Source organism: Elephas maximus, chromosome 25 (assembly GCF_024166365.1).
Source record: "Elephas maximus indicus isolate mEleMax1 chromosome 25, mEleMax1 primary haplotype, whole genome shotgun sequence".
Taxonomy (NCBI): Eukaryota; Metazoa; Chordata; class Mammalia; order Proboscidea; family Elephantidae; genus Elephas; species Elephas maximus.
This window is the reverse complement of record NC_064843.1, coordinates 24,170,072-24,242,160: the sequence shown is the minus strand read 5'-3', so window position 1 is coordinate 24,242,160 and position 72,089 is coordinate 24,170,072. Positions and strand designations below refer to the sequence as shown.

The window sequence follows — 72,089 nt, the reverse complement described above, 5'->3', positions numbered from 1 at the left end:
TCTAGTTATAGGTCTAGAAGCAAAAATGGGTGGTGGGGATGTGCTCTGAGAACATTCAGCAATGTCTTGTAAGGCATCTGCCTCAGGTGATGCTTCAGGCAGTGACTCAGATACTTCCCAAGTCGATGACTCAGATGCTGCCCCAGGGCATATATCAGACAAATGCTCTTCGGACACAGCTGGATTTATCTTATCAGTTGGGGGTGAGGGGCTAATGGTTTTACTTGGGAGGGTGGCATAACAGACATAGATGGGATAATCTCTTCAAATGGGAGCGTGAGGGCTGGTTCTGTTGGCAGGAGTGATTCAATGGAATTTAGGGGTTCAGTCCCCAGCTTCCTGATCATCTGCCCATATGTACCCATACCAAGTTTCAGGATCCCATTTTGTCCCAATCAATGCCCTCACTTTAACTTCAGACACCATTCGAGGTTAGGAATTCAGCTGGCATTGTAATTCAGCCACTCTTTGATAAGACTCTGTGTTGGTTTTCAACAATATCAGCTCTGTTACTACAAGAACTAAGGCTTTCTTTCAGGGAACAAGTGGCAATTTTGAGGTCATCTCTTTCTTTCGCCACTTTGTACTGCAAAGGTAGAACCAACCAACCAGCTTCTTCATACTTCTAATTCTGACAAAATTGTAGAAAACTACCAAACATTCAATCACCCACAGCCTTGCCCCTCACCAATACTTGATCTATTGGTAGTGATATTTTTGCATATTTCTATTGCCACCTCATGCTATGGATTAGCAATGTCCTCTTTACTACTGGAAGCAGAGCCATTTTAGTCTTTAAGACTAACCAGACTTGAGAACCAATTTAGAAAACTCATCCTTACAATTTTGTTTCTCTAGGACCACTCTCAGTACCAGGTGTCTTAGGCCGGGTTCTCTAGAGAAGCAAAACCAGTGAAGCATTCAACTGTGTGGATCACAACAAATTATGGTTAACATTAGGAAGAATGGGAATTCCAGAACACATTGTGATCATGCAGAATTGCGTGGGCTGCTTTTCGTTCATTGCTCAGGGCACTTTGTGGGCGCTTACAAGTTCTAGGAAATTACATATATTATTTCTTTGATAATGTCTCTCCATATATTTTCTGTCTTCTCTTCTTCTGTAAATTCTTTTGTATAGATATTGAACCTCTGGGACTGAATCTTATTATTTTTTTTTCTGTCGTATTTTCCACCTTTCTTTTTTTTTCCTTCTTTTTTTATTAAATTTCTTCAATTATTTTCCAGTCCTTCTACACCCACTCCTCACTTACCAACTATTTTGTTTTCCAACATTTTACACTTACGACAGTAGTAAAAAACCTACTATCTGACTATTTTGCATACTGATGACGTACGTCTGGCAGTAACAAACACTGATGTGTGAGGCAAAAGTAACATTGGCTGTGATGGTTAAGGTTATGTGTCAACTTGGCAGGGCCATGATTCTGTGATTTTACAATTATGTAATGATGTAATTGGGGGATCATGTAATGATGTAGTTATCCTCTGTTTTGTGGTCATCTGATATGGTCATCCTCCATCTTCCCATAATGCCTATTTTTGCATAATGACCTGGTCTTTGTGACCTGTGTTGATAAATTAGAAATGAGTGTATTATATTTTTATTTTATGCCATCTTTTTTTTTTTAATTTCCTAAAAACTTTCTTGTTCTTTTACAATACTGTTATGCTAATGAATGCAGTATTTATTCAAGGAGTATTTACTGAGCATGCATTTTTGTAGTTACCCAGGATATCCAAACAGTGGACAAAACAGAAAAAAAAAAAAATCCTTACCTTTTTGACCCTGCATTCTAATGGGTTGAAAGAGACAATGAACAACTCTATGAGTAAAATATATAGGATGACAGATGGCGTTAAGTGTAATGGAGAATGAATCAGGTAAAGGAGATTAAGGAATACCACAAGGGCTTTTGTCCTATTGACTTCCTTCTCTTTTCCCTCTGATAATATTAATTATAAACCAAAACCAAACCCAGTGCCTTTGAGTCAATTCTGACTCATAGCGACCCTATAGGACAGAGTAGAACTGCCGCATAGAGTTTCCAAGGAGCGCCTGGCAGATTTGAACTGCCGACCCTTTGGTTCACAGCCATAGCACTTAACCACTATGCCACCAGGGTTTCCTTATATTAAGTATAGTTTTTTAAAAAAAGTTATCTTCTGTTTCTTGTATTGACTCTGTTTTTTATAATATACTTTTTTTCTATTTGTTTTGGTTTATATCTTTCATTTACACTGTGTGCATGTATGTGCATGAACAAACCAAATAAAGAAACAAATACAGTGGTAAAGTCATTTATTGCATAAATGAAAATATCTGGTATACATTTAATGAAATACTACTATCTCCTACAAAAACATGTTTCATGATTCTAAGTAATTCTTTAAATCCTAGAGATTAAAAGGCTGCATTGTAAGTGCTAAAGGTAATCTGGTTACCTTTAATCAAAATCTGGTTACCTTTAATCAAAAAAGCATTTTGATATGATGAGAGTTGTTTCTTTACAATTAAAAAAAATTACAGAAATAAAAGTAGTTTGTTCTTTAAGTTATAGAGCAAGAATGTGGTTAAAACTAGTCTTAGAAGAATCTTAATTAAGCTGATTAATGCAACTATGAAAATCTTTTTTTTTTAATTTGAATTTTCTGATCATCTCAAGTAAGACCTTTCACAGCATACAGTCTGTACAAAGAATCTATACATCCGGTGATTTGGTCTCATTTATGTGCGGGATTCTTGGTCAGAATTGTGCCCTTTGTAATCAAGGCTAGGAAAAAGGAGTCATATTAAGTTTTATTGTGCATATGCACAAGCGTGTGCACGTACACATATATTTCGTGTCAGTTGCTAAATTTTCCTTAACATCTATGTTTTCCTATAGGTGACTTTGAAAGAAAAGAACCCATTTAGAATCTTTTAAATGGAGTTTTGGGAGGGAGAAGAGGTAAACGTACATTCAAAAAGTCACGTTGAATGAGAAGTCTCTTTTTCATTTTATAAAATTCTACTTTTTTGAATTTAACTTTTTGAATATCTGATACATTCACATATCCCCAAAGCAGATTCCGATTAAAGATGATGAGTAGAACACATACATTTGCAACACCCTCTGCCAACTCCTGAAGGAGCCCTGGTGGCACAGTGGTTAACTGCTCATCTGCTAACCGAAAGGTTGGTGGTTTGCACCGAACCAGTGGCTCCGAGGAACAGAGACCTGGTAGTCTGCTCCTGTAAAGATTGCAGCCTGGGAAACCCTATGGGACGGTTCTGCTCTGTCACATGGGGTCGCTGGGAGTTGGAATCGATGTAACGGCAGCTAACAACCACAGCAGAGAAGATGGTACGCAACTCTTGCTTGTTATCTAGCACTTACACCAATCAGTGATTCTTACTAACCCTATGTCAAAAAAAAAAAAATCCAAACTCTTTACCGTCAAGTCAGTTCCAACTCATGGCGGCCCTATAGGACAGTGGAGCTGCCCCATAGGATCTCCAAGGAGTGGCTGGTGGATTCGAACTTCCAGCCTTTTGGTTAGCAGCCAAACGCTTAACCACTGCAACACCAGAGCTTCCCCTCTATGTCAAGCATTCTCAACTTGGCATTGAGGGAAGCACTGGGCAGGAATTGATCTTACCTCCACACAGCTAGGTGGCTTTCTGGAGTCCTTGGGTAGTACAAAAGGAGCCCTGGCAGCACAGTAGTTAAGTGTTCAGCTACTAACTGAAACGTCAGAGGTTTAAACCCACCAGCTGTTCCATGGGAGAAAGATGGGGCAATCTGCTTGTGTAAAGATTTATAGCCTTGGAAACCCTATGGGGCAGTTCTGTTCTGTCCTGTAGGGTTGCTTTGAGTTGGAATCAACTCAACAGCAGTGGGTTTAGTTTTGGGTTTGGGTGGTGCAAATGGTTAAGCGCCCAACTGCTAACTGAAAGGTTAGTGGTTGAACACGCCTGGTGGCTCCTTGGGAGAAAAGACTCAGTGATCTGCTTCCATAAAGATTCCAGCCTAGGTAACACTATGGGATGGTTGTACCCTGTCATGTGGGGTTGCTATGAGTCGGAATCCGCTCTACAGCATCTAACTACCAACCACCACCACCCCTCCTGAAACCCAACTAAAATGACAGTAGAGGAATTGTCTTAGTTATCTAGTGCTGCTATAACAGAAATACAAGCGGATGGCTTTAACAAAGAGAAATTTATTCTCTCACAGTTTAGGAGGTTAGAAATCTGAATTCAGGGTGCCAGCTCTAGGGGAAGGTTTTCTCTCTCTCTCTCTCTCTCTGTTGGCTCTGGGGGTAAGTACTTGTCATCAATCGTCCCCTGGTTTAGGAGCTTCTCAGCACAGGGACCCCAGATCTGAAGGACTTGCTCTGCTTATGGTACTCGTTTCTTGGTGGTATGAGGTCCCTCGCTTCTCTGCTTAATTCTGTCTTTTATATTCTCAAAAAAGATTGACTCAAGATACAACCTAATCCTGTAGATTGTATCTTTCCTCATTAGCATAACTGCCTCTAATCCTGCCTCATTAACATCATAGAAGTTAGGATTTACAACACATAGGATAATCACATCAGATCACAAAATGGTGGACAACCCAGCCATATTTTGAGTGCCTTCCAACCTGAGGGGCTCACCTTCTGGCACTGTACCAGACATTGTTCCAATGTTATTCCTGAGGCTTTAACTGGCCTATTTTTCAGAAGTAGACCTCCAAGTCCTCCTTCTTCCTAGTTTGTCTTAGTCTGGAAGCTCTGCTGAAACCTGTCTTACCATGAGTGACCCTGCTGGTATTTGAAATACTGGTAGCATAGCTTCCAGCATCACAGTAGCATTCAAGCCACCACAGTATGACAACCTGACAGACGCATGGGGTGTTCATGTATGGGAAGATTTAATGTTAAGAACATAGCAGTTTACTTCACATTTATTCAGTTCTAAAGAAGAGCCCAATAGGTGTGTTTGTGTGAGTGTGCATGCTCTGTGTGTGTGTAACTTGACAAGGTAATTTTAAAATGAAGAGGAAGAATGGAAGACAATGCTAGAGCACACATTACACTCACTGGGAAAAGGAAGGGCTGTTCAACAAATACAGCTGGAAAGTTCTGTTACTCATATGAAATAAATTAAAATGGATTCCTACTTTGCACCATCTACAGTAGTCACTTCAGATGATTTAATGATCTAAATGTCCAGAGTAAAACTTTATATGTTTTAGAGCAAAATTTGTTTGCATGTATTTCTGATCTCGGGATGGAGAAGGATATCTTAATAAAATTATCAAGTATAAAATAATTTTATTACATTATGATTGAGATCTCCTGTTCATCAAAAGACATAGAACATGAAAAGGCAAGTTACAAACTTGGGTAAGATATATGCAACACAAATAACCGAGAAAGGATCAGTATCAAGAATTAAAAAAAAAAAAAACCTCCTACAGTGTTTTAAGAAAGACAGTCCAATGTGACAATAAAATACCACTTGTTATTTTCCTTTTTAAAAATAAATTATAGCCATCCTCATGAGTCTGAAGTGATATTTCATTTGTATATTTTCTTTGGAGAAATGTCTATTCTCGTCCTTTGCCCATTTTTAAATTGGATTGTTTGCCTTTTTGTAGTTGAGTTGTAAGAGTTCTTTAGCTATTCTAGATACTAAACCCTTGTTGGAGCCATAGTTGCTCACTGGTTAAGAGCTTGGCTGCTAACCAAAGTCGGCAGTTTGAATCCACCAGCTGCTCCTCGGAGACCCTGTGGGGCAGGTCTCCTCTGTCCTGTGGGGTCGCTGTAAGTTGGAATCGACTTGATGGCAACAGGTTTTAGGTTTTAAACCCTGTGAGTCCCTGGATGGCACAAATGGTTAAGTGCTTGGCTACCACCTAAAAGGCTGATAGTTCAAATCCCCCCAGAGGGGCCTTAGAAGAAAGGCCTGCCGGTCTGCTTCTGAAAGATCACAGCCGCTGTTACCCTACGGAGCACAGTTCTGCCCTGACACACATGCGGTCATCGTGAGTCGGAATCAACTTGATGGCAACTGGTTTGAGTTTTTTTAGTTCAAACTCTTACCAGATATATAATTTACAAATATTTTCTTCCATTCTGTCGATTGTCTTTTCACTTTCTTGGTGGTGCCCTTTGAAGTACAAATTTATAATTTTTTTTAAATAATTTTTATAGTGCTTTAAGTGAAAGTTTACAAATCAAGTCAGTCTCTCACGCAAAAACCCATATACACCTTGCTACACACTCCCAATTACTCTTCCCCTAATGAGACAGCCTGCTCTCTGCCTCCACTCTCTCTTTTCATGTCCATTTCACCAGCTTCTAACCCCCTCCACCCTCTCACCTCCCCTCCAGGACGGAGATGCCAACATAGTCTCAAGTGTCCACCTGATCCAAGAAGCTCACTCCTCACCAGCATCCCTCTCCAACCCATTGTCCAGTCCAATCCCTGCCTGAAGAGTTATCTTCAGGAATGGTTCCTGTCCTGGGCCAACAGAAGGTCTGGGGGCCATGACCACCGGGGTCCTTCCAGTCTCAGTCAGACCATTAAGTCTGGTCTTATGAGAATTTGGGGTCTGCATCTCACTGCTCTTATGCTCCCTCAGGGGTTCTCTGTTGTGTCCCCTGTCAGGTCAGTCATCGGTTGTAGCCAGGCACCATCTAGTTCTTCTGGTCTCAGGATGATGTAGTCTCTGGTTCATGTGGCCCTTTCTGTCTCTTGGGCTCGTAATCACCTTGTGTCCTTGGTGTTCTTCATTCTCCTTTGATCCAGGTGGGTTGAGACCAATTGATGCATCTTAGATGGCTGCTTGCTAGCGTTTAAGACCCCAGACGCCACTCTTCAAAGTGGGATGCAGAATGTTTTGTTAATAGATTTTATTATGCCAGTTGACTTAGATGTTCCCTGAAACCATGGTCCCCAGACCCCTGCCCCTGCTACGCTAACCTTCAAGGCATTCAGTTTATTCAGGAAGCTTCTTTGCTTTTGGTTTAGTCCAATTGTGCTGACCTCCCCTGTACTGTGTGCTGTCCTTCCCTTCACCTAAAGTAGTTCTTATCTACTATCTAATTAGTGGATACCCCTCTCCCACCCTCCCTCCCTTCCCCCTCTCATAAACACAAAAGAATGTTTTCTCAGTTTCAACTATTTCTCAAGTTCTTATCATAGTGGTCTTATACAATATTTGTCCTTTTGCAACTAATTTCACTCAGCATAATGCCTTCCAGGTTCCTCCATGTTATGAAATGTTTCACAGATTCCTCACTGTTCTTTATTGATGTGTAGTATTCCATTGTCAAATTTTTAATTTTGATGAAGCTTATGCTGTTTTAAATATCTTTGACTCAAAGCAATTATATATAAAGCAATCGGCAAGCTTACTCTTTTTTCCAACTTTTCTCCTTCTTTTATTCCCTTTTGATGAAAGTTTGAATTTCTGCATTTTCACAGCATATCATTTTTACATACTGTTCTTTATTCTTTCACACCTTTATTTTAGACCTAGTTCCACAGTTAAAAATGTTCAGTACGCAACATTAGTCATTTTGCTAGTTTCCCTAAGCGTTTCTCGGTTAAATAAACCTTTTCCCTTATAAACGCCTTAGAAAAACTCTTGGAAACAATATTCCTGGAATTCTTGCATGTTCAGAATGGCTTGCTCATAGTCTTCCTACCTGATGGACAAATTAGTTGGACAGAAAATCCTTAGTGCAAACTTTCCTTAACGTCTTTACACGTTGCCCTATTTTCTGGCATTGAGAGTTACTTTTGTACAAGCCTATTTTTCTTAGACCTTTTGTTTGTTCAAGAAGAAGTTGGCTTCCAGCCTTCTCTTTTTATTTTTAAAGTCCAAAAATTTTACTTGGATACATCTTGTGTGCCAATCGAACCATTTCTGTTCCCTTTCCCCAAGTACATGATGTAAACTTTCAACATGTAGATTCAAGCCTTCTTTTATTTCAGAAAAACTTCCCTGAATTATAGTTTTAAATATTCTTTTATGTTGTTGTTTTTGTTTTCTTCTTTGTGGGACTTGATTTATACATATGCTGGAAGCTCCATGGACCTCTTTAAAATTTGAAACATTCTCTCTAATCATTCGTAGCTCTCTTTTTTTGGTTTGTTTCATTTTCTTTGCTTTTCTCATTTTTTCCCTTTTTGTTCCTGTCTTTGCTCTTAGTCTAAATATTTCTGAAGTGTTTTTGTCCGTTTCTTCAATTTCTGTTGGTTTTCGTTTGACATCTTGTTATCTTGCCGTATCTTCTTTGAGTTTTGGTAGTTCTTTATTGTGGTCCTTCATAACTACAGTTGCTTCAAAAATTTTTAAGCATTCATTTCAGAATATTTGTTTTCTCAGCTTTGTGTCACCATTTTACTGGGGATTTAAAAAATCTGCTGTTTGGCTTTGCGACTCATTTCTGTTTTTTCTAAATAGTATTTTTGTATGGATTCTGTTATTTATTATTTTTTTAATCAGTTGGATTTTTGTGGACCTGATATTAGTGGTAATATCCAACTGAAGTGGGAAGGATGAGAAATTAAGAGTAGGTTTCCCAGTTACTTAAGGAGCCATGGTAGTGCAGTGGTTAAGTGCTCAGCTGCCAACCAAAAGGTCAGCAGTTTGAACCCACCAGTTGCTCTGCAGGAGAAAGATGAGGTAGTCTGCTTCTGTAAGGATTACAGCCTTGGAAACCCAATGGGGCAGTTCTCTGTCCTATAGGGTCACTATGAGTTGGAATTGACTTGAAGGCAATGATTCCCCCCTCCCCCCAGTTTCTTAGCTCAAGGGCTCCCTCTTCTGTTGTTATAATAATGGGCAATTTCCTATATTCACCTTGTTGGCCAGGCTGGCCAGGCTTTCTCTGATTCTTAGATCCTATTCTGATTCACAGGAACCCTGGTGGCACAGTGGTTAAAGCGCTCAACTGCTAACTAAAAGGTCGGCGGTTTGAACCCACCACCTGCTCCATGGGACAAAGATGTAGCAGTTTGCTTCTGTGATCTGTGGCCTTGGAAACTCTATGGGGCAGTCCTGTTCTGTACTATAGGGTTGCTATGAGTTGGAATCGATTTGAGGGCAGTGGGTTTGGTTTTTGGTTTTATTCTGATTCAGGGCTCTTACCCCTCCCAGCATTTGTGTTCTACCTCCCTTATTCTCAGACAAGCTCACATCAGCTCCCATTCAAGGTGGCTCCTTTTCCTACCCTCTCAGTCTGTGAATATTTGCTGATGTTTGGAAATGTAAGTATGGGAAGGAGCGTGTGTATGAATATTGAAAAGAAAAAAGAATGAATCGTGGCATAGTCTGGGCACTGTCTTAACATCCATTTCAAGTGTTCCCAGAGTATCTTCCTCAGAGGTTGGAAATCAGGTGATTGTCTTCTCCAGACTCTTCACAGCTAGGATTTCAGATTTGTGATCCAGCTACTCACAATTGGATGCACTCGTACAAGAGTAAACTTATCAGAGTGACTTCTGTTGTCTGCATCTGAACCTTACCTGACATATGTGTGTGTGTGTGTTTTTCCTACATCGTGACACTTAAATTTTAAGGATCCCTTCTTAACACTTGCATTAATGGCCACGTGCATATAGTCATCTATTTAGATGCAACTGTCAGTTATACTGTTTTCTTCACTTGCCTCATTTCTTGAGTTCTTTATTCTTCTTTACTATTTATTTTGATTTTGTTTATCTGATATTTTCAGATCACAATAGTAATGGCTTTTTGTTGTGAAGGTTAAAAAAAAAAAAAAACAACTTGTGTAAAGGAAATACTACCCGTCAGCCTTTGTCCTGTCCTCCTTTAATTCCGCCCACCCTGTTACAACTATTGTCAGCAGCCTAGTTATGCACCTTCTCACACCTTTCTCCTTTTCCTTACATTAACTTATATATATATGAGAGTTTTATTTGTGTGCTTTTACTGAGATATTGCCAAAACATACACATTACTCTCCTATTTTGTTTTTTCTGTTGGTAAGATGTCGTGGACATTGGCATAAGTCAGTAGATAAAGATCTAGTGATGGTTGTTTATTTTCTAATATATTTACACACAAAATAGAGATCATACCATCCATGTCTCAGTTTCCTAGAGGTGCCATAACAAAATACCACAAAGAACAGAAACTTATTCTCTCATAGTTCTGGAGGCTAGAAATCTGAATTCAGGGCATTGGCAGGGCCGTGGTCTCTCTGGAAGCTCTAAGGAAGATCCTCCTTTGTCTCTTCCAGCTTCTGGTAGCTCCAAGTGGAGTTTCTTGAAATTCCTTGTCTTTAGATGCATCTTCACAAGATGTCTGTCTTTCCCCTATGTGACTCTGTCTCCATGTTTGTTCTCCCTTTTTATAAAATACCAGTCAGCAAGGATGGCGAGACTACGTCTTACATACTTTGGACATATTGTCAGGAGGGACCAGTCCCTGGAGAAGGACATCATGCTTGGTAAAGTACAGGGTCAACGGAAAAGAGGAAGACCCTCAACGAGGTGGATTGACACAGTGGCTGCAACAATGGGCTCAAGTATAACAATGACTGTGAGCATGGCACAGGACCGGGCAGTGTTTCATTCTGTGATACATAGGATCACTATGAGTCGGAACCGACTCAACGGCACCTAACAACAACACTCAGCACGGGATTACAACTCACCCTACTGTCATGTAACCTCCTTAACTTAACTGATAACATCTTCAAAGAAAAGCCTTACTTCTAAACAAGGTCACATTCACAGGTACAGGGTTTAGGACTTCAACATATGTTTTGGGGGATATAATTAAATCCGTAATAATACATGATGAGTTTGGTTTTTTGGGGGGAGGTGAAATAATCTTTATTTATATTTGCCTTCTCTCTCCCTCTCTCCTACCTTCTTAAGTTTCATCCTCTCCTCAACCACTCAGATAACCCATATTAATATCATTGTGTGCGTCCTTCAGTATTTTTCTTAATATAACCATGTTGTTGTTGTTGTTAGGTGCTGTCGAATTGATTTTGACTCATAGTGACCTCATGTGACAGAGTAGAACTGCCCCATTGGATTTCCTAGGCTGTAATCTTTATAAAAGCAGATCACCAGGTCTTTTCTCCCATGGAGCCACTGGGTAGATTCGAACCACAAACCTTTCAGTTAGCAGCCAAGCATTTAAACACTGCACCACCAAACCAAAACCATTGCAATCAAGTGGATTCTGACTCATAGCTCCTTAGTATAACCATCTTTCTTTAATATATCATATTAAAAACATACATTCACTATGTGCAATTATCTCTTTTTGGGTTTTCCGTTTTATTCGTATATCTATCTCTGTTCCAATACCACATTATGTTAATTATTGTAGCTTTAAAATAAACCTTGACATCAGGTGTATCAAGTCCTATTAACTTGTTCTTCTTAAAGAGTGTCTTGGCTGTTTTTGCCTTTTGCAGTTTTTGTATGCATCTTAGAATCATATTGCTAAGTCTTTAATTTCCCTGAGGGTTTGATTGGGATTGCATTGAATACAGCATTGAAGAGAATTGACATCTTTATGGAATTGAGTCTCCCAATACATGAGCATGTATACTTTTCTAATTCTGGCATCTTTAAAAATGTCCCTCACTAACATTTTATAATTTTCTCCATAGTGATCCTGCAAAGAATCTATTACATTTACTTACAAGCTCTTCACATTTTAGTATATGATTATAAAAATCATTAAAATATCATTTACTAATTGTGTGTTGCTGTGTATAGAATACAACTGACTTAGCATATTCCCACTGTATTAATTTAACATCATAAACTTTTTTGATTTTAATAATTTACCTGTAGTTTCTTTTTTTGAATTTTATAAACAATTATATCATCCATGAATATTGACAGTTTTGTTCTTTCTTTCCAATACTTGTACCTTTTATTTCTTTGTCTTACCTGGCTGCGTAGGCTAGGATCTCCTGTATAACAACAGAATTGGGGATAGGGTAGCCACGTTCCTGCTTTATCAAGGAGAAGATTAAACGTTGCACATTCATGGAGGATGTTTTCTGTGAGGCAATTTTATCATCTTAAAAAAAGTCATTCTTCATTCCTAATTTGCTATTTTAGTATTGTAATTGCATGTTGAATTTTATTCACTCCCTTTTTTGAGTTTTACTACATATGTCAATATATTTCTTAGTTTTCCTTGCTTTTGAGCTTTATAACAGCATACAATTCTAAATATTGTCTTCTGCGACTCATTTCATTCAACATTGTATTAATTATGGTCATATTGTACATGACTATTTCATCTATTATCACAACTGAATATTCTGATAATATGCTGTAACATGTTTATCTAGTATTACTGGTGATATGGGTTGTTTCCAGTATTTTGTTATTGCGAACAGCATTTTTGCAAACATTCTTGTATGTATCTCGTGGTAAATATGTGGATATTTATCTTAGGCATGAACGTAGGAATGTAATTGCTGGATCATAGGATGTGTACATGTTGGATTTTACTAGCTGATGCCAAAATGTTTTTCAAATGAGTTACACCAGTATACAGTCTCACTAGTAATCTCTGAGAGTTTTTTTTTCCTACAGATCAGTAAGGAAATGACAGACAAGCCAATTAAAAATGGGCAAGATACTTGAAGCACTTCACAAAAGATAATTTCTAAATGGCCAAGAAAAATGTGAAAAAGGGCTTAACTTCACTAGTCATTAGGGAAATGCAAATTAAAATCACAAGGAAATATCACTACCTGCCCACCAGAATGGGTAAAGGAAAGGCAGATATTACCAAGTGTTGGTGAAGTTGTGGAACGAGTGGAACTAGCGCACATTGCTGGTGGAAGTGCATATTGGAACGATGATATTGGAAAACTGCCTGCAATGTTTCTAGCAGTTGAACGTGTCCCTACTCTTTAACCTGTACTCTGTGATCCAGTAGTTCCATTCCTAATTATATACCCAACAGACTTGAGTACTTATGTTCTCCAAAAGATATGTACAAGAATATTCATGGCAACACTATTTACTATGTCAAAACAAGAAATACCCAATGTATTGGATAAACCCATTTTTTGGTATTTTCATATAATAAAATACTGTACAGCAATTAAAATGTATGAATGAAAGGTGTAGGCTTCAAAGTGGATGAATCTCAAAAGTAGAACATTGAGCTAAATAAGACATGAAAATGCTATTATATAATTCTATTTACATAAATTTTTAAAATATGCAAAATAAAATATGTAGTTCAGAATACAGATAGAGATAGTTTAACTATAAAGGAAAAAAAAAAAACAAACCCAGGGCCGTCGAGTCCATTCTGACTCATAGTGACCCTATAGGACTGAGTAGAACTGCCCCATAGAGTTTCCAAGGAGTGCCTGGTGGATTCGAACTGCCGACCCTTTGGTTAGCAGCCCTAGCCTAACCACTACGCCACCAGGGTTTCCATAAAGGAAAACAAGGGCTAATTAACCAAAAATCCAGGAAAGTGATTATTTCTGGGGAGGAGGAAGGGTAATGCAATTGGGGAGGGGCATAGGGCATAAGTACAGGAAACGTTCTTCTTTACCTGGCTGGTGAGTACATGGCTGTTCATGTTAATGCTATTCTTTAAATCATATAGGTGTATTCTACACACTTTTTTGTTTGGGTGACTTATTTTGCGGTGAAGTTTTTCTTAAAGGTAGCCAACAGACTCCAATATCCTGACATTTATTTAAAAGTTCTAGGTTTGGTGGGCATGTGGTCTGAGTCCAAAGAGTCAAGGAGTGGGAATTTAACCTACTGATTTCTATTTAATAATTAGTCTACTTTCTTCTCTGCCTCAACCCTCACCTCAACTCAGTCAGTTTCAGACTTCAGGTTCTGTTCCTGGCAACACCCAGCTTCTGGGTATTAATTTCTATTACTCAGAACTTTTGGTAGCAATGACAGAATACCAGCTCAGATTAGCATAGGCAGAAGGCCAATTTATTCACTTGGAACCCAACCATTGGAAGAGTGTGAAAAGGGCTGTTCTCAAGGTAGTGGAGAATGTAGTCTGGTGCCCTTGTAATCTTTTCTTGCTATCTGTTCTCTGCTTCTCTTGGTGTGTTGTTTTTTCTCTGGCAGTTGGTCTAGATATGGCTCTGGAGTTTCCAGACCCATATCTGCCAACTTTACCAAAAGGGAAAACTTCACTTCCCCTAGTGCTCATTCAAATAAAGGACTTCAGTAGACCTGGTCACACACACACACACACACCCTTACTTGTGGCTAGGATCAGGCTTCCATGATGAGCAGTCCCCATTAGTGACATATGTCGATAGTACAAAGAAACAACAGTTCTCTAGAAGAAAAGAGTATTCTTCTAAGAAGGAGGAAGGGACTCTGGCCATATAAATGGTAGATGTCCACCTTATAGATGATTTCTGTTTTCTTCCTTTTATTTTTGTGAATGTTTTCTCCCTGTCCACTGTGATTTCAAAGGCACCATCCCCTTCCAAAATTAGAATTTCACCTTCCCTATTACTTTCTTGGTGTATCTCAAAGGCCACCTGCAAAAAGGCAAAGTGCAAAGATTTGTCATTAGACCTTCAAGGCAAATTTGCCTTATAGGTTCTTTCTCAGGGTTGGAGAGAATGAAGAACAATCCTAGTTTGAATCCTACAAAGGGTAAAAAGATAGGGTAGGTCTGGGTGGGGCTGGCAGAAACAGGGTGTAATGAGGGAACACCTTGGTTTTGAAATCAGAAGACTGGACCTACCACTGGCTGGCTGAATGAACTTGGATGATTCCTTTCTTCTCTGAGCCGCATGTTCTTTCAAAATATGAAAGATTTGATCATGATGATGCCTCAGGGCAGGCCGATACTGCTACTCCATGAGAGTGCGGCATTGTTCTTGGGACCATTAGAAGTGATATGACAGAGTGTCTGCTATTTTTCCCTGTGAATAATCCTTGGGGAAAATCCCAAGTTCCCCCTAGGATAAAAAGATAGGGGTGGTTATTTCCTGGCATTGCTGAAGGAATACAGTCCTTATCCCTTGTTAGAGCATAGACCCGCCCCTCATGACAGGCCAAGCTGGAGCTGTATAAAGCCAGCCTCGGCCTCAGCTCTTAGCTACATACCTTTCTGACAACATGAGGTCCAGCAGCCTCTTGGTTCTGACGGTGTTCCTCGTCCTTGGGACGCTGGTGGTAGAGGCAGCTGTTGTAGGAGGTAAGTAGACAGATGGCCTGGGTGGGGCTGGGTTGAGCTGAGAAGAGGCTCTGAGGGGCCTCCGGGGTCCTGACAGGGAGTACTTCTGGAGCAGTAGGCAGGGATGGAGCCCCACAGTCTGTGGCCGCTTTTGTTGTATCCAGAGAAAGCAGGGAGTTGTCCAGTGGACTCCCTGTGGTTTCTACCCCAGTGTCTCAGGAAGGAGAAGTGTTGTTATGTGGCTATGGCCTGGGTTGTTGATACCTGTGCAGAACATGCAACAAAGCGAGGAGCCTCAGGACTCTGGACCCTGAGTGTGAACTCTATCTGCTGCCTCTCTCTGCCCCATAAAAGCACTCGAGTGATCAGTCCTCCAAGAGGAGGTTAAGAGCCAAGAGGGCCTCAGAAATCATGTAGTTTGAAAACTTCCATTTTACTGAGGAGAAAACTGCCTCCTTTCCCATTGCTGTCAAGTCAATTCTGGCTCATGGGTGATCTCATGTGTGTCAGAGTAGAACTGTATTCCATAGGGTTTTCAATGGCTGTAATCTTATGGAATTAAATTGCCATGCCTTTCCTCTGCTGTGCTCCTGGGTGGATTCAACCTGCCAACCTTTTGGTTAGTAAAGGAGCGCAAACTGTGCCATACAGGGATTGAGACCTAGAGAGGAGTGAGTGAGTGTCAAGGCCAATGCCAGAGCTGGCATGGAGCCCAAGCCTCCTGGCACTTAACTCAGGGCTCATTTCCTTCCACTCAGTTTCCTTATAAATGGCAATGGTTGTCACTTCTGCCCAGTATCTGCCCCTGAGAGCACCAAGACTTGGAATAGAGGGAGGAGGAAGATGAACATTAAAGGGAACCATGATTCTGTAGACCAGAAAAGGGAACAGCCTTCCAAGAGCCAGACCACATCTCAGGCCATGGCTTGGGGGACCTAGGAGAAAGAACGGTAACTGCAGCAGGGACAGTGGGTCTAAATGTTGGTACACTCCTTCTTTTAACAGTTCCAGCCAAAGGTCAAGACTCTGTCAAAGGTCATGTCTTGGTCAAAGGACAAGATTCGGTTAAAGGACAAGTTCCAGTTAAAGGTCAAGATCCAATCCAAGGGTACAAAGGTCCATTATTCCAAAAGGATGGCACCTGCCCTGAAATATTGATCCGGTGTGCCATGTTAAATCCCCCTAACCGCTGTGGGAGCGACACTGACTGCCCAGGGAACAAGAAGTGCTGTGTTGGCTCTTGTGGGATGGCCTGTATGAACCCCCAGTGAGGTAAGGACTGGGTAGAGGAAGAGGGCTTTCTGAGGGCACAGAAGAAGGCTGAGTGGTGGGGAATGATCTCAGACTAGCGGGGAAGAGGTTATGGGGAGGTGGTGGAGAAACTACAGGGCCTCAGAGGCCATAACTGGGGTGCTGGGAGGGGAGAGATACACGGAGTTGATCCTGCCTCCTCACTGCCTTTGACCTGCTGAGAGACATCCCTGAATTTCTTCTCTCTCACTAGGTGGAACCTCTCCTCACTGCAACTGTGAAGTCTTCAGGACTACAGTCCACTATCTGGTCTTGGAGCCCCATAGCACTATCCCCTCCCACAATGCCATTCTTCTTCTCATTCAGGATGCCCAAGCGTGGGGCTGCCTTTCTCATCAACTTTCCAATAAAAAGACCCCTTTTTGCTGCATTTGTTTCTGGGTGCTATGATTTGTGAGCCCCTGGAAGCTCTGGGGAGTCGGGTGTACAGTTGGGACTCCCTCTTCCCAATGCCGAAGGGAGAGGGACCCACGAGACCTGTTCCCTGCATGTGAAGGAGATCAGGGACAAGAACAAGAGGCTTCTTCTTAGACTTAATATTAGAAATCCAATAGTCAACTGAAGTACTGCGGTCTCCGTTTCACCAGGAAACGGAAATCTGGAAATTTTGCTTTTGGCCTAGGACCAGGAAAAACAACAAAAACTTTGCATAAACTGCCAGCAGATCCTTTCTTTTGCAATCTACCTGGCTACTGTTATCCCTGCTAGTGTGACCACCTACTTTTGTGGCCGATCCTAGAGCTCTCTTTTCTTTCATGTTTCCCTGGGATCTATACACTCCCAAGAAGACATAAAAAGAATGATATAGATAACTGGGAAATCTCTGCTCATTAAGAATTTCATCTATTTGTGCCTGAGATTCCTCTGTTAGTACTTCATTCCTTGAGGTTAAGATTTCTATTTTAAGATGCGAATGAGGAGGCAGGACACACTAAGGCCTTAATACATTAGTGTGAGTGAGTGGGTGGGTGAATAGTGTCCTCTGGAGACATACAAGTTGGAGGCAGGGCAGACTCAGGCAGTGAAGTTAAAGGTGGGCTTATGTTGGGCAAACTTGAATGAGCTCATGGCTCTGCTGTTGTTCTACCTGCCTGGTTACCCTTATGCAAAGAAGTTCTCAGGGAAGACCAAAGCCTCAGCAGGAAGAACCAGTTTCTGAAACAATCAGCTCTTCTAACAAGGTTAAAGCCAACTCTTTCTGTGTTGGGCTCTTGCTATGTGTGAAAGTGGGAGCAGAGGCTTGGGATGGAAGAACAGGGAGTACTGTGCTACTCCTTGCTTTTTCCGGTAGCAGTCCTTTATTCTCATTTTTATCTGAAGGGAGCTTTATCCACGCCCTTCCCATTTGCTATTGACCCCATAAATTCACCTTTTGGCCAAAGCTAGGCTCTGTTGGGCTCTGTCCTTGGAAACCAAGAGTCCTGGGTCATCCTAAAACTAGCACTTGGAAGTGGGTTGTTGCTAGGAGTAGCACCGAAAGTGTGGAAGTGTCTGAGGTGAGGTCAGGTGGGGTGTGGGGAGAGAAGGATCCCTCTAACCTAGGAAATAGGAAATTAGATATCCTAGGGAATGTTATTGGATGATGAACTAGTGAGTGAAACTCACTTATACTCTGGACTCAGACCACATGCCCAAAAGGCTGCAACTTCTAGGGAAGTTGGTAGACAAATATCAGGACGTTCATTCCATTGGCTTCCCAAGTTGTTTTTGTTTTTGTTTTTTTTAAATAATTTTTATTGTACTTTAAGTGAAAGTTTACAAGTCAAGTCAGTCTCTCACTTATAAACTTATATACACCTTACTAAAACCCACTGCTGTCTTACTACATACTCCCAATTACTCTCCCCCTAATGAGACAGCCCGCTCCCTCCTTCCAGTCTCTCTTTTCATGACCATTTTGCCAGCTTCTAACCCCCTCTACCCTCCCATCTCCCCTCCAGACAGGAGATGCCAACAGAGTCTCAAGTGTCCACCTGACACAAGTAGCTTACTCCTCATCAGCATCTTTCTCCAACCCATTGTCCAGTCCAATCCATGTCTGATGAGTTGTCTTCGGGAATGTTTCCTGTCCTGGGCCTACAGAAGTTTTGGGGTCCATGACTGCCAGGGTCCTTCTAGTCTCAGTCAGACCATTAAGACTGGTCTTTTTATGAGAATATGGGGTCTTTCACTGGGTTTTTTCTGGGATGGGGTCTGCATCCCACTGTTCTCCTGCTCCCTCAGGTGTTCTCTGTTGTGTTCCCTGTCGGGGCAGTCATCGGTTGTGGCTGGGCACCACCTAGTTCTTCTGGTCTCAGGATGATGTAGTCTCTGGTGCATGTGGCCCTTTCTGTCTCTTGGGCTCGTAATTACCTTGTGTCCTTGGTGTTCTTCATTCTCCTTTGATCCAGGTGGGTTGAGACTCATTGATGCATCTTAGATGGCCACTTGCTAGCATTTAAGACCCCAGACACCACACTTCAAAGTGGGATGCAGAATGTTTTCTTTATAGATTTTATTTTGCCAATTACTTAGATGTCCCCTGAAACCATGGCCCCCAAACCCCTGCCCCTGCTTCGCTGACCTTCAAAGCATTCAGTTTATTCAGGAAACTTCTTTGCCCAAGTTGCTTTTTAATTTTGAAATAAATCATATGTACAGAAGAGTTTATGAATGATACCTATAATTTGAAGCATTATAGTAAAACAAACACCTGTGAATCCATCTACCAGATTAGGAAATAGGACATTAATAGTGTCTTAGAAGCTCCCTGTGTCCCCTTCACTGATCACATCCTGCTGTCATGAACCTGATATTCATTCTCTTATGTTCGTTTGTAGTCTTATCACATTGTAGTTGAAAGTAATATATTGTTTAGGTTTCTCTAAGCAATATATTTAGTTTTGAATATTTTAAATAAAAATGGATGATACTCTATGTGTTCTTCTTCAAGTTACTTATTTCATACAGTTTTTTAAATAACCATCCCTATACGTGGGTACAGCTCTAGCTCATCCTACTGTGTATGAATATCCCACAATTTACTTGTCTGTGCCAGGATTGATGGACATTTGAGTTGTTTCCAGTTACTCATATTATAAATAATGTTGCTATAAATATTTTTGAACATGTATTTTAGCGAACATATATGTGTGTTTCTGTTGGATATATAATTATATTTCCTAATTATATTAAATACAATTAGGAGTGAAAATGCTGGATCACGGAGTGTGTGATGTTCAGCTTTAGAGCTGCTGTCAGAGAGTTTTCTAGTTTTACCAGTTCACACTATCATCTGCATGAATAAGAATTCCAGTTGCTTCATATCTTTGAACATTTCTTTTTCATGTTAGTCACTCTGATGGTTGTACGGTAATACTGTGTTGTGGTTTTCATTTGCATTTCCTTGATGAGTAATCAATTGAGTGCCTTTTCACACATTTATTGGCCAATTGGATAGCCTCCTTTGTGAAATGTCTGTCCAGATATTTTGCCGGTATTTCCTATTGGGTTGTTTGTTCCTTACTGATTTGTTGAAGTCATTTATATATCCCGGATGAGCCCTCTTTTGGATATATGTATATTATAAATATCTTCTCTCATTCCATGGGTTGCATTTTCATTCTATTGATGTATGTTTTGAAGAACAAGTTATTAATTTTAACATAGTTCCACTTATCAATTATCTCCCTCTACAGTTAGCGTTTTTGTGTTGTCCTTATTTTTACCAGGTTTTCTTTTAAAGGCTTCATTACTTTACATTTGACACTTTGATTTTTTTTGCATGGTATGAAGCAGGGGTTAAGATTCATTTCTTTTTCCATATGGATAATCAGTTGACCCACAGGATTTATTGAAAAGATATACTTTCCCCACAGCACTGCAGTGATACCTTTGTCATAAATCAGGTGATTGTATATGTGTGGATTTGTGTTTGGACTCTATTCTGTTCCATTGGTCTGTTTGGCTCTCCTTGCTCTAATACCACAGTGTCTCAATTATTATAGCTTTATGTTAAGTCTTGATATTAGTTATAGTTGTCATTGTTTTTGTTTCTTCTTTTTCCTTCTTTTCTCTTCCTTCTTCTTCTTTAAGATTCTTTTGTCTATACTTGGCCCATTTGCATTTCCATATAAAGTTCAGATTCACTCTGATGAATTCCACAGGAAAATCTACTAAGATTTTGATTGGGATTATATTAAACCTATTTAAGTTCAATTTTTTCAAGGGGTGATGGTGGTGGAAATTGACATCTATAAAATATAGTCTTCCCTTAACATAGTAAAAATGTCTATTCTACCAAAAGCCATCTATATATACAATGCACTTCCGATCCAAATTCCAATGACATTTTTTAATGTGATGGAGAAACAAATCACCAACTTCATAAGGAAAGGAAAGAAGCCCCGGATAAGTAAAGCATTACTGAAAAAGAAGGAAGTAGGAGGCCTCACTCTACCTGATTTTAGAACATATTATATAGCCACAGTAGTCAAAACACCCTGGTACTGGTATAACAACAGGCGCCTAGACCAATGGAACAGAATTGAGAACCCAGATATAAATCCATCCACATATGAGCTGCTGATATTTGACAAAGGCCCAGTGTCAGTTAATTGGGGAAAAGATAGTCTTTTTAACAAATGGTGCTGGCATAACTGGATATCCATTTGCAAAAAAATGAAACAGGACCCATACCTCACACCAAGCACAAAAACTAACTCCAAGTGAATCAAAGACCTAAACATACAGACTAAAACGATAAAGATCATGGAAGAAAAAATAGGGACAACGTTAGGAGCCCTAATACAAGGCATAAGCAGAATACAAAACATTACCAAAAATGACAAAGAGAAACCAGATAACTGGGAGCTCCTAAAAATCAAATACCTATGCTCATCTAAAGACTTCACCAAAAGAGTAAAAAGACCACCTACAGACTGGGAAAAAATTTTCAGCTATGACATCTCTGACCAGCGCCTGATCTCTAAAATCTATATGATTCTGTTAAAACTCAACCACAAAAAGACAAACAACCCAATCAAAAAGTGGGCAAAGGATATGAACACGCACTTCACTAAAGAAGATATTCAGGCAGCTGACAGATACATGAGAAAATGCTCTCGATCATTAGCCATTAGAGAAATGCAAATTAAAACCACGATGAGATTCCATTTCACTCCAAAAAACACAAAATAATAAATGTTGGAGAGGCTGCGGAGAGATTGGAACTCTTATACACTGCTGGTGGGAATGTAAAATGGTACAACCACTTTGGAAATCTATCTGGCGATATCTTAAACAGTTAGAAATAGAACTACCATACAACCCAGAAATCCCACTCCTCGGAATATACCCTAGAGAAATAAGAGCCTTTACACAAGCAGATATATTCACACCCATGTTTATTGCAGCACTGTTTACAATAGCAAAAAGCTGGAAGCAACCAAGGTGTCCATCAAGGATGAATGGTTAAATAAATTATGGTCTATTCACACAGTGGAATACTACGTATCGATAAAGAACAGTGACGAATCTGTGAAACATTTCATAACATGGAGGAACCTGGAAGGCATTATGCTGAGCGAAATTAGTCAGATGCAAAAGGACAAATATTGTATAAGACCACTATTATAAGATCTTGAGAAATAGTATAAACTGAGAAGAACACATACTTCTGTGGTTCCGAGGCGGGGAGGGAGGGAGGCTGGGAGAGGGTTTTTTACTAATTAATTAGTAGGTAAGAACTGCTTTAGGTGAAGGGATGGACAATACTCAATACATGGAAGGTCAGCTCAACTGGACTGGACCAAAAGCAAAGAAGTTTCCGGGATAAACTGAAGGCTTCAAAGGTCAGCGGAGCAATGGCGGGGGTTTGGGGACCATGGTTTAAGGGGACTTCTAAGTCAATTGGCAAAATAATTCTATTATGAAAACATTCTGCATCCCACTTTGAAATGTGGCGCCTGGGGTCTTAAATGCTAACAAGCGGCCATCTAAGATGCATCAATTGGTCTCAACCCACCTGGAGCAAAGGAGAATGAAGAACACCAAGGTCACACGATAACTAAGAGCCCAAGAGACAGAAAGGGCCACATGAACCAGAGACCTACATCATCCTGAGACCAGAAGAACTAGTTGGTGCCTGGCCACAATCGATGACTGCCCTGACAGGGAGCGCAACAGAGAACCCCTGAGGGAGCAAGAGATCAGTGGGATGCAGACCCCAAATTCTCATAAAAAGACCAGACTTAATGGTCTGACTGAGACTAGAGGAATCCTGGCGGTCATGGTCCCCAAACCTTCTGTTGACACAGAACAGGAACCATCCCCGAAGACAACTCATCAGACATGAAAGGGACTGGACAGTGGGTAGGAGAGAGATGCTGATGAAGAGTGAGCTAATGATATCAGGTGGACACTTGAGACTGTGTTGGCATCTCCTATGTGGAGGGGGGATGGGAGGATAGAGTGAGTTGGAAGCTGGCAAAATTGTCACGAAAGGAGAGACTGGAAGGGCTGACTCATTAGGGGAAGAGCAAGTGGGAGTATGGAGTAAGGTATATATAAGCTTATATGTGACAGACTGACTTGATTTGTAAACTTTCACTTAAAGCACAATAAAAATTACTAAAAAAAAAAATTCTTCCAAACCACAAACATGGTATATATTTATTTAGATATTTTTTAAATTTCTGTCAATATAGTTTTATTGTTTTCAGTGTAGGATCTTGCATGTATTTCTTTACATTTATTTCCAGTTACTTGATAGTATTATAAACTCTTAATTTTAATATTTAAATTGATCAGTATTTTTCCTCATGGCTGGTGTATTTTACCTTTTAGTTAAGAAATTCTTCCTAGTCCCAAGATAGACCCTAAAGATATTCTTTTATATTGCCTTTTAAAAGTTTCATAACTTTTTCCTTTTATGTTTAAGCTTTTAATCCATTCAGTTGATTTTTGTCTATGGCATGAGATAAGGATTCAATTTCAGTTTTTTTCTCTATGTATAAACAATTTTTCTTAGCACCATTTATTGAATAGACCATCCTTTCCGCATTAATTACTTCCTCTCACTCGATGGCACTGGGTCTGGGTTGGGTTATCATAAACTAGGTTTACATGTGTAAATATTTGTGGATTTGTTTCCGTTCTATTTGTCTATACATGTACCTGTGCTAGTATACCTTAATTAGTATGGCTTTTAAAATAGGTCTTGTGATGTGGTAGAACAAGCCCACCCTTACGTTTTATACCTCAGGATTCTAGGGCAGCCCTCTTGGGTGAATTCTCTCTGTTGTGTTTCCTCAAGAATGCATTGACTATTCGTAGCCCTTTGCATTTCCTTTTTTTTTTTTTTAAACTGGTAAAGAAAAAAATACCTTCATTGTCTATAGTTAAAATACATGATTTTTTTTTTGTTTAAATTTTTTATAATGTTACTTTTGCACATTTTTTTTTATTATGGTAAAATACACATAACATAAAATATATGACTTTAACCAATTTAAAGTGTACAATCCACTGGCATCAAGTGCATTCACAATGCCGTGCAACCATGACCCCTGTCTAGTTCCAGAACATTTTCGTCACTCCGTATGGAAACTCCATACCCATTAAGTAGTCCGTCCCCATCACTTTCTTCCCCCAGCCCCTGGAAATTGCTGATCTGCTTTCTGTCTCAATGGATTTACCTATTTTATATAAGTGGAGTCATACAATATGTGGTCTTTGTGTTTGGTGTCTTTCACTTAGCATCATGTTTTCAAGGCTCATGCATGTTGTAGCATGTATAAATACTTTATTCCTTTTTATGGGTAAATAGTATTCCATTGGATGAATTATAACACATTTTGTTTTTCCATTTCTGCCAGGTGCTCCTTGGAAACTCTATGGGGCAGTTCTACTCTGTCCTATAGGGTCGCTATGAGTCGGAATCGACTCGATGGCACTGGGTTGGTTTGGTTTGGTATCAGTTGATAGACATTTGGATTGTTTCCATCGTTTGGCTATTATAATTAGTGCTGCTATGAACATGTGTGTACAACTTTTTATTGAACACGTATTTTCAGCTCTTTTGAATGTACACCTAGCAGTCGAATTGTTAGTGCTATGTTTAAATTATTGAGACACCACCAAACTATTTTCCAGGGTGGCTGCACCATCTTACATTCCCACCAGCAACGTACAAGAGTTCTAATTTCTTCACATTCCACCCCACGCTTATTATTTTCCCTTTAAAAATATATATTTTAATAATGGCCATCCTATAAGGGTGTGAAGTGGTATCTCATTATAATTTGAATTTGCATTTCCCTGATGACTGATGATGCTGAGCGTCTTTTCAAGTGCTTGTTGTCCATTTGCATATCTTCGTTGGAGAAAAATTTATTCAAATCCTTTGTTCATTTTTTAGATGGGATTTTATGTTTGTTTTGTTTTGGTTGATGAGTTTTAAGGGTTCTTTATATATTGTGGATACCAGACCCTTATCAGATGTATGATTTGCAAGTATCTTCTCTTATTCTGTGGGTTATTTTTTTACTTTTTAAATAGTCCTTTAATGCACAAAAGTTTAAAGTTTTTATGAAGTTCAGTGTACCTATTTTTCTTTTTGTTACTTGTACTTTTGTGTCATACCTAAGGAACCATTGCCAAATCCAAGTAAATGAAGGTTTACTCCTATGTTTTCTTCTAATAGTTTTAGCTCCTATATTTAAGTTTTTGATCCATTTTGAGTTATTTTTTGCATATGGTGTGAGATGAGGGTCCAGCTTCATTTTTTTGCATGTGGATATCCAGTTGTCCCAGCACCATTTGTTGACCAGACTATTTTTTCCTTATTGAATGGTCTAGGAACTCTTGTTGAAAATCAACTGACCACAGATGTATGAGTTTATTTCTGGGCTCTCAGTTCTAGTTCTATCACATTTGTTTCTATGTCTGTGCTTATGCTAGTACCACACTGTCTTGATTACTGTAACATTGTAGTAAGTTTTGAAATCAGGAAGTGTGAGTACTCCTACTTTGTTTTCTTTTTCAAGATTATTTTGGCTATTCTGGGTTTCTTGCAATTTCATATGAATTTTAAGGTCAGTTTTAAGGTTTCTAGAAAAAAGGACATTGAGATTTTGATAGGAATTGCACTGAATCTGTAGATCATTTTGGAGAGTATTTCCATCTCAGCAATATTAAAAATTCTAATCCATGAACATGGGATGTCTTTTTATTTATTTAGGTCTTCTTTAATTTTTTTCAACAGTGTTTCATAGTTTTTAGTGTACAAGACTTGCACCTCCTTGCTTCAGTTTATTCTTAAGTTACTTTATTCTTTTTGATGCTATTGTAAATGGAATTGTTTTCTTAATTTCTTTTCCAGATTGTTGCTTGTGTATAGAAATACAGTGGATTTTTGTGTGATTGTATCTTGAAACTTTGCTGAGTTCATTAGCTCTGAAAGTTTTTGTGAATTCTTTCCAGTTTTCTATATATAAAATTATGTCATCTAGGAATAGAGATAATTTTGCCTCTTTCTTTCCAATTGTATGCCTTTTATTTCCCTTTCTTGTCTAATTCCTCCAGATAGAACTTCCAGTACAGTGTTGGATAAAAAAGTGTTGGATAGCAGTGGTAAAAGTGGGCATCCTTGTCTTGTTCCTGATCTTAGGTGGAAAGTTTTCAGTCTTTCTCTATTGATTTGTTGTTGTGTGCCATCAAGTCGATTCTGACTTATTGTGACCCTATAGGACAGAGTAGAACTTCCCCCATAGGGTTTCCTAGGCTGTAATCTTTACAGAAGCAGATCACCAGGTCTTTTCTCCCAAGGGGCCACTGTTGGATTCAAACCACTGACCTTTCAGTTAGCAGCAGGGCACTTGACCATTGCGTCACCAGGGCTTCTTGATGTGATGTTAGCTATGGATTTTTCATAAATGCTGTCTATCATATTGAAGAATTTATTTTCTATCCCTAGTTTGTTGACTATTTTTAATCATAAAATGGTATCGAATTTCGTCAAACTTTTTTCTGCAGTAATTGAGATGATTTTTTTCCTTCATTTTTTTAATGTGGTGTATTACATTGATTTATATGTTGAACCATTCATGAATTCCTGGGATAAATCCCACTTGGTCATAGTGTATAATCCTTTTATTATACTTCTAGGATCAGTTTGCTAGCATTGTGTTGAGGAATTTTGCCTCTATATTTTGCTCTGGTCTTCCCAGTTACTGTTTTTAGAACTTTAAGGTTTAGAGTTGACTTAATCTTTCTGGTGACCATTCTGACTCTCCCTCAGGCCCCTTCACTAGTATTCCTCCTCTGTCTCCCCAGCAGTTTCTTTGGTCTGATTTTGCAAAGCTTTGTACTTCACGGAGACCCTGGTGGTGTAGTGGTTGAGTGCTACGGCTGCTAACCAAGAGGTTGGCAGTTCAGATCCGCCAGGCGCTCCTTGGAAACTCTATGGGGTGGTTCTACTCTGTCCTATAGGGTCGCTATGAGTCAGAACCGACTCGACGGCAGTGGGTTTTTTGGTTTGTACTTCACAGTGGGGCAAGGAAGAATGGGAGCGTGTGAGACCCCAGTGCTGGAATTTGTTGCTTTCCCTTTTTTCAGACACAGTTATTTTTCAGTTTTGACATTCTCTGTCAACAAGTAATGTTGAGATTATGGTTTTGCATAGAAATTTTGTAGTTATAGGGTTATTGCATATCACTTAGGGATGAGATTTGGGAAGTTGCTCACCATCCAACCCCCCAAATCCACTTGTCTTCAGCAACCTAGAAGTCTTCTGGGAGCCACTCTCTGAAATGACTTAGAGAAAAATCCTCAGTGCTCTCAAAAGGCATCAAAGTAGAAATAAAAAGAAAGCACCTAAACTGTGATGTATTGGAAAAGTTGAAAGAGAAGCTATTTTTCTTGCTTCTACAACATTCCTTTCCTATGAAATAGTTCTGAACAAGATCCACACAGTGGAGCTTATCCTCCAGACACAAACAAGATTTCAAATGCAGTTATGGGGTCCTGGTTCTCCCAACTACTCAAGCAATGGGAGGATGTAACTAAGACAGCTAGGTTTGTCTGAGGAGTGCTGGAACCAGGCAAGGGCTAGGAGATTCAGGTCTTACAAAAGAAGTGTGAGACCCATTTTCACTTTGCTGGCCCCTGCACAGGCACGTGATAAACACAACAATCCTTGAAGGGGATATATGGCAACAAAATGGCTATGGAGAGACATAGTTCCCCCCTTTCTTTATCCTGATGGTACAGGCCCGTTAACTGGGGAAATGCCTTTGTCAACTTCACACGGCAAGTCAGGGCTAGACCAGAACTGGAGTCCAGGTTTCCTGACTCGCAGGCCAGGGTTCATTCCACCGTTCCATGGAACTGGCTTGCTTGATCAGATTTTTCAGATGTAAATTTCTGTGATTCCAATCATGTCTAACCACTTGTCTTTGATATCTGGAGCCTCCCAGTATTTTCCAATCATTTATAACTTCAAAGGAAATTAATTCGAAGAAATAAAGTGTTCACAGCGTGATGAGGGACCCGTTTTGGGAGATATGACTTAGGACCAAACATCCCTTGATTTCAGGCTCCCATGTGGGGTTGGTCCTGCTTACTTGGGAGACTGCCTTCTTGCATAGGGAAGAATCTTCTCGTCCCTGTTTAGATATCCAGCTTTATATTCCTTCCATGTAACCTCCAATCTCTAATTCCCTTCTCAATTTTAGAAACAGGCAATGTTTTGCCATCCCCCAGACCTAAGTTCTGTTCCTAACTGACTTGGATAAGTTCCTTCCCCTATCAGAGCCTCAGTAACACCATCTGTAAAAGAGGAAGGCAAGAGCAAGTGAAGTTTTCTAATTGTGATGTCATTGAAACTCCAAATGTCCTAGAGCTTTATAAGGGTATGCCTGACTGAGTGGTAATTTGGGGGAGGAAGTCAGGAGGGAGAATGAGTGGATTTGAGAGCTACCTGGGCCTATTAAGGTCACCTAAAATGTCGTTGGTAGTACTCACAGTGGCTTGGTGGGTACAGCAGACAGCCAGCATTTAGTAATGAGAGAAGACTCATCTCCCTGTAGCAAGCATTTCTTAACAGGGGGAAGACTCATCTCCCTGTTGTTTCCCCACCTGGGATTCAGCATCCACCAGGACCCCACGCTCCTCTTTGAAGCAGGGGCCCTCTGTCCATCTCTGATTCTCGTGTTCATCCCTGAGGCAGAACAATAGAGCAGTCACTCGTTAGTTTAGGGCAAACTCTGGACACTCCTTTTGTCCTATCTGGAACTGGGCAGGGGACATTCTCTTCCAGTCGGTGATGTGTGTCAGCTCTGTCAGAAGTAGGCAGGCTCCAGCCGTAGGAGGTAAAAGCAGGCTATCAGCTCTTGACATTTTCCCTGGTCACACAGCCTTCCATTTCATCTAGAGCAGGAGGTACACTTTAAGGTTATGATGAACCACCTCCTGATCAAAGATGAGAAAACTGAGGCCAAAAGAGAAGCCAAAAGTCACAGAGTGCTCCATGATAATGTTGAGCCTAGAACTGGCATCTCAGTAAGGTCACGTTGAGGGATTTCCTTGATCTGAACCACACAGGTAGTCCGTAGGGTTGAGATAGGCTTTCCAGAGTGATGGAACAGCACACGGTAACATGTCAAAACAAAAGTGAATTTGATACGTTGCTGCAGATGAAAGCAATTTGACAAATTTGCAAATCAGCTATTCTCAGTGGGGTCCGTAACACTTCTTCATTCTCCATTTTAAATTGTCTCGAATCCCTGCATTTCTACCTCACAACTTTCAGAACAATGGTTTTGATAGAATCTTTGAGGCTCTTTCCTTATAGAAGGGTCTGAAGGGGCCCTTAGAGACAATCTCTCCAGCGCTCTCATTTTTTTACATTTGATAGAACTGGGGCCCAAAGAAGGGAAAGAATTTGCCTGAAGTTGTTAGTGAATCCAATGTGGTACAGAAAAATGGAATGGCAATGCAATGGTGTTTCGCCCGTGTTTATTTAATAATCAGGAAGATGGTACATCTTTTCATATTCATTCAGGCATTAACACTCCCCCCGCGCCCCCCCCCCCCAGGAATTACCTTTTGAGGCCCTTTGCTCCCATTTGTATTAGGCTGTTGAGATTGTTTTAATTGATTTCTGGGAACTTTTTTATATAAAGAAAATTGACTGCTTTCATATTTTATGAATATTTTTCTGGTTAGTGGTTAACTATTGTTTTACTTTATTTATGCAATATTTTGTCAGGCAAATCTTTTCAATTTTTAAGAAGTTAAATTTCTGTTTTTCTTAGAAAAGTATTCCCACGTTGAATATTTAAAAAAAAAAAAGTTCACCAGACTTCCAGGGTAGCTGGGGTCATAGTGTCCGTGTAAATCTAAATCTCTCAATACGTTCTTGAAAAATTATATAATTCAACAAAAAGAACAATAAAGTCATGCAAACCCTATGCCTTCAAAATACTCAGAAGTCAGAGAATATTAAGACCTTCAAATTACTGTATGGAAAAAAAAATTTTTTTTTTCAATGGAGAGCTCTCTTGAACTCTTGCTTCTGTCTTTTCAGAAAGAAAACTGAGGTCCATAAATAAATGTGTACAAAAAAGAAGAGAAGAATGGCGAGTCTAGGATTGCAATAAAATCATTCCCGGAAAGAGCAAGTCCATCTTAAGTGTGAAAATACCAAAAGAGTCCTGGAAAATTTGACGATGGATATTGGCGATGGTTGTACAACATGACTGATGTGCTTGGTTTTATTGAATTGTACACGTGAAAAATGCTGAATGGGCAAATATGTTATCTGTATTTTTACTGCAATTTAAAAAAAGGAAGAATGTACATCTTAAATATTTGCAATACTAAATATTACAATTCTAATTGTTAATTTTCAGAGAAAATGCAATGTACGTACAAAATACACTTTGTATTTTGTATTTTCTTAGTAGCATGTTAATATTTACATGAGCCAGAATATAAATTTTTGTTGTCATTAGGTGCGGCGGTCTTGGTTCTGACTCACAGCGACCACATGTACAACAGAACAAAACACTCTCTGATCCTGCACCATCCGCGTGATTGCTCTTATGCTCGAGCCTATTGTTGCAGCCACTGTGTTAATCCATTTTGTTGAGGGTCTTCCTAGCTTTAGATGACCCTGCACCTTACCGAGCATGATGTCCTTCGCCAGAGACTGATCCTTCCTGATAACATGTCCAAAGTACATGAGACAGGTCTCAATATCCTTGCTTCTAAGCAGCATTCTGGCTTAACTTCTTCCAAGGCAGATTTGTTTGTTCTTCTGGAAGTCTGTCTTAGGCTGGGTTCTCTAGAGAAGCAAAACCAGTAAATCGTATAAATATAAATATAGAGAGTTTATATCAAGGAAACGGCTCATGCGAGTGTAGAGGCTGGGGCATCCCAAGTCTGTGGATCGGGATAGAGACTTCTCTAGATTCACTTAGCCACAGGGGCTGGCGAACCCAAGATCGGCGGGTTGGAGAGCAGAGCTTCCACTCTCAGGCTATGAAGATCAGCAAATCCCAAGATCTGCAGATAAGCTGATAGCTCAAGTCTCAAGAGCCAGATGAAGAGGGGGCAGCCACAGGGTCCAGGGTGAGCAAAAAGCCAGAACGCTTACTTATATTCAGATGCAGGTCACACCCCCAAGGAACGATCTTCCTCAGTAAGTGCTTCAAGCCCTCTTAACTTTCAGCAAGCAAGGTTGTGTCATCTGCATAATGCAGGTCGTTAATGGAGTCTTCCTCCAATCCTGATGCCACATTCTTCTCCCTATAGTCCAGCTTCTCAGATTATTTGCTCAGCATACAGATCGAATAAATGTGGTGAAAGATACAACCCTGCTTCACACCTTTCCTGACTTTAAATCACGCAGAGTCCCCTTGTTCTGCTAGAATGACTGCCTCTTGATCTATGTACAGGTTCCTCATGAGCACAATTAAGTGTTCTGGAATTCCCATTCTTCGCAGTGTTATCCATAGTTTGTTATGATCCACACAGTTGAATGCCTTTGCATAGTCAACAAAATACAGGTAAACATCTTTCTGGTATTCTCTTCTTTCAGCCTGGATCCACCTGACATCAGCAGTGATATCCCTGGTTCCACGTCCTCTCCTGAATCCAGCCTGAATTTCTGGCCGTTCCCTATTGATGTACTGCTGTAGCTGCTTTTGAATGATCTTCAGCAAAAGTTTACTTAAGTGTGATATTAATGGTATTGTTTGATAATTTCCACATTCTGTTGGATCACCTTTCTCGGAATGGGCACAAATATGGATCTCTTCCAGATGTTTGGCCAGGTAGCCGTCTTCCAAATTTCTTAGCATACACGACTGAGCATCACCAGCACTGCATTAGTTTGTTGAAACATCTCAATTGGTATTCCGTCAATTCCTGAAGCCTTGTTTTTTACCAATGTCTGCAATGCACGTTGGACTTCTTCCTTCAGCACCGTTGGTTCTTGACCATATGCTACCTCCTGAAATGGTTGGTACGGTGACTCTGTATATTCCTTCCATCTTCTTTTGATGGTTCCTGCATCATTTAATATTTTCCCCCATAGAACCCTTCAATACTGCAACTTGAGGCTTGAATTTTTTCTTCAGTTCTTTCAGCTTGATGAATGCAGGCATGTTCCTTCCTTTTGGTTTTCTAACTCCAGGTCTTTGTACGTTTCATTATAATACTTTACTTTGTCTTCTCGAGCTATCCTTTGAAATCTCCTGTTCAGCTCTTTTCTTGCATCACCTCTTCTGTTTGCTTTAGCTACTCCACGTTCAAGAGCGAATTTCAGAGTTTCTTCTGACATCCAACTTGGTCTTTTCTTTCTTTCTGTCCTTTTTAATGACCTCTTCATTTCTCCATGTTTGATGTCATTCTACAACTCATCTGGTTTTCAGTCATCAGTGTTCAATGCATCAAATCTATTCTTGGGATGGTCTTTAAATTCAGATGGGATATACTCAAGGTAGTACTTTGGCTCTTGTGGACTTGTTCTAATTTTCTTTTGCTTCAACTAGAACTTGCATATGTGCAATTGATTGTCTGTTCTGAAGTCAGCCCTTGGCCTTGTTCTGACTGCTGATTTGAGTTTTTCCATCGCCTCTTTCCTCAGATGTAGTTGTTTTGATTCCTGTGTATTTCATCTGGTGAAGTCCACGTGTATAGTTGCCGTTTATGTTGTTGAAAAAAGGTATTTGCAATGAGTAAGTCGTTGGTCTTGCAAAATTCTATCTTGTGATCTCCAGCATCGTTTCCGTCACCAAGGCCGTATTTTCCAACTACTGATCTTCTTTGTTTCCAGCTTTTGAATTCCAATCACCAGTAATTATCAATGCATGTTGATTGCATGTTTGATATTAAGAGCTCACTTGCTAACCAAAAGTTTGGCAGTTCAAATCCTTGGAAACCCTATGGGTGGTTGTACTCTGTCTTATAGGGTCGCTATGAGTTGGAATTGACTCAACAGCAACAGGTTTGGTTGGTTTATCCATGAGCACACGATGGCTTTCCATTTTTGTAGGTCTCTTTTAGTCTCTTATAGAAATATTTTATAATTCTTATTTTATAAGTCTTTTATGTTCCTGGTTAGGTTAATCCCTAGGTATTTTATTGATTTGGGGGCTATTGTAAATGGAATTGTTTTCGTGATTTCTCTTTTGGAGTAGTCTTTATTAGTGTAGAGGAACCCAACTGATTTTTGTGTGTTGATCTTGTATGTTGCAACATTGCTAACTTCTATTAGTTCCAGCACTTTTCTTATGGAATCTTTAGGGTCTTCTATATACATTCTATCATGTCATCTGCAAATAGTGATAATATTACTTCTTCTTTCCCAATTCTCTTTCTTGTCTTATTGCTCTGGCTAGAACTTCCAGTACAATGTTGAATAAGAGTGATGATAATGGGCATCTTTGTCTCATTCCTGTTGTCAGAGGGAAGGTTCTCAGCCTTTCTTCATTGAGTATAATGTTGCCTGTTGGTTTCCGTATATGCCCTTAATTTTGTTGAGGAATTTTCCTCTATTTCTATTTTGCTGAGACTCTTTATCAGGAAAAGGTGTTGAATTTTATTGAATACCTTTTCTGCATTGATTGATAGATCATGTGGTCCTTTTCCTTTTTTTAAATTTATGTGGGGGATTACATTGATTGATTTTCTTTTTTATTTTTTTCAATTTATTTTATTATTTTTTAAATTTTGCTTTAGGTGAAAATTTAAAGCTCAAGTTAATTTCTTATTCAAAAATTTATACACATACTGTCTTGTGACATTGGTTACAATCCCCACAATGTGACAGCGCACTCCCCCTTTCCACCCCAGGCTCCCTGTGCCCATTCATCCAGTTCCTGACCCTTCCTGCCTTCTCATCCTGCTTTTGGACAGGAGCTGCCCATTTGGTCTCATATATTTGATTGAACTAAGAAGCACATGCCCCACATGTGGTTTTTGTTTTATAGGCCTGTCTAATCTAGCGCTGCTATAACAAAAATACCACAAGTGGATGGCTTTAGCAAAGAGAAGTTTATTTTCTCACAGTAAAGTAGGCTAAAAGTCTAAATTTAGGGCATGAGCTCCAGGGGAATGCTTTTTCTCTTTGTTGGCTCTGGAGGAAGGTCCTTGTCCTCAATCTTCCTCTGGTCAAGGGGTTTCTCAGGCACGGAGACCCCGTGTCCAAAGGATGTGCTCTGCTCCTGGTGCTGTTTTCTTAGTGGTATGAGGTCCCCAACTCTCTGCGTGCTTCCCTGTCCTTTTATCTCTTGAGGGCTAAAAGGTGGTACAGGCCCCACCTCAGGAAAACTCCCTTTACCTTGGATCAGGGAGGTGACCTGAGTAAGGGTGGTGTCACAATCCAATCTTAATCCCCTCAACATAAAATTACAATCACAAAATGAAGGACAACCACACAATACTGGGAATCATGGCCTAACCAAATTGACACTTTTTTGCAGGGGACACAATTCAATCCATGGCATTCGCCAAAAATCACATCTTTGTAACATGCAAAATATATTCACCCCATCTTAAAAAAAAAAAAAAAAAAAATCACAGCAAAAATTCTTAACTCCAAGTCCAAAATCCCCAAAATTGCCCTTTATCTGTGAAATCTAGTATTCAAGATATCTGCTTTCAAAGTACAATGGTAGAACAGGCACAAGCTAGACGTTTACATTACAGATGGGAAAAACTGTAGGAAAAGAAGGGATAACAGACACCAAGCAAGTCAGCAGAAGACATTACATTAGCCCTCAAAGCTTTGAAAATAATTCTCTGTTCTCTGAGACAATTTACACTATAGCCCTGCCCTCCAAACTCTAGGTATTGGCCAAACTCTGGATTCTGGGTGGAGGCGCCTCGGCCCTGGGCTTCAGCTCTGCCTTCTCGGCCTACTGGGACAGCAACTCTGCTCCTTCGGCTTTAGACACACCATTCTCCTAGCCTATCTGAGTGGCAACTCCACCCTTAGAAACACCAGAGGCCATGGCTCTACCCTTTGAAACCTCTGAAGTCATGGCGGTACCTTTTGAGACTGAGGCAGCTTGGCTTCTTGTGTTGTCTCTTCAGCTTCTGCTTCTTGGTTTCTTGGCCTCTCGACTCCTGGGGCCTCGTGCCCTCATCTGCCCTGCTGGGGCAAATGTTTCAAAGCTCTGTAGCTCCACCAATAAGTGCCTGGGGGCACCCCACTCCACCAGGAAGCCTCCAGTGTACAGGCACTCAGCTCTCTCACTCCGTGGGTCGGCTGCAGCACTGTCTCACACTGGTCGCCTGGTTTTGCTGCTGCTGGTTCTCTGCTGTTGCCACTTCTCTGCTGACGCAGGTTCTCTGCTGCGCTGCTCCTCTGCTGCTGTTGCAACTCCATCCATTCACAGTTTTAAAACCACTTCCACATTTTAGCTATCTATTAGAGCAGCACCCCACTCTCCGGGTACCAAATTCTGTCTCGGTCAACTAGTACTGCTATAACAGAAATACCACAAGTGGATGGCTTTAACAAAGAGAAGTAGGTTAAAAGTCTAAATTCAGGGTGTCAGCTCCAGGGCAACACTTTTTCTTTCTGTTGGCTCTGGAGGAAGGTCCTTGTCCTCAACCTTCTCCTGGTTAAGGAGCTTCTCAGGCACAGGGACCCTGTGTCCAAAGAAAGTGCTTTGCTCCTGGTACTGTTTTCTTAGTGGTATGAGATCCCCAACTCTCTGCTTGCTTCCCTTTCCTTTTATCTTTTGAGAGATAAAAGATGGTGCAGGCCCCACCTCGGGAAAACTCCCTTTACCTTGGATCAGGGAGGTGACCTGAGTAAGGGTGGTGTTACAATCCCACCATTATCCTCTCAACATAAAATTTACAATCACAAAATAGAGGACAACCACACAATACTGGGAATCATGGCCTAACCAAGTTGACACATATTTTTTGGGGGGACACAATTCAATCTGTGACAACGTGCATTTAGGGAATGGTTTCTGTTCTGAATTAGAAGAGTGTCCGGGGCCCATAGTCTCGGGGGTTCCTCTAGTCTCTGTCAGACCGGTAAGTCTGGTCTTTTTACGTGAATTTGAATTCTGTTCCACATTTTCTCCTGCTCTGTCTGGGACTCTGTTGTGATCCCTGTCAGGGCAGTCATTGGGTTATCCTTGGCAGTGTGGTAAAGCTCATTGGACATTCTGGTAAAGCTCATTGGCTTTTACTCCATCTTGATCCTCCACCTGCTCCTATTCATCTGGCCTCCGGCTCTTGGGACTTACCTGCCAATCTTGAGATTCATCAGCCTCTGCAGCCTGTGAGCCAGAGGCCTGCTGCCTGACCTGCTGATCTTGGGTTCACCAGCCCCTGAAGCTCCGTGCGTCAGGAGAAGCCTCCAGCCTGATCCACCAAATTGGGACTTTCCAGCCTCTTCAACCAGATGAGCCATTTCCTTGATGTACATTTCTCTCTCTCTCTATATTTATACACTTCACTGGTTTTGCTTCTCTAGAGAACCCAGCCTAAGACATCTGCCTTTTGCATGAGGTGTTTAGACCATTTACACTTAAGGTTATTACTGAAAACAAATTGTCTACCTCACTCATTTTGTTATTTGTTTTTTGAGTGTTTCATATCTAGTTTGTTTATTATACTGATTTTTCTCTTTGTGTTTTTATTTGGGTGCTCTCTTGTAACGAGCCTTTTTGTTAACTTGCTTCTTTTCTCCTGAGTATTTCTTCCTAATGGTTACCAAATATGTTACATTATATGACTTACAATTATGACAGTGTCTACTGTATGAATAACCTTTAACATACAACTTTAACATAATAAATCTATTCCTGATATGCTCCTCCCGCCCCCATTTCTGTTGGTGTGTCTCCATTAACATCAATACATAACCTGTATTTGATAAGTTCAGTTTGTACTTCTTTCTTAATGCTCTTACCTTTCCGTTTTGGAGCACTTCCTTGAGTAATACTTGCAAAGCTGGTCTGGTTGTGGCAAATTCCCAGAGCTTCTGTTTGGGGATGTCTGGGTTACCCCTCACTTCTGAATGACACTTTGCTAGGTAAAGTATTCTTGGTTGGCAATTGTTTTGGTTCAATATTTTATATACATTGCTTCATTGTCTTCTGGCCTCTAGAGTTTCTGGGGAAAGATCCACACTGATTCTTGAGAAAGACCTTGGTGTATTAAATTGCATTTTTCTCTTGCTGCTTTCAAAATTCTCTCCTTGTCTTTGTTTTTCAGGAATTTTATTAGGATATACTGCTGAGCTGATCTTTTTCTGTCTCTTCTGATTGGGGTATTTGCAGGGTAGCTTCCTGTATTTGCAGGCTTGGTTCTCTGCTCAGATCTGGGAGATTCTCTCTTGTAAAATTGTTTCTATGCCTTAATTGTTGTCACGGTGCTCTAGGATTTCAATAATTCTAATGTTAGATTTCTGAATTGAATCCCACATTTCTTTTGGAGTTTTTTCACCTTTGTACCTTTGCTTCTCTTTAGACTTTCTAACTTCAGGTATTTTGTCTTCTAATTCAGATATTCTAGCTTCTGCTTGTTTGACTCTATTGAATGTTTCTCTTTCTTTTTCTAATTCAGGTGTTTGTTCTTCAGTTCCAGTATTTTTTTTTTAATCAAATTCCTTGTTGAATCTCTCATTTTGTTCTGATCTCCGCTAGTTTTATGTGTGTGTGTTTTGTTCATTTGTTTTCTTTAAACATATTTAGCCCCATAGTTTGAAAATTATCAATTCTTTGGATTATTCTGACCTCCATAGGAGAAATTTCCTCTTCTTCATCTTTTTCCTTTGAATGTTTCTTCTTGTGTTATTTATTTATTTTACTAATTTTTGTCAAACTTGAGCCATTTTATTACTGTCCTTTAAATTTTTTATTCTGTTTATTGTGGGAAAATTTTCTGGTTGGTTGACCTGGTAGGGGAATGTCCAGTTGTCCGACTGCCAACCGAAGGGCTGGGGCCACACCCTGTCACTCCATGGGAGAAAGATGTGGCGGACCACTCCCTCTAAGATTCATAAGCCCAGGAACCCAAGGAGGCAGTACACCTCAACCTCAAAGGTTATTTGTTAGAATGTCTCAGCAGCAGCAGGACTGCTAGCTTCTCCTGTCAACCACTAGATGGCACTCTTATCCTTAGGTCTTCCGCTTCCTTCACAAATTGATTCAAGAAAGCTGTCTGCTTGGTCTCTGTGATTCCATAGGCATGCCCAAGAAGGGGTGGGTTTCACTGGACACGTCAGCTGGTGTGCGCGTGGACTTTACTGTGGTGACGGTGAAGGTTTTTTGTTTTTTGTCTTTCCCTCACCAGCGCCCCTCCACACCCACTACCCACAGTGTTTTGGTGTCTCACTGAGGCCACCCCCTGCTTGCCTGTCAGTCTGGACCTCTCCCCCCCGCTCTGTTGCCCTTGCAGCTCTTCCCAACCCTAAAGTCTGTTCTTACCAGGCCTCAGTGAGGTTCAACAAGTACTCTCACACAGGGTTAAGGTCTTTCTTTGCCCACTCCTACTTGTGCTGCTGGGGACTTCCTATGGCCAATTTGCGCCCCCTTAAAATAATCCAGCGAGAGTGTCCTTAGATAAGATCGTTTTCTGTGTTCCCTCCGTGGGGTGTTACCCAGTCCCATGCCAAAACCCCTGCTACTCTCCATGTTAGTGGGTAGGATCTCTCGGTTTCTGTGCCAACCCGACTTTTCCTCTCCCCCGCTTCTGGGACTCACCCCAATTCTCCAGTATCTCAGCGGCTATCTGAAGTTCCAAGATCTCAGTCTGTGCTTGTTTTTTCATTTTATCCTACTGTGTTTTAGGTGAAAGTTTAGAGCACAAATAAGTTTTTTCATTCAAAAATTTTATACACATATTGTTTTGTAACATTAATTGTAATCCCTGCAGTGTGTCAGCACTCTCCCTCCTTTCCCTTTCCACCCTGGCTTCTCAGTGTCAATTCATCCAGTTTTCCTGTCCCTTCCTGCCTTCTCATCTTTGCTTTTGAGCAGGTGTTGCCCATTTGGTCTCCTGTACTTGACTGAACTGAGAAGCACGTTCCTCACTTGTGTTATTGTTTGTTTTATAGGCCTCTCTGATCTTTGGCTTCAGTTCTGAGTTAGCAGGGTGTCTGGGGGCCTCCAGTCACCGTCAGACCAGTAAACCTGGTCTGTTTTTGTGAATTTTATTTTTATTCTACATTTTTCTCTTGCTCTGTCCAGCACCCTTTATTGTGATCCCTATCAGAGCGGTGTGCTTGTTTTTATTCGTTGTTCAGTGAGTTAGTTGCTGGGAGAGTAGATGTGAGTGTCCACTCCATTCGTCATCTTGCTCCACCTCATCAGTGCATCTTGATTGCATGTTTGATCAATTTCAGACTGCAGAAGTTGGTAAAAAATCTTCCGTTTCTTCATCTTTGGCCTTAGTGGTTGGTGTGTAAATTTCAGTAACAGTCATATTAACTAGTCCTCCTCGTAGTTGCATGGGTAATATTCTATCGCTGACAGTGCATTGTACTTCAGGATAGATCTTGAAATGTTCTTTTTGACCATGAATGCAATGCCATTCCTCTTCAATTTGTCATTGCCGGTATAGCAGACCATATGACCGTCAGGTTCAAAATGGCCAGTATCAGTCCATTTCAGCTCACTAATGCCTAGGATATCGATGTTCATGCAGGGCATTTCATTTCTGACAACTTTGTTTTCCTGGATTCATACTTCATACATTCCATGTTTTGATTATTAACGGATGTTTGCAGCTGTTTCTTCTCATTTTCACTTGTGCCACATCAGCAAACGAAGGTCCTGAAAGCTTTAATCCATCCACATCATTAAAAAAAAAGTTGTCTCTAATTTGAGGAGACAGCTTTTCTTTCCCCAGTTGTATTTCAAGTGCCTTTCAACGTAAGGGACTCATCTTCCAGCACCATATCAATGTTCTGCTGCCATCTGTAAGGTGTTCACTGGTCAATTTTTTTTGAAGTAGATCACCAAGTCCTTCTTCCTAGTCATTCTTAGTCCGGAAGCTCCACTGAAACTCATCCGCCATGGGTGACCCTGCTAGTATTTGAAATACCAGTGGCTTACCTTCCAGCACCACAGCAACACGCAAGCTACCACAGCACAACAAACTGACAGACGAGTGTTGGAGAACTACCGTACCATACTCTTCCTGGCTGAGTAGTGTACCATTGTATGTGTGTACCACATTTTGCTTATCCACTCATTCATTGATGGACATTTAGGTTGCTCCAACCTTTTAGCTATTGTAAATAGTGCTGCAGTGAACATTGGTGTACAAGCACGTGTTTGAGTCTCTGCTTACAAATCTTTTGAGTATATACCTAGGAGTTGAATTGCTACCATATGGTTCTACCATATAACCATATGACCCAGCAATTCCATTTCTAGGTATGACATCACTTATATAAAAGGACAAGAAAAGGCAAATGTATAGAGACCAAAGTTTCTTAATGATTATCAGGAGGGGGAGGCAGGGGGAAAGGGGGGTTATTTCTTATGGAACACTGAGTTTCAGTTTACAGTGATGGAAAAATCACATTAATTAAGGGTAGGATTGCACAGCTGATTAATGTGATTTCTGTCAATAAATTGTACACCTGCAAAAAGTTAAATTGGCAAAAGTTGTGTGATAGATGTATTTACAACAACAAAAAGAGTGTAGCTGTTGAGACTCCTTATGTAAAACCAAAACCTCACTGGATTTGGTTCCTTGGTTTTGAGGTTTAGGGTCATGCTTTCATGGGACATCCCAGTTAATTGGCCTAATATCGCGTTTAATGCTTTTGTTCTACCTCCTCATTCGTTGCATAGTGCCTGGGGTCTTAAGAACTTGCAGGGGACCATATAAGATACAATTGGCCTCTATAGCCCTGGAGCAACAGAGGAAGAAGAAGAGTCAGGAATAGGAGGAGGAAATGGAATGTGTGGCTAATTGCCTCCATAAACAACTATCTCCTTTGCCATGAGACGAGAAGAACTGGATGGTGCCAAGCTACAATTACTGAATATTTTGATCAAATACTCTGTAGAAGAATCCTTATTAGAAGAGGAGAAATACAGAACAGAATTTCAAATTCTCATGGAATCCAGACTTCCTGGAGCCATGGAGGCTGGATGAACTCCTGAAACTGTTGTCCTGAGATAATCTTTAAACCTTAAACCAAAAATATCCCCTGAAGTCTTCTTAAAACAAAACAATATTTTAGCTTAACTAGTAAAGAATGTTTGCCTTGGACTTTGTGTTCTTTTAAGATCTCTGTATATGGGATCAAATTGAAGACAGCAACACGAAAGATTAGATATGAAACTTAGGGGGCAATGCATTTATGTTAATGGGGAAGGAACAACTCCGAAAGTGAAGGTGAGAATGGTTGTACAACTTAAAGGATGTAATCAATGTCACTGAATTGTACATATAGCAAGTGTTGAATTGGTGTGTGTATATTCTCAACGGCAACAATAAAAATAAAATAGATTATAATAAAAAACAAAAAAATCAAGTGACCATAAATATATAGGTTTATGCCTTTACTCTCAGCCATTCCAAGCTCTTTAAAACTCTATATTTATTTTGGGATCTGCTTTTCCATTCCTGAAAAAATGAAAAAAAAATAGATTGTTGGAATTTTGACAGGGGTTGCATTGAATCTGTAGATAACTGTAAGTAGTACTGGCATCTTAACAATATTAAGTATTCTAGCCTTAAACATGGGATGTCTTTCCATTTCAATTTATTTGATTAAAAAACTCAGTCCTAAAAGCCTAGCCTCCCTCTGGTTGCTGTCAAATCAATTCTGATTCTTAATGACCCTATAGGATATTAAAACTGCCCCACAGTGTTTCCAAGGCCATAATCTTTATTCTTTATGGACACAGACTGTCATATCTTTCTCCCACAGAAGGGCTGGTGGGTTTGAACCACTGGTTTTTCTGTTAGCAGCCAAGTGCTTAACCACTGCACCACCAGGGCATCTTGAATTAATGCATCTGAATTATGCTGTTGTCAAAGAATATTGAATAAACCATGGACTGCCAGAAGAACAAGCAAATCTGTCTTGGAAGAAGTACAGCCAGAATGCTCTTCAGAAGCGAGGATGGCAAGACTTTGTTTTAGGTACTTTGGACATGTTATCAGGAGGGACCAGAACCTGCAGAAGGTCATCATACTCGGTAATGTAGAGGGTCAGCAAAATGGGTGAAGACCCTGACACAGTGGCTGCAAAAATGGAATGAAACATAGCGACAATTGTGAGAATGGCACAGGACTGCTGAGTGTTTCAGTCTGTTGAACATAGGGTCGCTATGAATTGGAAGTGACCCAATGGCACCTAACAACAACATCAACAACAATCAGCATCAGTCATAACAGCCAGTATGGTAACTCTGTTCTTTGCCTGTCAATCCAGAGGCATGAGGAGCCCAAAGTGGCTAAGTGGCATTCCTGACTTCCAGTTCAGTGGAACCTGTGTTGTGTTTTCAGGTGGAATCATTCCTCCCTTTGGAGCTAAGACCTCTAGACCTGCAGAGCTGAGGGTCACAGGACAGGAAGTAAAACTTTTATGACGGGGTCCCTAGGGATAATAGTGAATGGTACCAGTCCCATTTCCACCTCTTGATTCCTAGACCCATGAATCCTGGCTATGGGAGAAACAGCACCATATATTGGACGCTGGTTTAGAGCATATACAACCTTCTGGAGAGCATTGTCTGAAACCTGCAAAATATTACCACCTAGCTGGCACCATAATTATGTCTTTCAGAGGCCATTTCATTGTTCCATGAAGCCAGATGCTTCAGGATGATGGGGAACATGGTAAAACCAGTGAATTCCATGAGAATAGGCCCATTGCACACTTCATCTGCTGTGAAGTGAGTCTCTTGATTCGAGGCAAGACTGCGTGGGATATCATGACGGTGGATAAGACATTCTGTGAGTCCATGGAAGGCAGTTTTGGCAGAAGCATTGCATGCAGGGGAGGTGAATCCGTACCAGAGTAAGTTTCTATCCAAGTAAGAACAAAATTCTGCCCTTTTCATGATGGAAGCTGCTCAATGTAATCAACCTGCCACTAGGTTGCTGGTTGATAGCCTCAAGGAACGGTGCCATATCGGGGACTCAGTGTTGGTCTCTGCTGCTGACAGATTGGGCACTCAGCGGTGGCTGTAGCCAAGTCAGCCTTGGTGAGTGGAAGTCTATGTTGCTGAGCTCATGCATAACCTCCATCCCTGCCACCATGGCCATTTTGTTCATGAGCCCATTGGGCAATAACAAGAATGTCTGGCGGGAGAGGATGACTGATTTCCACAGAACGCATCATCCTGTCCACTTGATTGTTAAAATCCTCTTTTTCCGAGTCACCCTTTGGTGAGCTTTCATATAAGACACAAATATCTTCACTTCTTTAGCCCATTCAGAGAGGTCTATTCACACACCTCTTCCCCATACCTCCTTGTCACCAATTTTACCTGGAGGACATTTGTTAACCCATTCATTCTTGCTGAAATGCTGTTGCTGTTAGCTGTTGTTGTTTTTCATAGAGTTGCTGCTGACTCTTGGTGACCCCATGCATAACAGAAAGTCATGCTGCTGGTCTTTCCCTATTCCCATGATCGGTTGCTGATCGGACTGTTGTGATCCATGGGGTTTCCATTGGCTAATAGGGTTTTTTTATTTATGAATTTATTTGTGTATTCTATTGTAAATATATATGTAACCAAAGATCTGACAGCTCAATAATCTTCATGTGTACAATTCAGTGACATTAGTTATGTTCATAATGTAGTTCAACCATCGCCCCTTTCTATTCCCCAATTATACCATTACCCTTAACAGAAGCTCAGTGTCCCCTAAGCATTGAGCTCTCCTTTTTCTCTTCCCCCCACCCGCCCATGGTAATCACTAATAAAAATTGGTCTATATATATTGGCCTGCTCTAGATATTTCGTAAAAGTGGAATCATACAATATTTATCCTTTTGTGACTGACTTATTTCATCATCCTAATGTTTTCAAGGTTCATTCATGTTGTAGCATGTATCATGACTTCCTTTCTCTTCAGAGCTAAGCAATATTCCATTGTATGTATGTACCACATTGCGTTTATCTATTCATCTGTTGATAGACATTTAGACTGTTTCCACTTTTTAGATATTATGGTTAGTACTACAACGAATATTGGTGTAGAAGGATCTGTTTGCAGTCCTGGTTTCTGTTCTTCTGGGCATATACCTAGGAGTGGAATTAGTGATTTATATAGTAATTGTACGTATAGCTTTGTGAGGAAGTGCCATCCACAGCGATTGTACCATTTTACCGTTGTACCAGCAATGAAGAGGGGTTACAATTTCTTCACAAGCACACTAACACCTGTTGTTCTGTGTCTTTTAAATCATTGCCATGCTAGTGGCTGTGAAGTGACATCTCGTTGTAGTTTTGATTTGCATTTTTCTAATGACTAACTGATAGGGTTTTCATTGTCTGATTCTTGGAAGTAAATCACTAGAGCTTTTTGTCTAGACTGTCTTAGTCAAGATGGTCCGCTGACACCTGTTGCGCATCCTAACAACACGCAAGCCTCCACTGACAGATGAGTAGCGACTGCGCCTAACGTGTTTTGGCCAGCAGTCCATCCCTGATATCCCAAAGGAGCGTGGAGAATTCCACCATTGCAGCACTGAGGCCCATTGCCGTAAAGTGCTACCAGCTTCAGTCAAGTCAGTTCCAGCGAGAGTTTTAACATGCCACTCTTTGGAGCACGTAGGAGGAATAGAATACTAAACTCAGTGAAGATGTTACTGTGGAATCATGGATTGAGGGCACCAGGAGCATCAGCGAGTTTCCCAGGTGCTGTTACAATATGCCTTCAATGGCCTTTCTGTGAGGTTGTTGGTTCCTGGGGGCCCATTAGTAAAAGGGTCTTTAGGGGCTTTAGGATTGGCCTCAGGAGGTAGGTAGTGTGAATGGTAGAGTCTCAGCCCCCTGGTTAGGGGTTAAGGTGCAGTAAAGAGTGGTGCCTGACAGAGTGCTGCCTACAAGTTCATGGAAAAGATTTGCTTCTTGTTCTGGGATGAAGGCAGCGTTGTCATATTTCCAAACCTCAGCGAGAAAGAGGTTGTAGAAATTGTGTTTGATTTTGGGTTTCTAACACCAGATCTAGAAATGTGGCTTTGATCCATATTCTCTGTAATGCCCCAAGAATGGCTTTCTTTTCTTCTGGAACCACCTATTTCAGGCCCTTCTCTGTGAGCTTCTAAAAAACCAGAGGTTAGAAACAAATGAAGCTGAAAATGACCTCTTTGTTGGCAAGTAAATGATAGAGAAAGTTCTAGGATTAGAGGCTCTAAGAGAAAAGAAAAGCAGGCAGGTTGCATCATCCATGGACCAAGGAACGAGGACCACATAGGAGTCCACACTTGGAGACTTAACAGACTGCACCGAGGCCAGGTGACACCTAGGGAGAGAGAGCAGAGTCAGTAATGGGGAGTAGTAAAGAGTGGGGGGTGGGAATGAGAGGTAGGATCCCTGCCCTCTTCAGCTGCAGCTCAACCAACCCCAGCATACCAGGATGTCGAGGCACTAGTTGTCAGGTGGAGCCATTGATCTGCTGCTTGCTCTCTCTCCAAGCCAGTGTTACTTATTGCGCAGGAGTAGTGAGTCATTTCCCTTCCCTGGACTTCAGTTTTCCCTCTAGCACTGAAAATATCTAACTGGCCTCTGAGGTCTCACACCATCTCCTGCGCCTCCCTTTCCACCCCTTCTCTCTCATTACCAACACAGACAATTTCTTTTCTGTATGCCAAGGAAAAAGAAAGCTAAAACTTGGGCCAGTGGTCTCTGAAGAAAGATGTGTGAACCCTGGCAGGAATGGAAGAATGTTCATCGGTGTGCAGAAAGAAAATAGGAACTGTTGTAATAGTTTATAATGATATAAAAAGAAATTAAGCTTTGTTTTTGTTGTCGTTGCTAGGTGCCATTGTGCCCATTCCAACTCATAACGGCCGTATGTACAACAGAATGAAACACTGCTCAGTCCTGCACCATCCTCAAAATTGTTGCTATGCTGGAGCCCATTGAAGCAGCCACTGTGTCGATCCATCTTGATGAGGGTCTTCCTCTTTTCCGCTGGCCCTCCACTTCACCAAACATGATGTGAATTAGATTAAGCTTTACTGATCTATATATAAAGAATGACAAGTGTATGTCACAAATTTATAAATACATATATATAGAAGTGTGTGTTTCAAAGATTTTTTCTTAATTGATAGAGGTGTGCAGTGAAAATTATTGAAGACCACTGACTAAGGATGGGAATTCTAGGACCCATGAATGGCCCAGGTGTCCTTGCCTGCTTCTACCAGTTACTCATCTCACCATCTACCCACAGCTGGCAACACTGCACTTGTACTGGTGTTGGCAATGATTATCAATCCCACGATGGTCCTGGAGAGCCTCCATGCACCAGTTTTAATGAGGTGACAGTTATCTCCCCTATTGGTTTGCAGCTTATCTTGATATTGGCACTGTTGTGCAGCTCTTTAATCATCGAATATTCCAGGTTTATATTGGAGTGGCATTTTCTTTGCATATTGGCCATGCCCTTGATCTTTATTAGGCTTCTGTGTACCAGGGTTATATTTGCTATGCTCTTGATTTGGAGTTTTGCTATTAAAATTGCCTTGGGATCCATCTAGGTATGTGTCTTGGGATTTAGGATCAGATGGGTCTAGTGAGAAACCTGGTAATTCTTCTTGTGATACACCTGCTATTAAGTTTTGTCATCTAATTGATATGGTAAGTTGGTTTTGATGGACCTGGTAATTGGCCTTGTGAATTGACTGTCAAATACCAAGTGGAAATACCATAGTATAAATAGGTCATGTAATCTACCCGATGATTGACCTTTTGATGCATATGCTTTTTGCTCCTGTGATCCAGCTGATATTTTGCCTTGTACTAATGGCCTTGGATTTTGACCTTTTGTTCCACCTGATGGTTGATTTTTTGATCCACCTGTTATTTTGCCTTTTCACATACGTACTATTTGGCCTTCTTTTTGACCTGGTAAGTGGCCTTGAACCACATTTGTTGATAGGCCTTTTGATCTATCTGGCAATTGGTCTTGTGGCCCACTTTAAAATTGTTCTTGTAATTGGATATTTGTCCTAGAATTCTAATTGAATATTGGTCCTAGAAGTCATGAAAAAATGTGTCTTCTCATCTACCTGGTAATACACCCAGAAATTGGTCATATGAGCCGTATGAAAACGTGGTTTTTGGTCTAACTGGGAATTGGCCTGGTGATCCATCTGGTAACTGGCTTTTTAATAATACATCATGTACTTGTCATTTTAGTACTCTTGCAAATTGACCTTGTGATCCATGTAAAAGTTGGACTTGTGGTATGCCTGGTAATTAAAAAAGAAAAAGAAGAAAAAATTAAAAACCAAACCAGTTCCTGTCAAATGGATTCCAACTCAGGGAGACTGCGTGTGTATTGAGTAGAACTGTGCTCCACAGGGTTTTCAGTGACAGAGTTTTTGGAGGAAGATCACCTCTGGATGGACTCAATTGCATAAACTTTCCATTAGTAGCTGAGCGTATTAGCCATGTGTACCACCCAGGGACCCCTTGCACTAATATACCTGGCAGTTAGCCTTGGGATCCTCCTGGAAATTAGCCTTGAATTACACCGTGGAGTGGGTTTTCTTTGTTTTGAGAAATCACTTCCACCAACAAATCATTTTTTACTCCACCTTGATATTGTATGAGACTTAAAGTGCTCATTAGAAAAGGGACATTTTCACATTTAGATCTCTGTCCCTATGTTTTCCCTCACAAGTGACCCAGTACCTTAGCTGAAAAATGTTCTTACACCCAACCTAAAATGGTAGATAGAGCCTGGGCGGAACAGAGGACATCCAGGAAATCTGGGGTCCAGTCAATCTGTTCCCTTCTCTTTAGGACAAAAGCTTTTCACTCTTCCTTATCCTATCAAAACTGCTTGGACTCTAACGCTGGTGCCGTACTGCCAAGGGTGAAAGAGTCTTGTCATTGCCTCTAAGGCAGTAAGGCTGGAGCACATTGCTGTGAGCTAGGTATCAGGAATCTGGATTCCTTACTGAATTAATCCACTGACATGCTGCAAGATCTTAAGCTGCTGTACCTTTCTGAGCCTAGGTTTGCATTTTCACAGAATAGGAAAATTTGGGCTAAATAATCTCCAGTGTTCCCTTCCAAGCCTTATTCCCCATGTTCTTCCCACCAACTACAGTTTTTCTCACCAGGGTTGTGGCTTTAGATGGAGAAGAATCAAATCCTAACAGAGAGAGGAATCAGTCCCTGGACAGGTTCTCTTCTTGGGTCCAGAAAACCCTTAGAAGCCTTCTCCCACACCACCTTTCTCCAGCCCCACCCTCTCCAACTTACTTTGGATTCTCATCGCAGCTGCTTGCTTCTCAAGTATGAGGAGTAGAGAGAGGACAAAGAAGATGCTGGACTTCATATTGCTAGGAAAAGCCTTGGCTAAGAGCTCAGTCGAGCTTCACAATTACATCTTCTTTGGCTGGGCTTGCCAGGGGTGAGGCTGAACTTACAAAATGCACTGCCCTTTTTTGCATCGTCAGGTTATGCCAACTTCTCCACTCCCTGCTCAGTGGGGGACATTGTCTGAGTCCCCCAGGACATTTGCACTGGGATGCAATGTCTGAGGTCTTGCTCCACCCCATATGTCCTGGCAGAGCTTTATCAATACTTCGGGATCCTGGAGCCAAGTTTCCTGGATTTACAGAAGAAATTCAGTTTAGAGAGAAGAAAGTTACTTAAGGTCACAAAATTAATCAGTGGCCTTCAGATTCTATGCTTTGGGCTCTTTCCACAATGTTCTCTTTATATTATGTATGTGTGTGTGTTTGTGTGTGTGTGTATATGTGTACAAGCCACATAGGACAGAGTAGAACTGCTGCATAGAGTTTCCAAGGAGTGGCTGGTGGATTAAAACTGTGGACCTTTTGGTTAGCAGCCAAGCTCTTAACCACTGCAGCAAATATATTTTATATATATACATATATGTATGTTTTATATATGTATATAAAAACTAAAACCATGAATCAGCCACATTATAAATACTGGTAGGACTTTCTACAATTGTGGATTTCCAGGCAGCACCTGGATGTATTGATTTAGCAGGTAGTAACAAGGATGGTGCAACTCTAACCAAAAGTTTGGTGGTTTGAACTCATCCAGCAGTACCACTGAAGAAAAGTCCTGACAGTCTGCTTCCGTTAATATTACAGCCAGGAGAACCCTATAGATCGCAGTTCTACTCTTTAACATCTGGGGTCACCGTAAGTCAGAATCAAGGTGATGACCACTAACAATAACAACAACAATCAAGGATTCTGTATTTTAAAAGGTGCTCTTAGATGATTCCGATTCACAGCCAGTTTGAAATCCATTGGTCCAAGGACACTTCTGTTTTAATTTCATATTTTTCTGATATATTTTGTTTTTCAACTGCGTAGCACAACATACATAATTTATCAATATCATCTCATATGAACACCTTTTCTCTCTCTGTTTTCCTGCCAGGGTTTCACTTTTACACTTCTGGGGTGTTTTCAGAGGCCTGGTGGCACAGTGTTAAGAGCTTGGCTGCTAACCAAAAGGTCAGCAGTTCAAATCCACCATCCACTCATTGGAAACCCTATGGGGCAGTTCTACTCTGTCCTATAGGGTCACTATGAGTTGGAATCGATACGATGGCGAAAGATTTGTTTGGGGAGTTTTTTAGGATGTTTTATTGGCTTGCAATTTTATATATTAGTTCTGTTGTTTTGTTTTTCTTCTTCAAGGACTGTAATTATATGTTCATTATATCATTTTTGTTGTCTTTCATTTCAACTACTTTTTCTATGAACCATTTTACTTCTTTATTTCAACTTTATTATCTTGATTTTTTATTGTTTTTCTTTAATGCCCTCTATTAATTTTCATACAAATCTATATTTTCATGGGCACCTAGTAATTTAATCATCATTTCTGATACGATTTTTTTTTCAACTCTTTCCCAAGTAAACAACTTTCGTTATATATACTGTTATTTTTGTCCATTCCTGTTCTTGGTTTTTTAATTTCTGTTTCTAGGTGTTTGTCATCTCATCACATTTAACTCAGTTTGGGGTGTTGTGTTACAGTTTCCTTGTACTTCATGGTTAGTTTCTTTTAGGAGAATTTTCATTAGCTGCAGAGTTTTGATTTGCCTTTTCTGTTTTCTTCTTAGAGTATATTGTGTAGATGAAGATGCTTTCCATGTACGGGGTTGGTAGTTTGGAGTGGATTGTGAGCTTTCTAATTCAAGATCTCCTTTTCTGTCACTGTATTGAAGTTTGTGGGGTGGGGGTGGGGGCTATGGACTCTTATAGGAGTCCTGGTGGCACGGTTACTGCTAACCGATAGGTCAGTGTTTCAAACCAACCAGCCGCTTGGGGGGAGAAAGTTGCAGTATGCTTCCATAGGAGCAGTTCTACTCTGTCCTGTAGGGGCTGCTAGGAGTCAGAATCGACTCGATGGCAATGAATTTGGTTTTGGGGGGGTTGATTTTAGTGGGATATGGAGTTGTGTGTCCTTCAATTTTTTTTTTCTTGCGTATGTCCTAAGCCTTCCCTCTTATTTAATTTTCTTTTTCTGTACAGTTTCCAAAGGGCTTCTCTCCTTTCTTTTTTTACTCTCTTCTATCCAGAAGCATTTTGTTCCAAGACAGACTCATTGATCCCATCTGAACTTGTGAGTCCCTTCATGTTAATGAGTGCTTTAATCTTGTAGGGCTCTTTCGGTATGTTAGTGCTTAAGCTGAACTTTCTTCCTCTGAGAATGACTTTATTTCAGTCATAGTCCCTACATTCCCTTTTCTCTCTTCTACACATTTTTTTCCAAACTCCACCTAAAAAAGGAGGGGGGAGGAGGCTAAGAGCAAGAACTTGAAAAACATCTCTGATGGAAATTGTTCAATTTTTTCTACTTAGAAGAAATTTGGAGCTTATAGTGTTTTAGGGCTTCTATATTGAAGGCGTGAGATTTGTGATGTTTTATTAGTCTTGATGACTTGTGTGAATTTTGAGGAATATATTGGGATATTCATATTTAAATGACTACCAGTGCCTCAACAACCCTAGAAGTTCAATGAACATTTCTGTGGTCTTTGATTTGAAAAACTTTTCTGACCTTAATAAAAATTAAAAATATATATTGAGCAAAATTTTGATTAAACAAAGTAAAACCTTAGCAGAAAATGAGAAAAATAAATTTCTTAGTGCATATGACAAGGAGTGAATCTCCTGTATGTAAAAAGGGCTCTTACAAAGCAATAAAAACTCAACAGCCAAAAGAAAAAATACAAAGGACCTGAAAAAGCAATTCACAAAGAAATGTAGGTGACCAACAAAATATAAAATCATGTACCATCTCATTAATAATAAATACAAGTAAAAATATCATCAAGCTTTCATTTTTCTCTACCATATTGGTTTTACTACTGACTTTGGGCAAGTTCACTCCCACTGCTGCTATGTCAACTGTAAAATAAATGCTTACGTGAGGTTGTCTGTTAGGGCTCTTTCCATTGTGAAAGGACTCAAGGAGTTCATGCAAGCCACCCTTCTGATGCGGTGGAAAGTTTTGTAGAAAAGTAGAAATGACCAAGTGTTGGAATCATTTTCATGGCAGAATATAGATAATTATCTCAGCCAAGTTGCTTTCCTTTGCACCATATTCTCCAGTCTAATTTCTTCTTGTTTCTGTGCTTTAGCTTGTACTGTTCCATCTCCCTAGATTCCCCATTCCCCATCCCAATCCTATAGATCATCCTCATGGCCCAGAACTTGGGAATTCCTTAATCTGGCACTACTAATAAGTTTTGCTCTACATCCCAGGTCTTATGGCCAGCACCACCCCTGGAGAACTCTGTGACTTTTGGAAGCTCTTCATCCTCTTCTCTGGGCCTGAATTTTCTCATCTTTGATGAGGAAGTGGTTTATGATAATCTTAAAGTGTACTTCCTGTTCTAAGTTGGATGGCAGGGTGTGTGATCACGGAAAATGCCAAAAGCTGATAAACACAGAGTGCTTGCTTTTACCTCTAAGGCTGGCCCCTGCATACCCTTGAAAGGGCAGACACACATCACTGGTTAGAAGAGAGTGTCCCCTGCCCAGTTCCAGGCAGGGCAAAAGTCCAGAGTTTGCCCTAAGCTTACCAGTGACTGCTCTATTCTGCCTCAGGGATGCCCATGGAGCTTGAGAGATGGCCAGAGGGTGCCCTCCCTCAGAGAGGAGCTCGGGGTCCCAGCAGATGCTAGATCCTAGGTGGGGAGAGTAGGGGGTGGGAGAAATACGAGCCTTTGCCCAGTTACTGAATGCTTGATGTCTGCTGTACCCACCAAGCCACTGTAAGTGCTTCTAATGGCATTTTGTTGTTGTTAGGTGCCGTTGAGTCAGCTCCAACTCATAGAGATTCTATGTACAACAGAATGAAACTGCCCAGTCCTGCACCATCCTCACAATCGCTGTTATGCTTGAGCCCATTGTTGCAGCCACTGTGCCCATCCGTCTCATCAAGGGTCTTCTTTTTCGCTGATCCTCTGCTTTACCAAGCATGATGTCCTTCTCCAGGGACTGATCCCTCCTGATAACATGTCCAGGTATGTGAGACGTAATCCCGCCATCCTTGCTTCTAAGAAGCATTCTGGTTGTACTTCTTGCAACACACATGTGTTCATTTGGCATTTTAGGTGTAGTACCGGGCAGCCCTCAAATCCATCATTTTCCCTCTTGTCCTGATTTCCTCCTCAAAGTTACCCACATAGATATTCCCTTATAAAGCTCTAGGTCTTTTGAAGTTTCAGTGAGATCACAGTTAGAAGGGCCCAGAATACTCCATTTGCTCTTCCCTTCCTCTTTTACAGACGGTGTTACTGAGGTTCATTTACGTTCGAGTTACTGTCCAGTGTCCTTTCACTTCAGCCAGGAGGATTCCCTTTAGCAGTTCTTGTAGGACAGGCGTACTATTTTTTCTTCTTCTTCTTCTTCTTTTAAATCCCACTCCCTTACTTACTGACTAGTGACCTCTGGCGAGTGTATCTTTCTGCCTCACGGATGAGATGCCATCTGTGTTGTGCTTCAGCCTGAATTCTGAGAAGTGTTGCCGTGTCCTTTCCTGAACACGTGCTTTGTAGATAGAGACAGGATGTGCACCACCGCACCCCTAAGAACTCCCCAGGGGGCAGGCCTGCTATTGATGAACTCTCTCAGTTTTTGTTTATCTAGGAATGTCTTCATTTCTCCTTCATTTTTAAGTTTTGCCAGATACAGAATTCTTGGTTGACAGCGGTTTTGTTTTTCAGCACTTCAAAATATCATCTTACTGCATTCTGTCCTGCATGATTTATGAAAAAAATGAGCCGTTATCTTCTCAAGAATCCTTTTTATGTGATGAGTCATTTATCACTTGCTGCTTTCAGTTCTCTCTTTGTCTTTCCACAATTTGATTATATGTCTCCTTGTAGATCTTTTTGAGTTTATCCTGTTTTGAGTTTGTTGAGCTTACTGTATATGTAGACTCATCTCTTCCATCAAATTTGGAAATTTTCATTCATTACTTCTTCAAATATTCTCTCTGCCCCTTTTTCTCTCCTCTGCCTCTGAGATTGCCGTTATGCTTTTGATAGTGTCTCACTGTTCTCTTAGGTTCTGTTCATTTTCCTTTATTCTTTCCTCCTTCAGCTTCTCAGACTGTATAATTTCCGTTGACCTATTTTCATGTTAGAAGTTCTTGGGTGGTGCAAATGCTTAATGCACTCAGCTACTAACCGAAAGGTTGGAGGTTCAAGTCCCCATTGGCACCTTAGAAGAAAGGCCTGGAGATCGACTTCTAAAAAAAAAAAAAACCAGCCATTGAAAATCTTATTTTTATGGATTGAATTATGTCCCCCCAAAATGTGTGTTAAGTTGGCTAGGCCATGATTTCCAGTTTTGTGTGATTGTCCACCACTTTGTCATCTGACGTGATTTTCCTGTGTGTTGTAAATCCTACCTGTATTATGTTAATGAGGCAGGATTAGAGGCAGTTATGTTAATAAAGCAGGACTCAATCTACAAGATTAGGTTGTACCTGGAGTCAATTTCACTTGAGAAAAGCGAGCAGAGAGGGAGACCTCATACCACCAAGTAAGAAGTGCCAGGAGCAGAAAATGTCCTTTGGACCAGGGGTCCCTCCACTGAATAGCTCCTAGACCAGGGGAAGATTGATGACAAGGAGCTTCCCCCAGAGCCGACAGAGAGAGAAAGCCCTTCCCCTAGAGCTGGCATCATGATTTCGGACTTCTAGCCTCCTAGAATGTGAGAGAATACATTTCTTTTGGTCAAAACCATCCAGTTGTGGTATTTCTGTTGTAGCAGCACTAGAAAACTAAGACACCTGTGGAGCACAGTTCTTTTCTGATGTACATGGGATCACTATGAGTTGGAATCATTTGGACAGAAACTGATTTGTTTTACTTATTTTTATCTTTACGTTCCCTGATTCTTACTGCTCCCTGCTCAGATCTGCTATTGGATTCCTCTAGTAAATGTCTCATTTTAGTTAATGTGCTTTTCAACCCCAGAATTTCTGTTTGGTTCCTTTTTATCATTTCTGTCTCTTTATTTATATTATTTACGATGAAACATACTTCTGGTTTCTTTTAGTCCTTTGTCCACAGTTTCCTTTAGCTCTTTGAGCATATTTAAGACAGTTGATTTAAAATCCTCGTGTAGTGAGTTCACTGCCTGGACTTTTTCAGGGACAATTTCTTTAAAATTTTCCTCCTTGGAATGGGCTATATGTTCCTACTTTTTTTTGCATGTCTTGTAATTTTTTATGAAAAACTGTACACTTTGAATATTATTATGTGGTACCTCTGGAAATCAGATTTTCCTTCCTCCTCCGATTTGTTGTTGCTGCTCTTTGTGGGTTGTGGTTTTTTACTATGTTGTTCTTTGTTTAGTGTCTTTCCTAAATGATTTTTATAGTCTATATACTTTGTAGTGTGTGGCACTGAAGCCTCAGTTGTTAGCTTAGTGGTCAGGTAGTTTTTTGCTGTTGTTGTTGTTGTTGATGTTCAGGTAGTTTTTGGCAGAGTTTCCAAAATGCCTGTAACCGAGAAAGAAAATGAAAAAAAAATTTTTTTTCTCTCTAATCTTTTCAGATTTGTCCTGTATTGGGATACTCCTTCAGTTCTTAATCAGGAAATTTACAACTCTGCCTTAGCCTTCAACTATTGCTTGTGCAGAGCCTAAAGGTAAATCAGAGAGGCAAGTTTATGGTTTTCTCAGGCCTTTTCTGAGCGTGTATCTAGCCCCAGGCATACATGTGGACTACTTGATTCCTGGTATACACAGGAGCTTTAAAAAGCCTTTTTTCTCTGCACATAGCTCCTTTTCCAATCTTTACCTTTCCAAGCTTTTCATTCTATCGGTGGTTTGTCCCATTGTTCTCCCTTGCTACTGCATCCAAAACTTTTGCCTTTAAATACTTCCAATAAAAGCTGTCTAGTTAGTCACCTCAGCTTAGGAATGCTCTGAGTCACACAACACAAAGACAAGCCCTTGTGCCAGTCCTTGAGGAAGCCCCCAGTCAGGCCATAACACACAACCACAGTTCTTTTGTATTGCTCTCTGTGGCATAGTGAACTGCCCGAGGCGAGTTGGCTGCCATCTTCACAGGCCCTGCAGAAATGGAGAGGAATGGTAGGCAGGCAATTTAAAATGCTACAGTGCCCAGTTACCACCATGCGGTAGCTTCTTTCTTCATTAAACTTTCCCCTGATTGTCCTAAGTTTTTGACTAGATTCTAGAGTTCTGCACAAAATTGATTCTTGACAGTTTTAGACAGTGTAGTAGTTGTTTTGGCAGAGAAGATGGGTCTTTGTAGTTCCCTGCTCCATCATTTTCTGTAATATCACTCCAAGATCTTACCAAACTTTCTCAACTTTTTCCTCTTTTTGTATTTTATTGATTCATTGATAGTATTTTTTTTTTATTATTATTCCTTTTTCAACACAGGTTTAGGAGTTCCTCCCAGCTTTCAAAAACATCTCTGGATCTCATCTCAAGTTCCGGGTGCAGCCCCAAATCTTGCTCCCTATGAAGTCAGGCTTGTTTAAAAAGATAGCCTCAGTTATCTATTCTGCAACTGACAACCCAACCCAATAACTGTATTAAACTTCTTAATCAACATTAGTTACTTTAAGTTACTACCAACAACCCTGGTAAAAGCATTGGGCACATGTCCGTCTTTATCTTTACGGATTTAACAGCCTCATTTTTTTTTATAATTTTTATTGTGCTTTAAGTGAAAGTTTACAAATCAAGTCAGTCTCTCACATAAAAACCCATATACACCTTGCTACACACTCCCAATTACTCTCCCTGTAAAAAAAAAAAAAAAATTTTTTTTTTTTTGTTAATGAGACAGCCCACTCTCTCCCTCCACTCTCTCTTTTCATGTCCATTTTGCAAGGTTCTAACCCCGTCCACCTTCTCACTTCCCCTCCAGGCAGGAGATGCCAACATAGTCTCAAGTGTCCACCTGATCCAAGAAGCTCACTCCTCACCAGCATCCCTCTCCAACCCATTGTCCAGTCCAATCCATGTCTGAAGAGTTGACTTCGGGAATGGTTCCCATCCTGGGGCAACAGAAGGCCTGGGGGCCGTGACCACCGGGGTCCTTCCAGTCTCAGTCAGACCATTAAGTCTGGTCTTATGAGAATTTGGAGTCTGCATCCCGCTGCTCTCCTACTCCCTCAGGGGTTCTCTGTTGTCCCTGTCAGGGCAGTCATCGGTTGTGGCTGGGCACCATCTAGTTCTTCTGGTCTCAGGATGATGTAGTTGCTGGTTCATGTGGCCCTTTCTGTCTCTTGGGCTCGTAATCACCTTGTGTCCTTGGTGTTCTTCATTCTCCTTTGATCCAGGTGGGTCAAGACCAATTGATGCATCTTAGATGGCTGCTTGCTAGCGTTTACCACCCCACACACCACTCTTCAAAGTGGGATGCAGAATGTTTTGTTAATAGATTTTATTATGCCAATTGACTTAGATGTTCCCTGAAACCATGGTCCCCAGACACCTGCCCCTGCTACGCTAGCCTTCGAGGCATTCAGTTTATTCAGGAAATTTCTTTGCTTTTGGTTTAGTCCAATTGTGCTGACCTCCCCTGTATTGTGTGCTGTCCTTCCCTTCACCTAAAGTAGTTCTTATCTACTATCTAATTAGTGAATGCCCCTCTCCCACCCTCCCTCCCTCCCCCCTCTCGTAACCACGAAAGAATGATTTCTTCTCAGTTTAAACCATTTCTCAAGTTCTTACAATAGTGGTCTTATACAATATTTGTCCTTTTGCAACTGACTAATTTCACTCAGCATAATGCCTTGCAGGTTCCTCCATATTATGAAATGTTTCACAGATTCTGCACTGTTCTTTATCGATGCATAGTATTCCACTGTGTGAATATACCATAATTTATCCATTCATTCATTGATGGGCACCTTGGTTGCTTCCATCTTTTTGCTGTCGTAAACAGTGCTGCAATAAACATGGGTGTGCATATATGTGTTCATGTAAAGGCTCTTATTTCTCTAGGATATATTCCAAGGAGTGGGATTGCTGGATCGTATGGTAGTTCTATTTCTAGCTTTTTAAGGAAGCACCAAATTGATTTCCAAAGTGGTTGTACCATTTGACATTCCCACCAGCAGTATAGAAGTGTTCCAATCTCTCCACAGCCACTCCAACATTTAGTATTTTGCGTTTTTTGAATTAATGCCAGCCTTGTTGGAGTGAGGTGAAATCTCATTGTAGTTTTGATCTGCATTTCTCTAATGGCTAATGATCGTGAACATTTCCTCATATATCTGTTAGCTGCTTGAATGTCTTCTTTAGTGAAATCTCTATTTGTATCTTTTGCCCATTTTTTAATTGGGTTATTTGTCTTTTTGCAGTTGAGTTTTTGCAGTATCATGTAGATTTTAGAGATCAGGCGCTGATCAGAAATGTCATAGCTAAAAACTTTTTCCCAGCCTATAGGTAGTGTTTTTACTCTTTTGGTGAAGTCTTTGGATGAGCATAGGTGTTTGATTTTTAGGAGCTCCCAGTTATCTAGTTTTTCTTCTGCATTCTTTATAATGTTTTGTATACTGTTTATACCATGTATTAGGGCTCCTAACGTTGTCCCTATTTTTTCTTCCATGATCTTTATCATTTTAGATTTTATATTTAGGTCTTTGATCCATTTTGAGTTAGTTTTTGTGCATGGAGTGAGGTATGGGTCTTGTTTCATTTTTTTGCTGATGGATATCCAGTTATGCCAACACCATTTGTTAAAAAGACTGTCTTTTCCCCATTTAACTGTTTTGGGGCCTTTGTCAAATATCAACTGCTCATATGTGGATGGATTTATGCCTGGATTCTCAATTCTGTTCCATTGGTCCATGTGTCTGTTGTTGTACCAGTACCAGGCTCACAGCCACTTTTGACAGTGGTGTGCACTGTTGAGTTCTTGAAACTTTCTTTCTTTGGCTTCCATTAAGCTACATTGTTGTCTTAATCTGGGTTCCCTAGACAAACAAAACTAGTGAAGCATATATAAATACATATAAAGAGAAATTTACTTAAAAAAAAAGGCTCTTGCAATTGTGAGGAAATGGCTCATGCACTTTTGGAGAGTGGCAAGTCCCAAATCTGTGGGTCAGGCAACAGGCTGAAGACCTCTACTGGCTCACGTTGTTGTGGTGGCTGATGAACTAAAAATCTGCAGGTCAGGCAACAGGCTGAAGGCCTGTGCTGGCTGACAGAGTTGCAGGGATTAGTGAATCCAAAATTTGCAGGTCAAGTGGCAGGCCAGAGACTTCTGCAGGCTTATGTCCCAAGAACCAGAGGTCAGATGATAAGAAGATTGCAGGGTCAATAAAGAGAGTGAGCTTTGCCAGAATATCCATTTATATACTGGAGGAAGGCCACACCCCTAAGGAAACTCCGCTTTCAACTGATTGCTTACATCAGAGATCACCAAATGGAAAGTGTCTTAGGCTGGGTTCTCTAGAGAAGCAAAACAAGTGAAGCATATGTGTATATATATACAGAGAGCAAGAGACAGATTTATAACGAAGAAATGGCTCGTGCAGTTCTAGGGGTAGAAAAGTCCAAAATCCATGGGTCAGGCAGCAGGCTATAGGCTTGCCCTGACTCACATAGGTGCAGGGGCTGAGGAACCCAAGATTGGCAGACCAGATGGTAGGCTGCTGACTCAAGCCCCAGGAACTGGAGTTCACATGATAATGAGCTGAGTGCAGGATCCAGAGCACAACAAAAGCCAGCAAGCTTTGACAGAAAGTCCATATATATTGGATGCAGGCCATACCCCCAAGGAAACCCCCTTTCAACTGAGTTGGCTGCTCAGAGCAGATCACATCATGGAGGATATTGCATTTTATCAGATCTCATGACAGAGGTGATTACATTATTACATAACTGCCAAACTATATCATAGCTGCCAGTCCACTGACAATCATGGCCCAGCCAATTTGACACACAACCTTAACCATCATGGTACACCCCTTGTCAACCTGGCACCTGTACAAATCTCCTTAAACCACATAGAATCTCTGAATAAAGACAAATTCAAAGTTGTACTTGCAACTAACATGATACAATTAACACATGTACAACTGAAAACACACTAGTCCTATTTAAAAAAAAAGTCCTATTTACGTATTATATTTTATAAGTGAAGAAAACAAAAATATTTGATGCACGCACAGGAAAAAATACTAATAGCAATTACAGTCCTAGTTTCTGCAACTGGTCACGTGGTCGTAGCTGGTATTTAGAACTGCCTTCTTCCACCACTCATTTTGTATTCCCTTTCCCCTCAGCAAGCACCTCAGCTGGTCTTGGTTATTTGCCTAGTGGGTTAATCCAAACTTTCATTCCTGAAAGGTCTGGGCCATTAGTAATCATGCTGGAATAGGGTTGCTGTTGTTTTCCATTGACTTTAATCACAGGGCGTGGTAGTACCAAGAGACACCCTAAGAGCTCTCCTGCATTCCAGGCATACTCTTCTTTACCTCCATTATGTAATATCAATCCTATTTCCTCTTGCTAATCAAGATCAATAACACAAACCCGTATGGTAACTCCGAAATCCTAAGGATCAGCACTGTGATTCATCAATAGGGGCCTGCCAAAGACCCCAACCGGCATCTCTATCTGCCACTAAAACTTCAAGCACCATTGGGCCTGATAGGTCATATGGTCCAATTGGCAGAGCAGCTTGAACAGCACCCTGAACCTGTAGCAGAACCTTGCTTGTTCTGGGCCCCACTCAAAACCAGCAGCTTTTTGAGTCACTTGATAAATAGTCCAGTGTAGCACACCCAAATGAGGAATATGTTGCCTCCAAAATCCAAAGAGGCCCTCCAGGCATTGTGCCTCCTTTTTAGTTGTGGAGGGGCCAGATGAAACAATTTATCCTTCACTTTAGAAGAAATATCTCAATATGCCCCACACCACTGGACCCCTAGAAATTTCACTGAGGTGGAACATGCCTGAATTTTCGTCAGATTAATTTCCCACCCTCTAGCACACAAATGTTTTACCAATAAGTCCACAGTCATTGACATTTCTTCCTTACTAAGTCTAATCAGCGTAATGTCATCAATGTAATGGACCAGTGTGATGTCTTGTGGAAAGGAAAGGTGATCAAGTTCCCTGCGGACTAAATTATGACATAGGGCTGGAGTGTTGATATACCCCTATGCTAGGATACTGAAGAGGTATTGCTGGCCTTGCCAGCTGAAGGCAAACTGCTTCTGGTAGTCCTTCAAAACAGGTATGGAGAAAAAGGCATTAGCCAGATCAATACCTGCATAGCAGGTACCAAGAGATATATTAATTTGTTCCAATAATAATACCACACCTGGAAGAGCAGCTGTAATTGGAATCACCACCAGGTTAAGTTTTCAGTAATTCAGTGTCATTCTCCAAGATTCATCTTTTTTTTTTCTTTTTCGCATAGTCCACACAGGTGAGTTGAATGGGGATGTAGTAGGCATCCTTGAATCCTTCAAGTCCTTAGTGATGGCAGTAATCTCTGCAATCCCTCCAGGAATGCAATATTGCTTTTGGTTTATTATTTTCCTAGGTAGAGGCAGTTCTAATGGCTTCCACGTACCCTTTCCTACCATAATAGCCCTTACTCCACATGTCAGGAATCCACTGTGTGGATTCTGCCAGTTGCTAAGTATGTCTATTCCAATTACACATTCTGGAACCAGGGAAATCACTACAGGATGAGTTTGGTAACCCACTGGAGCTACTGTGAGACTGACATGAGCTAAGACTCCATTAATAACCTGACCTCCATATGCCCCACAGTGATGTTTTGGGTCTCCTGGAGTTAGTGTCAGTTCAGAGTCAGTAACCAGTAAACCCTGAAAAGTCTATTTCTTTTTCAGCAATGAGCAGCCACTCTCATAAAATGCCATAGATCCCTTTGAGAAAGGCTGAGAGAAAGATTAACTGTGCAAATTTTTGGAAGTACAGTGGGGTCCTTCCTCAAGGGCACCCGTCCTCCGCTTCATTCAGGGTGTTGTGTGTCTGTAAACTCACTCATGTCTGGGAAACGATCGAGGGGCTATGGCTCTCTATTCTGGAGATTTGAGTTAAACTGCCATTCACTTAACCTAGAACTCTTTTGCTTGTACAGATCAAGTAAATATTTGGTAGATTTTCTATCTCTTTCACACCTAGGGACATATACATAACCAAGTAGCCAGTGCCATAAGTCCATACGAATCAGACTGTTAAGACTATTCTGGTTACTGCTTTGACTCTGCTGTCCATTATGGTAACCACGCCCACCTTGTCTTTGTTGATTGAGTGCTGCCACTCGGCCCCTACCATCACAGGGTCTGGTCAGTCCCATTGTAGTTAGGTGTCTTAATTCAGTTAGGTCAGCTCCTGCTGTCTAATCTGACTTGCATAAAATAGCAATCACAGCAACCTTCAAGGATGCCGGGGCTTCCTTCCCAAATTTGTTTCTTACTGTTGTGGTGAAAGGTGTGTCCTCTGAAATTAAATTAGTAACAAGTCCATTAGAGCCAATGTATGACGTAGAGTATATCCCACCTAAATTTAGAGACCATCTCAGGAATAGATTTGATGCTTTGAACAGTAATGACTGAAGACCAGACGAATTATGGAAGGACAACATACTTGAAGGAAAGCAAGAGGTCATCAAAAAGACAAGAAAGAAAGACCAAAACTGATGTCAGAAGAGACTCTGAAAGTTGCTCTTGAATGTTGACTACCTAAAGTAAATGGAAGAAATGATGAAGTAAAAGACTGAATAGAATATTTCAAAGGGCGGCTTGAGAAAGCAAAGTATAGTGACATGTGTAAAGACCTGGAGCTAGAAAACCAAAAAGGAAGCTTTGGCATTTCTCAAGCTGAAAGAACTGAAGAAAAAATTCAAGCTTACAGTTGCAGTAATGAAGGATTCTATGCACAAAATATTGAATAACACAGGAAGCCTCAAAAGAAGATGAAAGGATTACACAGAGTCACTGTACCAAAAGGAACTGGTCAACATTCAACCATTTCAAGAGGTAGCATATGATCAAGAACCAATGGTACTGAAGGAAGAAGTCCAAGTTGCACTGAAAACACTGGCAAAAAACAAGGCCCCAGGAATTGGTGGGATACCAACTGAGATGTTTCAACAAACGGATGCGTCGTCAGAAGTACTCACTTGTCTATGCCAAGAGGTTTGGAAGACAACTACCTGACCAGACAACTGGAAGAGATTCATATTTATGCCTATTCCAAAGAAAATGATCCTACCTAATGCATAAAATATTGAGCAATATCATTAATATCACATGCAAGTATGCTTTTGCTGAAGATCATTCAGAAGCAGTTGCAGCAGTACATTGACAGGGAACTGCCAGAAATTCAAGCTGGATTCAGAAGAGGACATGGAAGGAGGGCTATCATTGCTGATGTCAGGTGGATCCAGGCTGAAAGCAGAGAGTACCAGAAAGATGTTAGAGGTCTAGAAGCAAAAATGATGATGGGGGTGTGTTTTGAGAACATTCAGCAATGTACTGTAAGGCATCTGCCTCAGGTGATGTTCCAGATACCACCCCAGAAGATATCTCAAAGTCTCTATAGACACGGCTGGGTTATTCTCTTCAGATGGGAGTGTAGGGGCTGATGATTTTGTTGGCAGGAGTGATTCTACAGAATTTAGGGCCTCAGTGTCTCCAGCTGCCTGATTATCTGCCCACATATCCCCATTCCAAGTTTCAGGATCCTGTTTCTTCCCAATCAATAGCCTCACTTTAACTTCAGATACCGTTCAACATTGGGAATTGAATTGACATTGTAATTCAGCCACTCTTACGATAAGACTCTGGTTTTGGTTTTCAACAATATCAGCTCTATTACTAGAAGAAATAAGGCTTTCTTTCAGGGCACAAGTGACAACTTTGACATCATTTAATTGGCACTTGAGCTTTGACTCTGAAGCCCTGAGCCCATCTCTTTCTTTCACCACTCCATCTAGCAAAAGTAGGACCAACCAACCCAATTCCTTATAATTCTCATTCTGACAAAATTGTAGAAAAGTATCAAACAAGCAATTATCCACAGCCTCACCTCTCACCAATGCTTGGTCTATTACTGGTGATATTTTGCATATTTCTATTGCTACCTCATGCCACAAATTAGCAGTGCCCTCTTTACTACTGCAAGCAGAATCATCAACATGTTTAAGACTAACCAGACCTGAGAACCAATTTTAAAAACTCATTTCTTACAGTTTTGTTTCTCTAGAACCACTCTCGGTATCAAATGTCTTAGGCTGTGTTCCCTAGAGAAGCAAAACCAGTGAAGCATATGTATAGAGAGAGAGATTTAAGTCAAGGAAATGCCTCACAGGGTTGTAGAGGCTGGAAAGTCCCAAGTCCATGGGTCAAGTGTCAGGCTGGAGGCTTCTCCTGGCTCATGTAGTGGAGGGGCTGATGAACCCAAGATTGACAGTTCAGATAGCAGGCTGCTGGCTCAAGTCCTGAGAACCAGAGTTCAGATGACGTCAAGCTGAGTGCAGGATTCAGAGCAAAGCAAAAGCCAGCGAGCTTTGCCAAAAAGTCTATGTATTTTTGATGCAGGCTATACCCCCAAAGAAACTCCCTTTCAACTAATTGGCTGCTCATAACAGATCTCATCATGGAGGAGATTACATTATATCAGATCTCATCGTGGAGGTGACTACATCATTACATAACTGCCAAACTACATAACTGCCAAACCACTGAGAATCACAGCCTAGCCAAGTTGACACATAACACTAACCATCACAGTTGTCTTCAGTGTGGTCCTACCTCTACGACTACCCCTTCTGATATAGAATGAAATGTAGCTTTGAAACAAGGAGAAGTACAGTATTGTGTCTGAGATGGATTATTCAAAAGATGGCAATGTGGAAAGAGCCCAGAACTTAGAATCTGGAGGACCATGCAGGCATTGACAAATTTTGTACTCTTAAGTGAACCGAATTTCCCTTCTCTCCTCCTCTTTGAACTGAATTTCTTCTGTAACTGCTAGAAATTTGGCTTCCTTATCCCTAAGTGCTGATAAAGCATTGCCAGGGAGTATGGGGGAGGACAAGGCCTCTGACATTGTGTCTTTGTGCAAAGTCCCTGGGGAATGCAGTGTTCCTCACTGAGCAGGGAGTGAGGGAGGTGGCATTTACCGATGACACTAAGAAAGAGTAGTGCATTTTGTAATATTAACTCCACCCTTGGCACACACAGCTAAAGCCTTTCCTGGAAAGATGAAGTCCATCATATACTTAGTTCTTTATCTTCTCCTCTTTCTTGAGAAGCAAGCAGCTACAATGAGACTCACAGGTGAGTTGGAAAGGGTGGGCCTGGGGGAAAGTTAGTGTGGGATAAGACTTCTAAAGGTTTTCTGGGCCCTAGAAGAGAACTTCTCCAGGCACAGATTCTTCTCATTGTTGGGAACTGATTCTTCTCCATCCAAAGCCACAACCCTTTTAAGAACACCAGTAAATTTGTGGGGATAATGTGAGGAGTAAGACCTGGAAGGGAACTTTAGAGATAATTCAGTGCAAACATTCCTATTCTGTGAAAATGCAAACCTAGGCTCAGAGAGGAACAGGACTTATCTAAGGTCACACAGCATGCCCTTGAATTAATTAGGTTAGGAAACCAGATTCTTGATGCGTTGCTCAGAGCTCCGTGCTCTATCCTTACTGCCTTAGAGGCAATGACGTGACTATCTGTCTCACCTTTGGCAGTACTGCACCAGCGTTAGAGGCCAAGAAGTTTTAACCAGAAGTAGGAAGAGTGGAAAGCCTTAACCCTAAAGAGAAGGGTACAGATTGACTGGATCCCAGGTTGCCTGGGTTGTACCTCTCCTCTATGTCACCTAGGCCCTATAACCCATCTCAGGCTGGCTTTAAAGGGACATCTGCAGATAAGGTACTGGGTTGCCTATGGTGGGAAAAGATAAGGAGAGACGGTCTAAATGTGAAAACATTTCTTTTTTTGTGAGTGTTCTAATTCTTATAAAACATCAAGGTGGAGTAAAAAGTTATTTATCAGTAGGAGAGATTTCTCAAGTCAAAGAAACCCACTTCAAGGTATAATTCAAAGCCAGTTTCTGGGTTTATTACAAGGACATTATCAGGTAGACCACATGGCCAGTTACCAGTTGGATGGAAAGGCAAATTTCCAGGTGGATCATATGACCAATTTTCAGCTGTATTTCAAGGCCAATTACCAGGGGGATCAAAAGGAAACTTTCCAGGTTTCGCACTGTAAAACAAACAAAAAAAAAAACAATCCTGTTGCCATCAAGTTTGATTCTGACTCATAGCGACCCTATAAAACAGAGTAGAACTGCCCCATATGGTTTCCAAGGAGTGGCTGATGGATTCGAACTGCTCACCTTTTGGTTAGCAGCCATGCTCTTAACCACTATGCTACCAGGGCACCAGGTTTAGCACTAACCAATTGCTTTTGAGTTGATTTGGACTCATCGCGACCCTATAGGACAGAGTAGAACTGCCCCTTAGAGTTTCCGAGGAGCACCTGGTGGATTTCGAACTGTCCACCTTTTGGTTAGCAGCCGTAGCTCTTAACCACTATGCCACCAGGGTTTCTAGTTTAGCACTAGGCCCATATTATCTTGGATTCCGTTAGAGGAGATACCCACCCCCTCATTTAGAACCCAGTACATGGAGACTCTCCAGGACCATTGTGGGATTGATAAATATTGCCAACACTAATACAAGTGCAGTGTTACCAGCTGTGGGAAGATGGACAGCAACCCCTGATGAGGTGAATACCTGGTAGAGGCAGACAAGGCTATCTGGGCCTTTGCTGGGTCCTAGGGTTCCCATCCTTAGTGCAGATTTTCATTGCACAACCCTGTCAGTTAAAAACAAGCTTTTGAACATACACTTATACATACATGTACTTATAAATGTGTGATGTGTACTTGCCATTCTTTACATTATAGATTAGTAAAGCTTGATTTTTATATCATTATAAAATATTATGGTAGTTAATATTTTCTTTCTGCATACGACTGAATGTTCTTGTATTCTTGCTATGGTTCATACATCTTCCTTCAGAGATGATGGCCCAAGGATAAGCTACCCTTTCTCTTAGAGTTCAGGAAAGAAATGAATAGAAAGGATGATCTCTGTTAGTGATGGAGGGGAGAAGGTGGAAAGGGAAACACCAGACCTTGTATAGGACCTGAGAAGCCAGTTAGGTATTTGCAATGGCAGGAGAGGAAAACCGAAGTCCGGAGAGGGGAAATGGTTCATTCCTACCCCTGTGTAATATGTAACACTGTGAATAGGACAGGCAGCAGGATCAGTGGCCCAGCTGATAACTAGTGCCCTGATGTCCTGATGTGCTGGTATTGGTTGAGCTGGAGCTGAAGGCAGCAGGGATTCCACTTCCCATCCCCACCCTTCACTTTTTACTGCCCTCTATTTATATCACTGATTCTCCCTCTCTCACTAGATCTGTGAAGTCTCCTAATGCAGACTCCATGTGGTTCGAGATCCTTGGTCCATGGACAACACCACCTGCTTGCTCTTCTTTGCCCTGAGAGCCTCTAAACCTAGAGCTTCCTCAATCATTTACTTGCCAATAAAGAGATCACTTTCAGCTTCATTTGTTTTGGCTCCTCTGACCTCCTAGGAGCTCACAGAGAAGGGCCCAAAATAGGTGGCTCCAGGAGAAAAGAAAGGGACCCATTCTTTGGGAATTACAGAGAACAGGAATCAAAACACACTTCTAGATCTTAGACTAGAAATCCAATATCAAACACAATTTCTACAACTTCTTTCTCATTGAGGCTTGGAGTTATGACAGCCCTGCCTTTGTCGCAGAACCGGAGGCAAGTCCCTTCCCATGAACTGCAGGCAGCATTCTGTCAGGCCCCACTCCTTTCTGCACCTTAACCCCTGACCGGGGGGCTGGAGCTCTGTCAATCACACTACCCACCTCCAGAGGCCAATCCTAAAACCCCTAATGATCCTTTTACTGATGGGTCCCCAGGAACCAGCAAGCTCAGCGAGACATTTGAAGGTGTATTGCAACAGGTCCTGGGAATCTCACTGATGCTGCCAGTGCCTTCAACCCACAATTCCGCAGTGGCACATCCCTTGGTTTAAGTATTCTACTCCTCCTCTTTAAAGAAGCAAATGCTCCTAAGAGTGATACATTAGGTCTCTAGCACTTCACAAGAGTGGGTTAAGCAATGCCCTCTAAATAAAGATACCCCCAGAGGAACAGTTAAAACTGAGTTTTGGGGGGCGTCCTATAGAGGAAAGACGGTCACCTATACTGCCTTCTTGCCCCTATCCCAAGGAAGCTTCCCTGGAAAGTCAAGCCTAGAAAAGAAGAAGCCAACTTGGGTAAGCAGAAAAAGTACTGACCCAGAAGTATGTAGATACAGTTTCCAGTCTAACTCTGCCACCAGTCACTGTATATCTTCAATTAAATCTTTTTCCCCTCCAAGCTTGAGTCCCCAACCCATACATGGAAAAGTTTGATGCAGTAATCATGAAAGCACGTTTTAGTCCAATGTTTTAGGGGTCCGTTGAAAAAAAAAGAAAGGAGAAACTTTTCTATCAGGCCTAAATTTTGCCTGGAGGTAGGGGTAAGAGGCTTAGTCATGGTAGCATATACTGTGCCCATCTCCACCACACCCTTCCTAGGAGCACAGAGGCCCTGTACCCAGCACATGCCTCATTCTCCCAGCCCAGCACATGCCTTATTCCCCAGGTTACAGAGGAGGAGCCAGGAGAGGCTTCTAGAGGCCTTGGCGTTAGGAAAGCTTAGATCCCTGGCCAGTTTGTGGACTGGCTTCCCAAACTCTGTGTGCGAACAAGTGATTTCTACAGTGTCTCTGCCATGCTGGTGATGGAAATCAGAAGGGGCACTGAATTTACAGGCAAGCAAGCAAAAGAGCCAGAACCATAAATTCAGCCTGACCTGGTGTAGTTAGCACGAACCTTGGTCCCTGCCACTTGTTAACTGCATGGCCTTGGACAAGCTTTCTAAAACTCTGCTACCACATCTAAATGCAAGAGTGTTATTACTTATCTCATAGGGATGCTTTGACTATTGAATGAGATGATCTGAGCCCAAGTGCTCAATAAAGAGTACCAGCATGACAACAGTAATGATGATAATAATGGTAATAATGAATTTTTTTATTATCTTTTTTGAAGTTGAGCTAAAATCTACATACAGAAAAAAGCACAAATCTTAATGAGGTATGACGAATACATATAAAAGGCTAAATGGAGATTTAGAACATTTCCATCTGCCTTGAAAGTTCCCTTTGGCTCCCTCTTCAAGTTCAATCCTCACACCTCAGAGGCCATCGTTGTTCTGATTTCTATCAACACAGATTAGTTTTGCCTGTTTTTTGGACTTTATATAATGGAATCATATAATAATATTACCTTTGTGTCTGGCTAGTTTTGCTCAACATGATGTTTTTGAGATTCGTCCTTCTTTTTGTATGTATCAAGAGCTCATTCTTTTTTACTGTTGAGTAGTATTCCATTGTTCGAGAATGTCACACTTTGTTCATCTGTTCACCTGTTGGACATTTGGCGGTTTCCATCTTGAGCTCTTGTGAATTCAGCTGTTATATACATTTTTACAAGTCACCATAGGATATGTGTTCAATTCTCTGGGGTTAATACCTAAGAGTGGAATTTTCTCCCAGTCTCTTGTTTGCTTTTTTGTTTTCTTCATGGTGTCTCTGGAAGAGTAGAAGTTTTCAATCTCGATGAAGTCAAATGTATCAGTTTTTCCTTTTGTACTGAATACTCTTTGTGTGCTATGAACTTTTGCCTACCCCAAGGTAGCAAAAATGTTCTCTTATGTCTTTTTTCTAGATGCTTTATAAATGTAGCCTTCATATCAATGCCTACGATCAATCTTGAATTAATATTTGCATTCCATGCGAAGTACAGATTGAGGTTCATTTATTTTTGAATGTGATAGGCTGAATCATGGCCCTCCAAAAATGTCCATGTTCTAATCTCTGGGACCTGTAAATATGACCTTATATGACAAAAGGGACTTTGCCGATGTGATTAGGTGAGAATCTGGAAATGAGGGAGGAGGGAGACTAATCCCTGGGTGGTGCAAATGGTTAAGTGCTTGACTACTAACCCAAAAGTTGGTGGTCCGAGCCCTCCTAGAGGTGCCTCAGAGGAAAGTCCTGACGATCTGCTTCTGAAAGATCACAGCCTTGGAAACCCTTTGTAGCGCAGTTCTACGCGGCAAGACATGGGCTTGCCATGAGTCGGAATCAACACAACAGCAACCGGTTTGGTTTTAGTTTTTCTCAATTCTATGCCTTTGGTCTGTATGTCTATCCTTATGCCAGTCCCACACTGTTTTGATTACTGTAGCTTTGTAGTAAGTTTCGAAATCAGGGATTGCGAGTTTTCCGATTTTATTCTTTCTATTCAAGATTATTTAGGCTATTCAGGATCCCTTTCAATTCCATAAGAATTTTGGGATTAGCCTTCTCACTTCTGTGGAAAAAGCCATTCGAATTTTGATAGGGTTTGTATTGAATCTGTAGATCATTTTGCTTTTTCATTGTCATCTTACCAATATCAAGCTTTCCAATATATAAACATGGATATCTTTCCATTTATTTAGGTATTCTTTGATTTCTTTCAGCAATATTTTGTAGTTTTCAGTGTACAAGTCTTTTACCTCCTTGGTTAAATTTATTCATAAGTATTTTAATTTTTTGATCCTATTGTAAATGGAATTGTTTTCTTAATTTCGTTTTTGGATTGTTCGTTGCAAACAGACTGAATTTTGTATGTTAATCTTGTACCTGACAACTTTGCTGAATTTATTATCTCTAAGTGATTTTATGAATTCTTGTGGATTTTCTAGTTGTCTAGTGCTCCTACAACAGAAATACCACAGTGGGTGACTTTAAGAATGGACACTTATTTTCTCACAGTTTAGAGGCTAAAAGTCCGAATTCAGGGTGCTGGCTCAAGGGGAAGCCCCTCTCTGTTTACTCTGGGGGAAAGTCCTTGTCTCTTTCAGCTTCTCTTAGTCCCTTGATGATCTCCACGTGGCATCAATCTTTCCCCATTTGCTCTTCCTTCTCTGTCTCATCTGCCCCTTTGATTGTCTTAAGACACACCCTACACTGATATGGTTCATTAACATAACAAAGAGAGCCCTATTCCCAAATAAGATTATATCCACTGGTATAGGGGTTAGGGTTTACAGTCCATATTTTGGGGGGACACAATTCAGTCTGTAACAAGAAAAAATGTTGTTTGTAGATACAGATACTTTTGTTTCTTCCTTTCCAACTTACGTGCCTTTTATTTCTTTTTCTTGTCTAATGGCTCTGTCTAGAACTTCCAGTACAGTGTTACATAAAAGTGCACAAGTGGCCATGGTTCTCTTGGTCATGACCTTAGGGGGGAAAGCTCTCAGTCATTCACCATTGTGTATAATGTTAGCTATGGGTTTTTCTAAGTTCCCTTACACTGTTGAAGAAAGCTCCTTTCCTACAACGAAGGAGGCACAGCACCTTTTAGACCTCGTTTGGGTTCTGAAGACGACACATTCTGCACCTAGAAATACTTCTCTGAGCCGTAAAATGGGTAAAATGGAAAGCTGTTGGCTTTGAGCGGGCCCGTAGCCGGAAAGCGCTATGCAGCAGGTTCCAGCTGAGGTACACTCAGCCCTGTGGTTTAGGACTTAGAGCCAAACAGAGCCTATGTTGTCAGTAGTGGAGATGTCTGCAGCGAGTGGGCATAAAGATGCAGTGTAGAGTTTATGAAAGTTTCAGGGAGAGAATCGCAACACCGCTCTCCGGAATTTTGGAACAAAGCCATGTTATTTGCAGTAAAGAATCATATACCTTTTGAGAAATAGCTCCTGGAATATTACTGGGCCCTGATAGAGATAGAATGCCTGACCATGGGACATCACGTGACCATGCTTGTGGAAGTGCCCATGTAAGCTGGGTTCTGTCAGACTGACCAAGTCATCAAGTCAGTTACGTGAGCAATCCTTTGTAATATGGAAATGGTACATCTGGGATCAAGTCCAAGCAGAAGCAGGGGGCATGAATACATAAGCAGGTAATCCAGGTCCCCAAGTCACCCACCGTGATTTTACCAGCACCTCTCCCCCAGTATATGCACCTGTGGCCATATGCAGGTGAGGGAGTTGTTTCATATAATCAGCTGAAAGAGGAAAAAGTCAAAGCTTGATTATGTATGGGTCATGGATGAAAGGTGAAAATGGATGTCATCTGTCTTACAGTCACATCAAGGGTGGCCTTGAAGTCAGTGGAAAAGGAAGGTACTTGCTGAGGGCAAAGCTGTGAGTGGTGCTTGGGTTATCTGGTTTGTGTGAAAGGAGAATTGATAACAC

At 40.9% G+C, this 72,089-nt stretch overlaps 1 protein-coding gene and 1 long non-coding RNA gene across 2 annotated transcripts; both read left to right on the top strand.

Annotated features, from left to right (window-relative positions):
• Positions 1-15,139: 15,139 nt before the first annotated feature.
• LOC126067851 (elafin-like) lies at positions 15,140-16,731 on the top strand. The gene is made up of 3 exons (XM_049870134.1): positions 15,140-15,218; positions 16,203-16,469; positions 16,702-16,731. Exons 1-2 carry the CDS (start codon positions 15,140-15,142, stop codon positions 16,466-16,468), a joined length of 345 nt encoding a protein of 114 aa, XP_049726091.1. The 3' UTR covers position 16,469; positions 16,702-16,731.
• A 35,485-nt stretch (positions 16,732-52,216) lies between these two features.
• On the top strand, positions 52,217-67,302 carry LOC126067414 (uncharacterized). The gene is made up of 3 exons (XR_007515397.1): positions 52,217-52,371; positions 52,489-52,706; positions 67,161-67,302. It is a non-coding gene; the product is annotated as an uncharacterized LOC126067414 (long non-coding RNA).
• Positions 67,303-72,089: the final 4,787 nt, after the last annotated feature.

Coding starts and splice junctions, on each gene's coding strand:
- LOC126067851 (XM_049870134.1), top strand. CDS start 15,140: ATGAGGTCCAGCAGCCTCTTGGTTCTGACGGTGTTCCTCGTCCTTGGG. Junction 15,219..16,202: donor AGAGGCAGCTGTTGTAGGAG/GTAAGTAGACAG, acceptor TTCTTTTAACAG/TTCCAGCCAAAGGTCAAGAC.